This window comes from Bubalus kerabau, chromosome 10 (assembly GCF_029407905.1).
Source record: "Bubalus kerabau isolate K-KA32 ecotype Philippines breed swamp buffalo chromosome 10, PCC_UOA_SB_1v2, whole genome shotgun sequence".
NCBI classification, from domain to species: Eukaryota; Metazoa; Chordata; class Mammalia; order Artiodactyla; family Bovidae; genus Bubalus; species Bubalus kerabau.
In genome coordinates this window covers 91,267,720-91,328,667 of record NC_073633.1, presented here as the reverse complement: position 1 = coordinate 91,328,667, position 60,948 = coordinate 91,267,720, and the positions used below count along the sequence as shown (strand labels likewise).

General features: G+C 41.3%; 3 protein-coding genes and 1 long non-coding RNA gene across 13 annotated transcripts; 2 read left to right on the top strand and 2 right to left on the bottom strand.

The window, feature by feature from the left end:
- Window positions 1-991: 991 nt before the first annotated feature.
- ACYP1 (acylphosphatase 1) lies at window positions 992-7,347 on the top strand. Of its 3 annotated transcripts, none has more exons than XM_055536442.1 (3): window positions 992-1,144; window positions 1,588-1,685; window positions 6,922-7,347. In XM_055536442.1, exons 2-3 carry the CDS (start codon window positions 1,596-1,598, stop codon window positions 7,135-7,137), a joined length of 306 nt encoding a protein of 101 aa, XP_055392417.1. In that variant the 5' UTR covers window positions 992-1,144; window positions 1,588-1,595; the 3' UTR covers window positions 7,138-7,347. The 3 variants fall into 3 exon arrangements, with proteins under 3 accessions (XP_055392417.1, XP_055392418.1, XP_055392419.1); XM_055536443.1 differs by having other exon boundaries at window positions 1,111-1,237; XM_055536444.1 differs by lacking the exon at window positions 992-1,144 and adding an exon at window positions 1,154-1,176.
- Window positions 7,348-12,545: 5,198 nt separating this feature from the next.
- Window positions 12,546-38,527, top strand: MLH3 (mutL homolog 3). Of its 7 annotated transcripts, XM_055538674.1 has the most exons (14): window positions 12,556-12,935; window positions 14,560-17,902; window positions 20,611-20,709; window positions 21,403-21,488; window positions 22,239-22,343; window positions 23,747-23,819; window positions 27,934-28,005; window positions 29,373-29,484; window positions 30,468-30,627; window positions 34,587-34,610; window positions 34,713-34,791; window positions 36,956-37,107; window positions 38,124-38,263; window positions 38,387-38,527. In XM_055538674.1, the coding sequence occupies exons 1-14, from the start codon at window positions 12,798-12,800 to the stop codon at window positions 38,388-38,390; spliced, it is 4,587 nt and encodes a 1,528-aa protein (XP_055394649.1). In that variant the 5' UTR covers window positions 12,556-12,797; the 3' UTR covers window positions 38,391-38,527. The 7 variants fall into 7 exon arrangements, with proteins under 7 accessions (XP_055394654.1, XP_055394649.1, XP_055394650.1 ...); XM_055538677.1 differs by having other exon boundaries at window positions 12,849-12,958; window positions 38,124-38,527; XM_055538678.1 differs by lacking the exon at window positions 12,556-12,935 and adding an exon at window positions 13,224-13,336 and having other exon boundaries at window positions 38,124-38,527.
- LOC129621808 (uncharacterized) lies at window positions 30,639-33,242 on the bottom strand. Its single transcript, XR_008699698.1, has 3 exons — window positions 33,107-33,242; window positions 32,864-32,976; window positions 30,639-31,612 (listed from the first exon to the last, which is right to left on the bottom strand). It is a non-coding gene; the product is annotated as an uncharacterized LOC129621808 (long non-coding RNA).
- Window positions 38,528-47,865: 9,338 nt separating the features above from the next.
- On the bottom strand, window positions 47,866-54,403 carry EIF2B2 (eukaryotic translation initiation factor 2B subunit beta). Of its 2 annotated transcripts, none has more exons than XM_055538681.1 (8): window positions 54,141-54,401; window positions 53,916-54,036; window positions 53,607-53,755; window positions 52,532-52,695; window positions 51,819-51,914; window positions 50,773-50,910; window positions 49,689-49,755; window positions 47,866-48,418 (listed from the first exon to the last, which is right to left on the bottom strand). In XM_055538681.1, the coding sequence occupies exons 1-8, from the start codon at window positions 54,301-54,303 to the stop codon at window positions 48,261-48,263; spliced, it is 1,056 nt and encodes a 351-aa protein (XP_055394656.1). In that variant the 5' UTR covers window positions 54,304-54,401; the 3' UTR covers window positions 47,866-48,260. The 2 variants fall into 2 exon arrangements, with proteins under 2 accessions (XP_055394656.1, XP_055394657.1); XM_055538682.1 differs by having other exon boundaries at window positions 48,280-48,418; window positions 49,650-49,755; window positions 54,141-54,403.
- Between the last annotated feature and the right edge of the window lie 6,545 nt (window positions 54,404-60,948).

Below are 60,948 nucleotides of genomic sequence, written 5' to 3'. Positions count from 1 at the left end.
GTTGTGTCCAATTCTGTGCAACCCCAGAGACAGCAGCCCAACAGGCTCCTCTGTCCCTGGGATTCTCCAGGCAAGAACACTGTAGTGGGTTCCCATTTACTCCTCCAATGCATCAAAGTGAAAAGTGAAAGTGAAGTCGCTCAGTTGTGTCCGACTCTTAGCGACCCCATGGACTGTAGCCCACCAGGCTCCTCCGTCCATGGGATTCTCCAGGCAAGAGTACTGGAGTGGGTTGCCATTGCCTTCTCCGGGTCACTTGGCTTAGGTTGACTGATTCAGTTGTGATTCTGGAGCCCTGGATTATTTTGTTTGTGTTTGTGATTGGTTGCTTTAGATAAGCAACATTGTTTAGAGTTTACTTAGTAAGGTAGACTTAGTAAGGTAGACTTACTTAGTAAGGTAGACTTACTTAGTAAGGTAGACTTACTTAGTAAGGTAGACTCTGGTGGACAGCTTCCAGAATCACAGTGGGAGAAATAACCTTGTGTGCAACCTCCTATACTCTTGTCGCTGCTGCTACCAATTCCAAACTTAGGCATGACCCAGAATTGGAGGAGAACTGAGGAAAAGGGCAGAAAAATTTTATGTCTTCTATTTAATTTTTTTGTTTTGTTTATGATGTTTAGTGTTTGCCGTCCCTCTCTGTCTCCAGAATTTAAGCTCCTCCAATCCAGGGATCCTTTCTTTTTGTTAATGTGTGTCAAGCACCTAGAAGTGTGCCTGGCACAGAAGCTCTCAGTAATTATTTACAGAATAATTGGATTTATCTCAAGTGTTTCTTCGTCTTCGTCCTTCTCCCCAGGAGAAACTTAAAAAAAAAAAAAAAAAAAAAGAGGTGCGCTTAGTAACCAAGGCAGGATGAGGACTCGGTCTGTAGAGTCGTGGCCGAGACCCTGGACAGATCCTCCCCAACCCCGAGGCTCGGGCGCTCCTAGACTCGCGCCTCCCGAAATCCCACACTCTAGGCGGGCTCTGGGCCGAGCGCGCCGTGCGTGATTGGCCGGTGGAGGTGATAGACAGGAGAGGCGGCGAAGGAGGAGCCGCCTTCTAAGCTTCCGGGCGCGGCGGTTACGCGGCTGAGGGGTGACTGTTGGCCTGGTGGTCTGCCGGGTAGTCCCTAACGCTTGAGAGGACGACAAGGAGGGTGAGCCTGGGACAGGGACCCGGGGCGTGCCCGTGAGTTCGATTAGCCCTAAAATTTAATAGGAGGAGGTACTGGCGGCAGCGTGGAAGGCAGGTCTGTAGGAAGAGGGAAGGATGGAGAGGAAGTGGGACCGGGGATGGGTGTAGGGAGGTAATTGGATAAGCAGGATAATAAGAATAATAATAAGGAGGTAATTGGATAATTGCCCCAAAAGTGGCCTCTGTGGGCAATCGCGACCCGAAGCTCCCTTGCAGGTGTCTTCCTGTTACTTCAGACACCCGCGCTTACACGTATCCGAAGTACGGGCACCTTAAGGTCAGGGAGAGGTCGCAGTGGTTAAGGATGTACAGCTATGGATGTGATGACCCTTTCTGCCTAAGGATTGGGGGCCCTGGAGTAGGATAATGAGTCCTTTATTTTGCTGCTATCCTGGTCTCTGACAGGTTTGAGCATGAGCATGGCAGAAGGGGATACCCTGATATCAGTGGATTATGAAATTTTTGGAAAGGTGCAAGGAGTGTTTTTCCGCAAGTACACTCAGGTATGTGACCCTACCTACGTTATCAGCATGGGAACAAGAGAAATGTTCCCGAAAAATATGCTTTGGAGAAGCTGGCTCTTTGTTAGCTGAATGGCAAAGAGGTGGTTTGTGGAAGAATAGGTATGAAAATGCTTTGCAATGGGTAAACCACAACGCAAATGGAAGCTTTTCTCTGTGTGTGTGTGCATGCTCAGTCGTGTCCGACTCTTCAGCTCCGCAGACTATATAGCCCTCCAGGCTCTTCTGTCCATGGGATTTTCCCAGCGAGAATACTAGAGTGGGTTGCCATTTCCTCCTCCAGGGGATCTCCTCCATCCAGGTCTCTTGGATTGGCAGGTGGATTCTTTTACCACTGAGTCACCTGGGAATCCCTACTGGAAGCTTTGTCTGCTGTTATTATTGGTCTAACAGTGGTATTGAGTACCAACACACATATGGACGAGCTTCTCTTTTACAAAGAGAAAGGGCTTCCCCAGTTCTCCCTATTGGGGCATCATCAAAACAAATCACAATTCTTATAGGAAAGTTAACACTGATCAAAGAGATGACATTTCAATGACTATGTAATTTATGTAACTGCTTCGTCTGTAGCTGTTGCATTTTCTTCAGACCTTTTTTTCTCTTAAACTTTCTCCCATTCCCCTACTTAATTCCTTAATTCTGCTCATTTTAGGTTTTAAAGAACAAATACCTTTTCCAGGGGAGGACTTCCCAGGTGGCTCAGTGGTAAAGAATCTCCTGCTAATGCAAGAGACGTGGGTTCTGTCTATCCCTAAGTCAGAAAGATCCCTTGGAGATCCTTTGGAGAAGGAAATGGCAGCCCACTCCAATATTCTTGTCAGGGAAATCCCATGGACAGAGGAGCTGGAGGGCTACAGTCCAAGGTGTCACAAAGAGTCGGACACGACTTGGGGACTAAGCAACAACACCTTTTCCAGGTGAAGCTTTTCTAATGAAAATACTGTATTCATTCCAGGGTAAGTAATAGTAACACTGAACATGGAACCTGGTATGACATATTAGTAATTGGGATGAACAGACTATTGACAGCCTCTGCCTTAACTTCACTCATTTCAGTTCAGTCGCTCAGTTGTGTCCGACTCTTTGCGACCCCATGAATTGCAGCACGCCAGGCCTCCCTGTCCATCACCAACTCCCAGAGTTCACCCAAACTCATGTGCATCAAGTCATTGATGCCATCCAGCCATCTCATCCTGTCGTCCACTTCTCCGACTGCCCCCAATCCCTCCCAGCATCAGAGTCAACTCTAATAAGTCAGCTCTTCATATGAGGTGGCCAAAGTATTGGAGTTTCAACTTTAGCATCAGTCCTTCCAAAGAACACCCAGGACTGATCTCCTTTAGGATGGACTGGTTGGATCTCCTTGCAGTCCAAGGGACTCTCAAGAGTCTTCTCCAATACCACAGTTCAAAAGCATCAATTCTTCGGCGCTCAGCTTTCTTCACAGTCCAACTTTCAAATCCATACATGACCGTTGGAAAAACCATAGCCTTGACTAGACGGACCTTTGTTGGCAAAGTAATGTGTCTGCTTTTGAATATGCTATCTAGGTTGGTCATAACTTTCCTTCCAAGGAGTAAGCGTCTTTTAATTTCATGGCTGCAATCACCATCTGCAGTGATTTTGGAGCCCCCAAAAATAAAGTCTGACACTGTTTCCACTGTTTCCCCATCTATTTCCCATTAAGTGATGGGACCAGATGCCATGATCTTCGTTTTCTGAATGTTGAACTTTAAGCCAACTTTTTCACTCTCCTCTTTGACTTTCATCAATCTTCCCTAATGACAAAGATGAAATCTTAGTTTGCCTTCTGTCTTCTATAGGGGAGTATCAGGCTACTGCCTTCCCAGTGTATCTCCAACCCCAAAAATAATGAGTTAAGACTGCAGAACTTGCCAAAGCCACTTTAAAGTTCAAACCTGAATCTTTGAAATGTGAATGTTAAGTGCCACTACCTCTTTTTCCAATGATTTGCAAATCAGTTCCTCCTGATCCCTGCTCATATATGAAGTGCCTGTTGGAAGAAAAGAATTACTGAAAGTCCTAGCAAGAGCTATGTTCCAGATAGCTTTGCCTCCAGTTACGTAGGGTAGGCTTTCCTGATAGCTCAGTTGGTAAAGAATCTGCCTGCAATGCAGGAGACCCTGGTTTGATTCCTGGGTCGGGAAGACCCCCTGGAGAAGGGATAGGCTACCTAGTCGAGTATTTTTGGGCTTCCCTTGTGTCTCAGCTGGTAAAGAATCCGCCTGCAATGCAGGAGACCTGGGTTCGATCCCTGGGTTGGGAAGATTCCCTGGAGAAGGGAAAGGCTACCCACTCCAGTATTCTGGCCTGGAGAATTCCATGGACTATAAAGTCTATGGGGTCACAAAGAGTCAGACGCAACTGAGCAACTTTCACTTTCATGTAGGGTAAGTTCCTGTGGCTTAATAAATGGATTAAAAATTAATGAAGATTAATTAAAGTTGTTGAGGGAAAAGAAGCAGATGGCAGGAGAGCCCATCTTTATAGCACCTCCCAACCCTCAGTGTAAAAAGAAAATAAAAGAATACAGAAAAACAATTTTTAAATATTTATTTGGCTGTGGTGGGTCTCTTAGTTGTGGTTAACAGGATCTTCGTTAAGTCCTGCAGATCTTTTGTTGAGCAAGGACTCCCTAATTGGGGTTGTGGGGGTCGTGTGTCTTAGTCGCTCTGGGGCATGTAGGAAATTAGTTCCTCTACCAAGGATCAAACCCATATTGCAAGGCGGATTCTTAACCACTGTACCACCAGAGAAGTTTCTTTATCTCTGTTTTATTTATTAACTCCTGCTCTAATCTTTATTATTTCCCTTTTTTTGCTTGATTTGAGTTCAGTTTGCTCCTCTCTTTCTAGTTTCTTAATGTGGAAGGTCTATGTTATTGGTTTGAGGATAACCTTTTTTTAGATTGAGACTAGAATTGTTGACTATAATCCTTAAAATATTTCCAGATGACTGTTCAAGAGGAAATATGGTTTTGAGGGAGAATCAGCTTTTTGGAATTTTCTTAGGAGAGAGCACTACTTGCTTGTTTAGATATATAGTCAAAGCTGAACATGACTCAGCAATATTGTGTTACCATTTAAAAATAAGAACAGAATCCAGTGCCCAGACAAAACCCATAGGAAATCCCCATTCTCAACACCTGCCAAAGTTGGGAGTGTTTTGTTTACTCTCAGGAGTTCAGATAAATCACACTACAGTTTAAAATGTTATTGAACTATTATAACCTCCTGCTCAAAACCTCAACACAATCGATCTTATAGCAAGTTACCATATAAGGTAACTACGAACTAGGCATGGCCCACTCCCCTGGGTTAATATGAAGTAGGAGAGAGTGCGGTTGTTGCACAAAGTCAGTGGGATGTGGAGTATGATTCAAATCCATTCTCTGTATTCTTTTTAAATGCTTCAGTCTACATCCCTTAATCATGCTTTAGATATCTCTTATTTTTCTTCATTCCTTAATTTCCTCCATATCCTTTAAACTGTTATTTGACCGAAGTCTCTTTTGTTCATTATGCAAACATGTCTTTGCTTTGAACATAACTGATTTAATGAATACTTCAGTTCCTCATCAAACATACTTTTGCTCTGCATAACATTTTCTTTGGCCAACTCCAGCAATTTCCCATATTTACTAGATCACTAGTCCAGCATTTGGACATGCAGTCATGTTAACTCCCATTTTCTTTTGTAATCCAACTCCTTCTATTTAGATAGAATGTAACAAGCAATAACTTTTATAAATCCTTAGTTGGAAATTTTACAAAAATAAAATTGCCTCTGAAACATTGCTACTTTCCCCCAATTTTCAGTTATTTCACAGTTAATGCTTTATAGGAAAGAATAAAAAGTCCAAGAAAAGAGCAGTTAAAATGATTAGATGTTTTTCCTAAGCTTATTCAACATTAAAGGCCTTGTGATTATTTAGACAGAAGAAAGTCAAGTGAAAACAATAGTTAATGTGGTCTTATAAAATATAGGTGTTTAGAGGCTGCTCACCAGCAACTTTTTCCTTCTCTCAGAGGATGAGAGAAAGTGGGCTTTGAATGCAAGGTAAAGACCTTGGATTAGACAGTTCCTCTACAGTGAGAACAATGGAATGATTTGCCCAGGAAATTGTGAAATACTCTCTAATGATCTTTAAAGATATAATGGACACTTAGTCATCTGGGTTTGTTTAGGTATTCAGTTCAGTTCAGTCGCTCAGTCGTGTCCGACTCTTTGCAACCCCATGAATTGCAGCACGCCAGGCCTCCCTGTCCATTACCAACTCCCGGAGTTCACTCAGACTCACGTCCATCGAGTCAATGATGCCATCCAGCCATCTCATCCTCTGTCGTCTCCTTCTCCTCCTGCCCCCAATCCCTCCCAGCATCAGAGTCTTTTCCAATGAGTCAACTCTTCACATGAGGTGGCCAAAGTACTGGAGTTTCAGCTTTAGCATCAGTCCTTCCAAAGAACACCCAGGACTGATCTCCTTTAGAATGGACTGGTTGGATCTCCTTGCAGTCCAAGGGACTCTCAAGAGTCTTCTCCAACACCACAGTTCAAAAGCATCAATTCTTCGGCGCTTAGCTTTCTTCACAGTCCAACTCTCACATCCATACATGACCACAGGAAAAACCATAGCCTTGACTAGATGGACCTTTGTTGGCAAAGTAATGTGTCTGCTTTTGAATATGCTATCTAGGCTGGTCATAACTTTCCTTCCAAGGAGTAAGCGTCTTTTAATTTCATGGCTGCAGTTGGTCTTGGCTAAAGAGAAACAGAAGGATCAGATAACTTTATGCTTTTTTCTATTTAATATATCTATTAGATTCTTGATTAGGAGAAGGAAAATGAACAAGATATAATCCAGTATCCTAACAACAATCAGCCTTAGAGAATCATTTTGAAAACATCTGATTTGGTCTTAAATCTTTAGTACTTAATCAAATTGACTACACAGTGAAAAATTCTGGTGCCTGGGTTTTATAGGGTAGAAGAAGGAAATGAAGTCAAGTGGTCAACACTTCATGTTAATATCAGCAATGAGATTCTCCTTGCTGTAGTTCTGTTTTGACTGTTCTGGACAAAATTAATTTCAGTGGCTTGATTGTACGCCAAGGTTCTGGCAAGAGATTATAGTCTCGCTTTGTTTTGTTCAGTCTCACTGGATTTCTCTTTCTTGTCTTTTTCTTTCCCTTAGGCTGAGGGTAAAAAGCTTGGATTAGTAGGCTGGGTCCAGAACACTGACCAGGGCACAGTGCAAGGACAGTTGCAAGGGCCCGCCTCCAAAGTACGTCATATGCAGGCATGGCTTGAGACAAAAGGAAGCCCCAAGTCACACATCGACAGAGCAAGCTTCCACAATGAGAAGGTCATCGTAAAGCTGGACTACACAGACTTCCAAATTGTGAAATAATGGTCTGCATTTAAATTTTCCAAGATACTTAGCAGTTTTGTTTTTTATTGTTAATAGAGATAGAACTATTCTGTTGTCAATATTAGAATTTGTCAATAAGTTATTTTAGCATCAGTTACTTGATGATTACTGTGTATTATATGTGTGATGAAAGAATAACAACTATATACAGTTCTAATCAATAAAAACAGAACTTTCTGTGTAAGATAACTTATTTTCTTTTGATGAACTTCATTTTGGGCATAATAAGAGGCATTTACCCTGTGAACATCTTTGGGAAGAGAATTTGGAGGTAACTTAAGGAAGTCTGAAAGAAAAAGCAGTTACTTTTCATCATTTCTTTTTAATAGTTTCCATGAAATTTTCTTCAGTAAATTGTACCTAATAAGAACAAAAATCCTGGGACTCCCCTGGTGGTCCAGTGGCTAAGACTATGAGCTCTCAATGCTGGGGCCCTGGGTTTGATCCCTGATTGGGGAACTAGATCCCACATGCCACAACTAAGACCTTGTGCAGGCAAATAAATAAATAAAAATAAATATTTTTAAAAAAGAACAAAAATCCTAAAGTTCAATTTGTTAACTGTTCAAATGATATCTGGGTTTCCCTGTGGGCTCAATAGTAAAGAACCCGCCTACCAATGCAGGAAACCCCAGGTTCAATCCCTGGGTTGGGAAGATCCCCTGGAGGGGGAAAAGGCAACCCACTCCAGTATTCTTGCCTGGAGAATCTCATGGACAGAGGAGCCTGGCGGGCTATTACAGTCCATGGGGTCGCAAAGAGACACTACTGAGCACAGCACATACACAAATGGTATCTTGGACTAATTATTTTACGTTTTCTGGAGTTTCTGCTGTCATTTCTGTCCTCCAGGTAAGGAATTCACATAAACTGATGCTATGTGTTAAATTATGTTACCCCCTCACCCCTGCCAAATTCACATGTTGAAGTCCTCTCAGTATCTCAGTATGCGACTACATTTGGAGAGAGGGCCTTCATAGAGGTAATTAAGGTTAAATGGGGTCATTAGGGTGGGCCCTAATCCAATACACCCTAGTGTCCTTATAAGAAGAGGAAATTTGGACACAGGTGTGTGTGCACAGAGGAAAGAACTTGTGAAGATAGAGGACGAAGATAGCAATTTACCAGTCAAGGAGAGAAGCCTTATCATCATTCATCATTTCAACACTTTGACCTTCAGATTTCTAGCCTCCAGAACTGGGACAAGATACATTTCTATTGTTTAAGCTGCCTAGTCTGGTATTTTGTTATGGCAGCCTTAGCAAACAGACTTAGATTTATCTCCTGATTTGGTTTTGTCAGCCATTAAAAAAGTATATATCAAATGCTTACTGAGTTTGACATGTTGCTCATAAATTCCAATCTTAAACACGGTTTTGGATTTCCTTGGTGAGCCAGAGTTTGGGAGTCCACTTGCTAGTGCAGGGGACACAGGTTTGATCCCTGCTCCAGGAAGATCTCACCTCCCCCAGCCCAACTACTGAGCCCTCACTCTAGACCCTGTGCTCCACACCAAGAGAAGCCACCACAATGAGAAGCCTGTGCACCTCAAACTAGAGAGTAGCCCCAACTCACTGCAACTAGAGAAAGCCAGCACAGCAAAAAATAAATACAAATTTTTTTAAAATAAAAATACTCAATGAAAACAAGACAAAGAAACAACTCAAGGTTGGTCATCAATTTCCAAAACACCTAATCTCACAGTAATGCTGTGTAAATGACCAGTAATGCTGAAGAAGCTGCAGTTGAACAGTTCTATGTACTTTGACCACCTCATGCGAAGAGCTGACTCATTGGAAAAGACTCTGATGCTGGGAGGGATTGGGGGCAAGAGGAGAAGTGGACGACAGAGGATGAGATGGCTGGATGACATCACTGACTCGATGGACGTGAGTCTGGGTGAACTCCGGGATTTGGTGATGGACAGGGAGGCCTGGCGTGCTGCGATTCATGGGGTCGCAAAGAGTCGGACATGACTGAGCAGCTGAACTGAACTGAACTGAACTGATGAAGACCTACAAGACCTTTTAGAACTAACACCCAAAAAAGATGTCCTTTTCATTATAGGGGACTGGAATGCAAAAGTAGGAAGTCAAGAAACACCTGGAGTAACAGGCAAGTTTGGCCTTGGAGAACAGAATGAAGCAGGGCAAAGGCTAATAGAGTTTTGCCAAGAGAACGCACTGGTCATAGCAAACACCCTCTTCCAACAACATAAGAGAAGACTCTACACATGGACATCACCAGATGGCCAACACCGAAATCAGATTGATTATATTCTTTGCAGCCAAAGATGGAGAAGTTCTATACAGTCAGCAAAAACAAGACCAAGAGCTGACTGTGGCTCAGGTCATGAACACCTTATTCTCAAATTCAGACTTGAAGAAAGTGGGGAAAACTACTAGACCATTCAGTTCAGTTCACTTCAGTCGCTCAGTCATGTCCGACTCTTTGTGACCCCATGAACCTCAGCACACCAGGCCTCCCTGTCCATCACCAACTCCCGGAGTTCACTCAAACTCACATCCATCAAGTCAGTGATGCCATCCAGTCATCTCATCCTCTGTCATCCCCTTCTCCTCCTGCCCCCAATCCCTCCCAACATCAGAGTCTTTCCAATGAGTCAATTCTTTGCATGAGGTGGCCAAAGTACTGGCGTTTCAGCTTTAGTGTCAGTCCTTCCAAAGAACACCCAGGACTGATCTCCTTTAGAATGGACTGGTTGGATCTCCTTGCAGTCCAAGGGACTCTCAAGAGTCTTCTCCAACACCACAGTTCAAAAGCATCAATTCTTCGGTGCTCAGCTTTCTTCACAGTCCAACTCTCACATCCATACATGACCACTGGAAAAACCACAGCCTTGACTAGATGGACCTTTGTTGGCAAAGTAATATCTCTGCTTTTGAATATGCTATCTAGGTTGGTCCATTCAGGTATGACCTAAATCAAATCCCTTATAATTATACAGCAGAAGGGACAAATAGATTTAAGGGACTAGATCTGATAGACAGAGTGCCTGAAGAACTATGGACGGAGGTTTGTGATATTGTACAGGAGACAGAGATCAAGACCATCCCCAAGAAAAAGAAAAGCAAAAAACCAAAATGGCTGTCTGAGGAGGCCTTACAAATAGCTGTGAAAAGAAGAGAAGCAAAAGCAAAGGAGAAAAGGAAAGATACACTCATTTGAATACAGAGTTTCAAAGAATAGCAAGGAGAAATAAGAAAGCCTTCCTCAGCGATCAATGCAAAGAAATAGAGGAAAACAAAAGAATGGGAAAGACTAACTAGAGATCTCTTCAAGAAAACTGCAGATACCAAGGGAACTTTTCATGGAAAGATGGGCTCAATAAAGTACAGAAATGGTATGGACCTAGGAGAAGCAGAAGATATTAAGAAGAGGTGGCAATAATACACAGAAGAACTGTACAAAAAAGATCTTCACGACCCAGATAATCACGATGGTGTGATCACTCACCTAGAGCCAGACATCCTGGAATGTGAAGTCAAGTGGGCCTTAGGAAGCCCCACTACAAACAAAGCTAGTGGAGGTGATGGAATTCCAGTTGAGCTATTTCAAATGCTGAAAGATGATGCTGTGAAAGTGCTGCACTCAATATGGCAGCAAATTTTGAAAACTCAGCAGTGGCCACAGGACTGGAAAAGGTCAGTTTTCATTCCCATCCCAAAGAAAGGCAATGCCAAAGAATGCTCAAACTGCACTACAATTGCACTCATCTCACCTGCTAATAAAGTAATGCTCAAAATTCTCCAAGCCAGGCTTGAGCAATACGTGAACAGTGAACTTCCAGATGTTCAAGCTGGATTTAGAAAAGCCAGAGGAACCAGAGATCAAATTGCCAACATCTGCTGGATCATCAAAAAAGCAAGAGAGTTCCAGAAAAACATCTATTTCTGCTTTATTGACTATGCCAAAGCCTTTGACTGTGTGGATCACAACAAACTGTGGAAAATCTTCAAGAGATCAGAATACACGACCACCTGACCTGCCTCTTGAGAAATCTGTATGCAGGTCAGGAAGCAACAGTTAGAACTGGACATGGAACAACAGACTGGTTCCAAATAGGAAAAGGAGTACGTCAAGGCTGTATATTGTCACCCTGCTTATTTAACTTATATGCAGAGTACATCATGAGAAACGCTGGGCTGGAAGAAACACAAGCTGGAATCAAGATTGCCGGGAGAAATATCAATAACCTCAGATATGCAGGTGACACCGCCCTTATGGCAGAAAGTGAAGAAGAACTAAAGAGCCTCTTGATGAAAGTGAAAGAGGAGAGTGAAAAAGTTGGCTTAAAGCTCAACATTCAGAAAACGAAGGTCATGGCATCCGGTCCCATCACGTCTTGGCAAATAGGGAAACAGTGGAAACAGTGGCTGACTTTATTTTTGGGGGCTCCAAAATCACTGCAGATGGTGATTGCAGTCATGAAATTAAAAGACGCTTACTCCTTGGAAGGAAAGCTATGACCAACCTAGACAGCATATTAAAAAGCAGAATCATTGCCAACAAATATCCATCTAGTCAAGGCTACGGTTTTTCCAGTAGTCATGTATGGATATGAGAGTTGGACTATAAAGAAAGCTGAGCACCAAAGAATTAATGCTTTTGAACTGTGGTGTTGCAGAAGACTCTTGAGAATCCCTTGGACTGCAAGGAGAGCCAACCAGTCCATCCTAAAGGAGATCAGTCTTGGGTGTTCATTGGAAGGACTGATGTTGAAGCTGAAACTCCAGTACTTTAGCCCCCTGATGCAAAGAGCTGACTCATTCGAAAAGACTCTGATACTGGGAAGAATTGAGGGCAGGAGGAGAAGGGGACGACAGAGGATGAATGGCATCACCAACTCAATGGACATGAGTTTGGGTAGACTCCGGGAGTTGGTGATGGACAGGGAGGCCTGGCATGCTGTGGTTCATGGGGTCGCAAAGAGTTGGACACGACTGAACTAATCTCAAAATGCCCGTAGAGGTCCACTCTCATTTCATTAGAAAAATACCAAAAAAAAAGTCAGTGAACAGAGTCTTGTTGTCCTCATCTGTAAGTTAATAGAGCTATATAGATTCTTCATCTTTTCCAGCTCTGAAATAACTATAGATCTTTAAGATAGAAAGCTCTTGATTAATATTTGAGTGCCTAACATAAGCCAGGCACTGTTCTTGCCATGGGGATACAGCAGCAAATAAAAATAGATATATATTAACATTCTAGTGAGTAGACAGATGATAAGCAATAAAATATCGTGCTTAGTCGTGCCTCTTTGCAACCCCATGGACTGCAGCCCCTCAGGCTCCTCTATCTATGGGATTTTCTAGGCAAGGATACTGGAGTAGGTTGCCATGCCCTCCTCCAGGGGCTCTTCACTACCCAGGGATCAAACCTTCATCTCCTACATAGGCAAGCGAATTGTTTACTACTGCAGCATCTAGGAATCCTCTGAATTAAGTGGTAGTACGCACACAGCAGAAATGAGAAAGGGGAAAAGGGAAAAACGAGTAAAAATTGCTAGAAACAGTTTTTCACACCATGATAAAACGGGGTAAAGACTGGAAACTTCCGGGTACCAGAGAGAAGAGACCTGGCGACACGCGTTTCCAAGCCGACGACACCTGGCGCGCATGCGCATCGAGGTGTCACGGATTGGAAGGCGTCCTTCGGCGGCGCCTCAGAAGCGCATGCTCGCGGGCTCGCGCGTGCACGAGCCTCACGTGTACGAGCCTCACCAGCCACCGAGCGCGCGCCCGGCGTCCGAGGCGGTTGGTATCAGGGAGTTGGGGAGGTACGATTCCAGGTGACTTGGGGTAAAGCACGCGACCAGAGGACGATTCTGGGAGCTCGTCTACCACTCGAAGGGCCTTGGCGACCGCTGCGGGCCAGCCTTACGGACCCGCCGCGCGAGGGGCCTAGGACGTCTCCCGGCCTACCTTCGGCCGGGCGCCCGAACCTGGGCGGGCCGGGCCGGGGTTTCCGGTTGCCAGCTGGGAGGGCGCGGGGGTGGAGCTTGAGTCTTACGGCAGCGGTGGGTGGGGTGGGGTGCGGGCGCGGCCCTACTCTTCCTGCAAGCTTTCTCAGCTCTGAACCCGGATCAAATCGTCCCACTTGTCACAGGAACCCCGAAAGCCCCGTAATCAGGAAATTGGAAATCGTTGAGTTTTGGGTACCAGTAGGAATAGTTACTAAACCTTGATCTCTCATTTTTTGCCGGCTGCAAAGTACATTATCTTAGAAACCATCAGATCTGCAATTGAAGCACTGGTTTTCCTCAAGTTTGATAAACAAGCCCTACTACTCTTGAGACGGTCCAGCCCATGCTGCTCTCAGCTATGAAGGGAGGGGACCTTTCATTGAACTGTCATTTTTAGTTGCAAGAAAAAGTCTCGTTTAAAGATCCTCTTGCCATCATTGTAACTTCCCTGGTGGCTCAGACGGTAAAGCGTCTGCCTACAGTGTGGGAGACCTGGGTTCCATCCCTGGGTCGGGAAGATCCCCTGGAGAAGGAAATAGCACCCCACTCCAGTACTCTTGCCTGGAAAATCCCATGGACAGAGGAGCCTGGTAGGCTGCAGTCCATGGGGTCGCAAAAAGTCAGGTATGACTGAGCAACTTCACTTCACTTGCCATCATTATTATTGCTGAGGTAGTTTGGAGCCATCTGTAAAGACCAAAAGAGTATTAATACAAAATAATAAATCATAAGTGGTAATAGGTAAGGGCCTTCTGAAAACTTAGTAATACGTGTACAAGATTTAAAAATCAAATGATAAAGGCTTAAAAGGCAAAGGAATTTTCCTGCCCTACCCGTTCCCATTCTTAGTCTCTTTCCCCTGAGATAACTACATTTAACCAATAGTAATTATTATAATAATTACCGCTCCTTGATATAATAATTTGATTTCATTTCCTCCTCTTCCTTCACCCTAATTAGTACAGTGTCCTAACACTTCATTGTAATTTTTTTCTAAAAGTCATGGTTATTGTGTAATGGATAAATGTTATGAAACTAGCTTGGACATTTTTTTCATGAATGATTTCTAGCTAATGTTTCTTACCAGAAATTAGGCATCTGTTTTTGGTGAAGTGATTGGCAGTTTGAACACATTAGGGGTCAACTTCAAGTGTGATTATGATTTCACTTAGGGCATTTGGGATTTAGGAGCAGTAAAAATTATGAAATTATGAATACTGTTTTGGATGTTAAATCTGCTGTGCCAAATCTGAGCTGTTTGATCTGCCTAGAGATCAGAAGTATAATTTTTGTTTTGTTACTAAGAGATTTCACTTACCTCAAATATTTCTTTATAATGCTTGAGAGAAATGGTTGATGCCATGTAACTCTGAAGCTTTAATTGTGTGTGTGTGTGTTTTGTTTTCCTCCCCTAGGCAATTATTTCCAGTCAGAAAAGGGAACCACTGCCTGGCATTCTCACCAGCTTTCTACCTGCCATGATCAAATGCTTGTCAGCTGAAGTACAAGCTAGATTGCGTTCTGGTTTGGCTGTATGCTCCTTAGGCCAATGTGTTGAGGAGCTTGCCCTCAACAGTATTGATGCTGAAGCAAAATGTGTGGCTATCAGGGTGAACATGGAAACCTTCCAAGTTCAAGTGATAGACAATGGATTTGGGATGGGGAGTGATGATGTAGACAAGGTGGGAAATCGTTATTTCACCAGTAAATGCAACTCCGTACAGGACTTGGAGAACCCAAGGTTTTATGGTTTCCGGGGGGAGGCGTTGGCCAGTATAGCTGATATGGCCAGTGCTGTGGAAATTTCATCCAAGAAAAACAAGTCGATGAAAACATTTGTGAAACTGTTTCAGAATGGAAAAGCCCTGAAAGCTTGTGAAGCTGACTTAACTCGACCAAGTGCCGGGACAACAGTCACTGTATATAATCTGTTTTATCAATTACCTGTTAGGAGGAAATGCATGGATCCTAGACTGGAGTTTGAGAAGGTTAGGCAGAGGATAGAAGCTCTGTCACTCATGCACCCTTCCATTTCTTTCTCTTTGAGAAATGATGTTTCTGGTTCCATGGTTCTTCAACTCCCTAAAACCAAAGACATATGTTCCCGATTTTGTCAAATTTATGGACTGGGTAAGTCCCAAAAGTTAAGAGAAATAAATTTTAAATATAAGGAGTTTGAGCTTACTGGCTTTATCAGCTCCGAAGCACATTATAATAAGAATATGCAGTTTTTGTTTGTGAACAAGAGGTTAGTTTTAAGGACAAAGTTGCATAAACTCATTGACTTTTTATTAAGGAAAGAAAGTATTATATGCAAACCAAAGAGTGGTTCTGCCAGTAGGCAAGTGAATTCAAGTCCTCGGCCTCGGTCTAGCCCGGAACTCCATGGTATCTATGTAATCAATGTTCAGTGCCAGTTCTGTGAGTATGACGTGTGCCTGGAGCCAGCAAAAACCCTGATTGAGTTTCAGAACTGGGATACTCTTTTGGTTTGCATTCAGGAAGGAGTAAAAACGTTTTTAAAGAAAGAAAAATTATTTGTGGAATTATCAAGTGAAGACATTAAGGAATTTAGTGAAGATAATGATTTTAGCTTATTTAGTGCCAGTCTTCAGAAGCAAGTGTCCTCTGATGAGAAGTGTGGCCAGGTCAGTTTCCAAGAAGCATGTAATAATATTTTGGATTCCTACGAGATGTTCAATTTGCAGTCAAAAGCTGTGAAAAGAAAAGCTCCTGTAGAAAACATAAGCACACAAAATTCTAGGGATTCAGAAGCTATCAGAAAAAAGACAAATGATTCATTTTTGTACACTTACAAATCCGATGGGCCAGCCCATTGTAAAATGGCAGAGTCATCTTTGCAAAATGAAGACAGTGCTTGCTCACAGTCAAGGAACTTAGAACAAGAGACAGCTGGAGCATCAGAATTGGGAGAAAATAAGAAACATAAAAAATCTTGCTTGGAACATAACTCTTCAGAAAATCCATGTGGAACCACTTCAGAAATGTTTGGAAGCCCTTTTCAGACATTATATCACTTTGAGGAGAGTGGAGAAGATCTAGAAATACAGAAAGTAAGTACTACTGTTAATAGCATGGCTGCCAACAACCTGGAAAATAACAGAATTCAGAATCAACCAGAGAGATTTAAAGATGCTACTGAAATGGACTGCCAGCCTCTGTCTTTTGAGACAGCATTATCAGGAGAACGTAGTGCTCAGAGAGAGGAAGAGAAAAGAAAAAAACATAGTACTTGTGGAAGAATAAATGTTTTTCGTTATGGACAAGTTAAATTATGTTCCACTGGCTTCATAACTCATGTGGTACAGAATGAGCAAACTAAATCAACTGAAACAGAACATTTATTTAAAAGTTATGCTCAACCTGGTCCTGTGAGTGCCAAAGAAACATTTAGAAATAGAACACACCATTCAGTTGAGACTCCAAACAGCAAAGATTTAACCAGCACTTTAAGTAAAGAATTTGCTCAACTGCCCAACAAAAGTCTGTGCAGCACAAATCGAAGTTATCAGCTAGAGAACAAACATACAGCAGCTTATAAAAATTTTGCTATTTTTCAGGAAAGTAGTAAAAAATCACACACAGGTGGCTTATTACCTAACACATCCTCTTTTTCTTGGGGTAGACATGTTTCAGATGGTAGTAAGAAAACAGACAAGTTGATTGGTCCTGTCAAACCCATACCTCATAAGAAGCTAAGCTTAAGCTCACAACTAGGATCTTTAGAGAAGTTTAAGAGGCAATATGGGAAGGTTAAAAATCCTCTGAATTCTGAAGTGGAGGAAAATAATACTTTAGAAATCACTACCAATCTCAGTCCTCAGGTTGAAGCTGACATTCCATGGAAAGACAAAAACCACTTAGACAACTCTGACATCTGTGAAATCACTACTATGAAATATAATTATTCCAATAGTAGTTGTCAACCAGTAAATCACATGTTTTCTTCCGAAAAGTTTCCATTCTCCAAGGAAGATGATTGTTTGGAACAACAGATGCTTTGCTTAACAGAAAGCGCTGTAACTCTACAGGAGTTAACTCATTTTAACAGTAAATTTTTGGATGTTGAGAAGTCACCTGAATCACTAGCCTCTAAATTATCCAGATTGAAGGGTTCCGAAAGAGAGACTCAAAGGATGGATGGGAATCATTTTAATGAATTGCTACAATTAGATTCCAGTAGGAAAGATGGTGACTTGTCCAGTGGGTTAACCCTAGATTCTTGTAAGTTATTTAAAAATGAGCATAAAAAAACAGAAAGTGACAATATCCTGATGTCAGACTCTGTCACACAAGGTAATCTCTTCAGTAAAGACAGTGAAACATATTCTAACAACAATACCACTGAGAAGATACCAGAAAATCCTTTGGTACTGCCCTATGACCATGCTACAGTTATCAGTAAGGATTCAGATGTTCTTATAGCTTCAAAACAACAGATTGGAAGTCCTGACTCTCTGAGTAGAATGTTAATGAGTCGTGTGGAAGATTCCACAGCTGACCAAAATGGAACTTGTTTTCAGAGTGAGGAATCCATAGCAAGAACTTGTTCTGAAAATGAAGAGTCCAACATATGTTCTTTGGATTGGCAGCAGCATTTTGATGTAACTCTGGGAAGAATGGTTTACATCAACAAACTAACAGGACTTAGTACATTCACTGCTCCTACTGAGGATGTTCGGGCTGCTTGTACTAAAGACCTGACGACTATGGCTGTGGATGTTCTACTGGAGAATGGTAAGTATATGGCATTCACTGGCATGAATGCTTTTGAAGGTGGAAATAATGGCTGAGGAGTAAGATAGTCATTATTCAAAGAGATTTTATCAGCAGATAGAACATTTTGAAGTTTAATTATAGAATGTGTTTTATTATATATGAAAACTCTCTAGGTCCAATAGTATTTAAACATAAAATTACAATGAAAGAATGATATAGAATGGAACTGTAAGTATATTTATCTATGGGTGTATGTGTGTACAAGAGGATGAGACAGTGTTTAATGAAAATGGTGCTATTGATAGTTGAGAAGAGCTACAGTGTTTCCCTGGGGACTTCTGTGGTAGCTCAGCTGGTAAAGACTCTGCCTGCAATGCAGGAGACCCCAGTTCAATTCCTGGCTGGGGAAGATCTGCTGGAGAAGGGATAGGCTACCCACTCAGTATTCCTGGGCTTCCCTTGTGGCTTAGCTGGTAAAGAATCTGCCTGCAATGCAGGAGACCTGGGTTCGATCCCTGGGTTGGGAAGATCCCCTGGAGAAGGGAAAGGCTACCCACTCCAGTATTCTGGCCAGAGAATTCCATGGACAATCCACAGGGTCTCAAAGAGTCAGACTCGACTGAGTGACTTTCACTTCACAGTGTTTCCCTTCCCACTTTCCCTCTCTCCCAAACATGCAACTCTAAGGAGTTTGTCTTTAAAAGCACCTGCAATGCCAGTGTGGTACTTTTCTGAAGTTGTTCTCTGTACCTCTCCCAGGTAAAGGACTAGAATGATTCTTGTAGTCATCCTAGATTTCCCAGTAAAATCTATGGCTCAGTACAGTAGTATATTTATAAACTTAAAAAAAAAAAAGGACCATAAATTTTTTGGAATGTAGGTTAAGTATGTATTTTTATAATCATACTTTTAAAGTGTACTTTATTATAATGTATATGCTAATAATCTTGGTTGGTATAAGCGGCCGTTTTTCGGAAAAACAATAATGTGGCTTTAAGATCAGACCACAAGGCCACATCAGAGCCTAGGCTAGGACTCTGAGTTCCCAGGTCTCAGTCAACATTAAAAGTGACATTGTTTTGGCAGCGTGTTGAGAGCCAGATGTTGGGAGATGGTAAAACTGATTTCCATCTGGCAGTAATCTTGGTTTTGCATCAGAAGGGTAAACATTAAATGTTCATCTGTATTAAGCCTTGAATGTTGCAAAAGAATGTAAATTGTATGAAGGTAGTTCCAAATTAACTTATCATTTCTCCCTAGGATAAATATCTCTAGCAGGAGGCTCTGATTCATTTAAGGTTAAATAAGACTTTTATTTTTCAGTGGTTTCCAGTTTTTTTCCCTTGTGAAAAAAAGTAATCATTGTAGTAACTTTCAAAGTATTAAATAGAAAAAAATCTTTTTCTTCAGTACTGCTCCTGAGACTATCATGTGGCTCTTAAAGACACGTGTTTTTCAGCTTATGTAGTTTTGTGTCCTGATTTATACTGAATGCTAATCAAAGGTAAATCTAAGGCACTGGCACCTCATCTTTCTGAAATACAATTGCTTCTGATATGGTGACAAAAAGTAACTGGATACTATTAAACTGAGATGGTTGTTTCTAAAACAAAAGGAGGAAATCTTGGCTGGCTATACTGAACATGAACATCTGTTCCTGTTAAATAAATCTACATGTCTAAAATGCTTCAGCCTACTTAATTTCTGGATTAGCATGTCTTGTAGTGAACCTTTGAGAGTCATGTTAAGTCAGAGATTCATAATGAAAAACTAAGTATTTGGGATCTAGGAGCTAGTTCCAAGAAAAATGGCTTCTAAGCACCCTTCATTCAGAGGTGGGGTGAGGGTTGGCTGCCATTCTGTAAATGGCTGGTGTGTAGCAGAACATTTAGGACATGGTTGAGCCTCTTGTGAAAAGTTACATGAGATGAACTGTTAAGAGGTAGATTTAACTGCACAGAAGAAAGGCTCTACAAAGATAATTTTAAGGAGTGGTTGTCAAGTCTCCAGCCCTGGTAGTTATTTTTCTTTAAAATGTCTTCAACTCTGTCGTTTCTATTGACAGGGACACAACTTTATTTCACTTCACACTTTTATTATTCTTAGTTAATCTCTCTCCATTTTTTGTCCAACAGATTTATCTTTTTGAAATAATAGTTTCATCATGTTTTACTCCTGTTTGAAACTGTCAAATTCGACATTGTCTCTAAAACTCAAATCTGATCATCCTCAGAGAGGAGGGCAGAATTTGGGCAACATCTTACTGGACATTGGAATTTAAACTGAAAACTTTTCATTCATTCATCTCTTTATTTATTCACTCATTTGTGATCCACACCATGCTTGGGGCTGTTGCATTGCATATTGACTGGCTTTGCTTTCAATGGTCCACAGACTATTAAGGAGGACAACCATCCAAATGTACTAATAGGATGAGGTAAATGTTATAATAGACACATACGTATTGCGAAAAAGAGTATGTCCGTTGGGGATCTTTTCTAGGTCTTCATTGTGTCTGGTATAGATGGGTAATAGGACTAAGCGCTAGGGGAGATTCCTAAATTAGCAGAATAATTTCATTAAAAAAACTTCTGACTCAATCTAGTGTTTACTAGTCTGCCTTATGTCTTAATGCAGTTGGTACAGAAAGAGATTTTATGAAACTATTATTTTAATAGTGTATATTTTGAGTTCAAATGTCTAGTTTTTTTCTTTTTTACATTTAGGATCTCAGTACAGGTGTCATCCCTTTAGAAGCGACCTTGTTCTTCCTTTCCTTCCTAGAGCTCGGGAAGAGAGGACTGTGATGAGACAGAATAACAGAGGTAGGGGCATTAACAGAGATTTCCAGAACACCTAGTACATACTGTGCCACCAGCTCAAAGAAAACAAAGCAGGGCTGTGTTGCTGAGCTTGATCAGTGCCAGCTGTGCCTTCCTGGAACCAGGAACTCCCTGTGGTCCTGTTTCACAGCAGAACTAAGTTAATTCAGTGCATGCATTTAGATCAGAAATTACTTTTCCAGACGAGGTCAATGCTGGTTGATTAGGCACAGTCTGTCGTGTCTTGTGATTGAGAAAAATGTTTCTTATTTTTAAATACTGGCATTGACTCCATATTGCAGTAGTTTTATATAAGCAAAATTCTTATCTTCAAAAAAAACCCTGCATTTATCATTTTTGTTTTCGTTGTTTCTAAAAATAGATAAGGTATATTTTTACCTAAAAAAGTGGGGCTACTAATTTGAACCAGTTTCTTGTGGACTTATATTCTGAAATATCTCTTGAAAATAGTTTATAGAAAAAGCTATAATGCCAGAAGAATAGTCATCAACCCTAGTTTAAGAAATAACAGATAAAAACAATTTAGAGATACAGCCATCACTTCACTTGTGCAGAATATGGGAACACGGTGTCTGATCTTTGGTCTTGAGGCCACACTGCACAAAGCGTGAGACACCATGCACCCTCTTCCCTGAGGCTCTTGATGCCAACTTTGCTTGTCCCCTTTTGCTCTAGCTACTGGGGACGATGCCTTTGGTCATGAATCACTGCAGTCTTTGTTCTCAGAATGGGACAATCCAGTATTTGCCCGTTATCCAGAGGTAGGTCTGCAGCACTTATTCTTTGCATGTTATTTTAAAATTTGAATTTCATTTAAATTGGGGGTGAGCATGAATGACTATATTGATTTCTAATTATGAAGGGAAAGTGAGCATGTTTCCAAATAATGTATTTGGAAATTAATATTTAACATAGAGAGGAAGAATCAGAATTCGTAGCTGTTTGGAAGCTTGGTCACTTTGGATGATACTTTAGACCTGTGTCATCAGTGTGTGAATAGTGAATGTGTTTACCATTCTCAGAAACCCTGACTTGCAGCTTTGGCCAAGTACTTAGGGTGATGGTAATAAAAACTGTTATCATTAGATAAAGCAGTGGGTCTTCTGCTTTGTACCTGAATCTTCATCACTGGACCTGAGTATGCATCCTCTCCTCAGTGGGTGATCATACAGAGTGCTTTGTGTGCTGTAATGAGGGTGCAGAGCGGATGAGCATTTGTTACTGATTCATCAGTTAAGATGTCTTTAAGGACATGCTTATGAAGCACAGGCAAATTGTTATTCTGAAAGAATTGGGCTTTTGTCAGTAATTTTGTGTATAAACAAAAATTATTATTCAAGAGTAAAAATTCATAGAGCCCTTTGAATTTTTATAAGTTCCCTGAATTCAACCCACCTCTAATAGGTTCTGTGAAAATGAATGTTATTAAAGCACTTTGAGATCTTTGGTAAAACAGTTCTGCAGACATAAAAGATTACAACGTAAATGACATTTGTTCTGGGTCTTTCTAGGTTGCTGTTGACGTAAGCAGCGGCCAAGCTGAGAGCCTAGCAGTTAAAATTCACAACATCTTGTATCCTTATCGTTTCACCAAAGAAATGATTCACTCAATGCAGGTAAAGGTTGCCTTTGAAATCTCATTAATATATATATATTATATATATATATATATAGCCTAAGCTAGGCTAACTCATGTGAAATTGGATTTACTTAATGATATAGAGCACCCTGATCAAGGCACATGTGTTCTTTTTAATCTTACTAAAACTTTTATCATCAGAAGAAAAAGCAAAGGACTAATTATAATTGCTATTGTTCAGTTGCTAAGTCATGTTCGACTCTTTGCAGCCGCATGGACTACAGCATGCCAGGCTTCCCTGTCCTTTACTGTGTCATAGAGTTTGCCCAGACTCATGTCCCTTGAGTCGGTGATGCCATCAATTACCAAAAAAAAAAGCGTCCTTAGTGGGGTGAGCAAGTTTGGAGTGATGAATTATGGATTCAGGCACACAGTTTCAAGGATTATATATTGACTTTCTATACTGACAATTTATAAGTCAACTAAGTAATGTAGTTGACATAAATTTGGTCTTTCCTGGTGGCTCAGACGGTAAAATGCTTGCAATCTGCTTGCAATGCAGGAGACCTGGGTTTCATCCCTGGGTTTGGAGAATTCCCTGGAGAAGGGAATGGAAACTCACTCCAGTATTCATGCCTGGAGAATTCCATGGACAGAGGAGCCTGGTGGCTACAATCCATAGGTTGCAGAGTTGGACACAACTGAGCAACCAACACTTACTTAAGTCATGTAGAGACATTGTTCTTAAATGTGCAGTGATGCCCCTTTTTAAATGGCCCTCTATTGTATGAGGCTACAAATGACATGGCTTAGGAGATCCCAGATTGAGAAGTTAACACAAGGGACCCTTTTTCTAGTTTGCCCTCTCTCTACACCACTCAGGCTGTCCTCATCTTCTTATTTTCGGTTTGGAAACAAATTAGAAGCTGAGACCGATCTAGGTAGAGGGGAGCTACCAAGGTCTGCAGCCACCAGTGGCTGTTAACTTACTGCCTTAATGTACCAGCTCCTAAAAAAAGGGTTTCCACTTTTTGTATACATTTTTTTGCATACATTTTCCAAATTTTTTTCAGCCCTATTTGTTAGCAGTCTCTGGTCATATTAATAATTCTCTGGTCATATTACCTGTTATTAAGAGTCCTTCTGTTGGGAAGATTTCAAGTCTACTCTGAAGTTTTATTAACATAACCCTATGAGTTGCTTCAGTCTTCCCTTGTAGTGTTTCCTTTTGTCTTCTAGTTGCTCTAGATGTCTATTCTTTGTCCTTCCTAATGATGAACCTTGAACTCCTGCAGGTTCATCCGCACCTCTCCTCAGTCTTAGATATGAATGTTATAACGCAAACAACTTTAAATTAAGTGCGATTTTGTCTCTCTCTATGCAGATAAGCCATTGTTAACTTACATTTAGTATTGTTCCACTTACTTGAATGTATGGCAGGTTCTCCAGCAAGTGGATAACAAGTTTATTGCCTGTTTAATGAGCACTAAGACTGAAGAGAATGGTGAGGCAGGTAAGAATGGGGTTAGTCTTAGTGACCAGCTGGTCTTCTGACAGTCTCCTTTTAAGGTTATTTTTTATACATGATACAGTTTCAATGATTTGGCCAGATTAGGGAAAACCAATCTAAATTATGAAAATATATTATGAAACAATAGTTTTAAAGTACATGTAGTTTTATGTACATACACATAGACGTGTGTGTGTGTGTATGATACATGTTAAATTATTAAGAATGGTTACCTTGGGAGTGAGAATAGAAATGGGCAAAGGGGAAATTTCATCTTTTACTCTTTAAAATATTTTGTATTCTCTAAATTTTTAATAATGTTTTAATACGATTGCTTTATAATAATAGAAAGTTTATATGATGAACTCTGTTAGGTTTATGAAGAGTTAACATATAACCTCTTGGTGACCTGCTTTAATAAAACAATAATAATTTGTAAATAATAACATTAACTCATTCAACAGATATTGATTGAGTACCTACTGCATGTGAGGGACTCTGCTAGAGACACAAAGGTGGGACACAATATACATGCAAGAGGAACAGATAGTTACACAAACATTAATGTTTTAACTCTAGTGTTATGGAGGAGAGAAACAAGATGGTGTGAGAACCTGTATTAGGAGATTTGATTTAGTGAGGAGGTCAGAGAGGGTTCTGTTGGTAAAGAGAGATCTGAAGTATAAGTTAATTAGGTAAAGAAGGGAGGGAGAAGTGTTCTGGGCAGAGGGAATAACATGCAATTCATGCTTCCTGCTCCTTCAGTGAGAGGAAGCAGGGCAAGTCCTTCCTTGTGTGAGAGCAGGGAGATGGGCTAGAGATGTATGTCACAGCCAGATCTTAAAGACCATTTACAGGCATTGTCTTCATCCCAGTACCAATAGGAAACAATTGAAGGCTTTTTGTTTTATTTTTTATTGTTTGTTTTCACAGTGGCACGTGTCACATCACATTTGCTTTTTTTTTTTTTTTTTTTTTTCCAGCTGTGCTGGGTTTTCATTGCCATGAACAGACTTTTCTTGTTGGGACTTGCAGGCTTAGTTGCCCCATGGCATGTGGAATCTTATTCCCTGACCAGGGATCGAACCCCTGTCCCCTGCATTGGCAGGTGGATTCTTAACCACTGGGCCACCAGGGAAGACCCCACATTTGCATTTTGAAAATACTGCTCTGGCTATATAGTGTGGAGCATGGAGCAGGTGTGGAGGTGGAGACCTAGTAGCTGCAGAGAGAGTGTTAGGAGGATGTTGCAGTATCTAAGGAATGATGGGGAGGTGGCCTGGAAAGAAAGATATTTAGGAGATAAGTCAGTAGGACTCGGTGATGGGTTGGACATAGGGAAGGGATATCAAAGAAGACTCCTGGTTTTCTGACCTCTGTAGCTGGATGACGCCACAGGACCAGGTTGAAGAAGAAGCAGGCAAGGAGGGTGAAAATCATGAGTTTGGTCTGAAATACCTTTGAAATGTTCAAGAATGTATCAGGAATGTGGTTGGATATTACACCTCTAGCAGAGACTCCGAAATCTGTGACATGGAAGAGAGACTGGGAAGGGTGAAGGCTTTTTTTTTTTTTTTTTTTTTTAAACTGGGAGAGCTTTGAGCTATTTACAAGGAATGCTAGATCCTATCAGGTTCTGGAAAAGGCCTGAGTGCCTGAGAGTCCTGAGCACCCCTGCAGGAGTTGGCATCTGATAGGTAGGCCTGCAGGAGAGAGCTTCTAAAGTTTGAAAGTGGTTCATTCTCTTTGCTTTTCAAAATGTTCTCTTTTATCTTGTTACAGTATAAATTTATTTGATAAATATCATCATAGGCCAGAGGTAAAGTAACCAAAAATTATCATAATTATCATAAATGTAGAATTAGTAAATGTCAAAATCTAGTAGTCTTACTGTTTCTAGAAAGTAAATAGAAATTTTTTTCTAAATATTTGATTACCTGAAATTCTTTGTTGGTTAATACCAAAATCTCTACCGTGGCACCTGAGATGGGTATAGCCACCAAATCTCCAGATATTTAAATGTCTCTTGCAGTTCCAAGAGAATTGATTACTATGTTGATTGGCTACCACCAAGGAGTATGTATTAGATTAAAAAAATTTTTTTAATCAAAATGAGTTTTTATTGCTCATGAATACCAAAAGCAACGTATTCCTATAATTGTCTTAATTTTATTTTAATATTTGCACTAATTTTTGTAATGGACATAGAATTGTTTTAAATTATAGTGAAATTAATGCCATATAATGGCATTTTTATTGCATGTTTTCGCCTATAATTATGATACTCTAAAGAATAAGGGTTCATTCATTTATTCTGTAAATATTTACTGAGTGCCTATGATGTGCTTGGTGCTGTTGTACATGCTGGGAATATAACAGACAAAAATCCTTGTCCTTATGAAGCTTCTATTCTGTTATTTTGAAATATCAAAAATATAGCTCTGACACGAGTAAATTACTTTTCATATATTCTGCTTCATTCAAGGAATGGAAAATGTCATGAACATTTTGTAGACTATAAGTTTTCCCTCCAGAGTGAGGTGTAGGATTGATTTCTTAGAGTTCTTGACTTTTGGTAATTTACACTGGTTGTAGTTTTGAGTTTGAGGTTACTCCCTCATAATTTATTATTTATTCCATTGTTTTGCCCAATACAGCATGTTCAGTATTCATCACAACCAGCTGCAACTCCTCCTATCCCCAAAGGAGCTTAAAATTCAGCATTTGGGGGCCTGTTATGTGGTGGAAAATGCTGTCAGAAAAATTACATAATCTTTTTTTTCAAGTCTGAAGCTCTTATGCCATGAATTTGATGGTGTCATAGAAACAGTTTTTTTCCCTTAGTAGAAACAGGAAAAACAGACATTATCTCGTTTGATCAAATTCAGGAGGAGAACTCTTATTTCAGTATAATCAGTAACAATAAATGTCAGCCCTTTGGCCAAAAGTAATAAAATTACAAGGTAAAGTGATGTACTAATCTCATCGAGATCAGTCCTCCTGTCAGTGAGAAAAGGATTTCCCTGTAGGTTTGGCTTTGGGGTCAGGACAATCTGTTTCCTCTGATGCACTTGAGAGTTTAAAGCCTAGCTACTCAAAATCAAGGTCAGTAAATGACATCACATGGGAGTTTGTTAGACTTGCACAATCTCGTGTCCCATTCCTAACCTACTGAATCAGAATCTGCCTCTTAGTAAGATCCCCAGGTGATTTGTCTACTCTTCAAAGTTTGTGAAGCCTGAGTCTAAAGCAAGGCACACTGTGGCCTGGGGCCAGATCCAGACAGTTATTTCTGTAACATCCAGGGTGATAAGAATGTTGTTGTTTTTTTTTAATTGACATGTAGTTAATTTACGGTGTTACATTAGTTTCAGGTGTACTACATTTTTAACTAGTTGGAAAAAAGCAAAGGAAGAGTTATATTTTTTAACACATTAAAATTATTTGAAATTCTGTGGCCGATTCATGTTGATGTATGGCAGAGGCCATCACAGTATTGTAAAGTAATTATTCTCCAGTTAAAATAAATAAATTTTAAAAAATTATATGAGGTAATATTGCAGTGTCTATAACATTTATTGCATCACAGCTACAACATTCACAGATTGTCTATGGCCACTTTGGTTCAGAATGAATATTTGAATAGTTGTGTCAGAAACCATATGTCCCAAAAGCCTAAAATATTTACTGTCTAGCCTTTCACAGAAAAGAAATTGCTGACCTCTGATCTAAAGTGTAGTAGAATTACACTCTTCATGGGTTCTGGAGTAGCTTGCAAATCAAGGTCAGCTGATTAAAAAATATGTAGTTTAATGATCCTTCATTGTATCAAATTTGAATTAAAAAAGCAAAGTCAGTATTTAAACATTAAATTCACACATATTTTAGAAATGAAATACTAATGAACCAAAGAGTTTCTCATCAGAGATACATTTTAGTTTTTCCCATAATACTTTTTGGGAAAGAAAAGCAGCAGTTGTTACTACATAGTTTGTATGCTTCTCTTATGCTCATGTTGTTAAATAGTTTCGATTAACCTTTCCTCCCTCGACACAACATGATTATCTTAATCTTGACCTGAGAATTTGAAACCCAGTGGTGCTTGCTGGTCTTCTAGGTGGAAACCTGCTAGTCTTGGTGGACCAGCACGCTGCCCACGAGCGCATCCGATTGGAGCAGCTGATCATTGGTAAGGATCTGCTGAGGCCTAGGAAAGATTCAAGACTCCCCAGCAGAATTAATGTACCTGAAAGGGTTTGCCTAATGGTGACTGTGGTGAAAAAGATGAATTGTACATTTAAAAAAAAATGAAAAAAAAAAAAAACCCTAAAAAAATGAAGCTGAAGCCTGTTGGACTTTTACAATTAAGAGAACGTAGCAGTTCACTTTACTAATTGAAACCTGTGGATCTTACTTACATGGTCAAAGGCATATTTGCCATATACTTACCATCAGCCCTAAAGATTAGGCTACTTTATTACGACATTCAGGACAAAGATATGCCCCTCCACGTGCCCATGTGATTGTGGTTTATCTTCACAGTTCATTAGGCAGAGACCACCAGCAGCTCAGAAGGCCCAATATATTTTGTTTCTACTTTAAAATTTAATTTGTTTTTGAATAGGTAGTATAACTGAACAGGTTCCAGTCTGAAAGGTACAAAAAGGGAATAAAATAAGGTTTCTTTTCTACCCTTGTCCTTCATCGCACCTAGTTTCTCTCCCCAAAGGCAACCTGCATCACTAATTTGTTACGTATTCTTCCAAAGTCAATATGTGCTTTTTAATTTTTGCTACCCATTTTCCTCATCATGCAGCTGTGTGTCCCCAAGATGATGTAAAATACCCAGGAAATCGTTACTCCTGTGGTCAAGTAATAACCAAATGGGTGAAGATTTGGGAGGTATTTCATGGACTGGAATGGCAATGATGTCACTTTTCACTTTTCCTTAGAAAATGAAGACCTAAGAGTTGGGAAAGATAGAGTAAAAGCAGTGTTAGAAAAACTCACTTGCAATAGGCCCTGGACCATTTGAGAATAGTAGTAATTCTCATCAGAGACTGGGCAATCCTTCTGAAGGAAAGGAGGCGCCTTCTTGAGCCTTGGGTTGTGTGTGCTGTGCTGTGCTTAGTCGCTCAGTCGTGTCCAACTCTTTTCAACCCTATGTACTGTAGCTTGCCAGGCTCCTTTAACCATGAGATTCTCCAGGCAAGAATACTAGAGTGGGTTGCCATGTCGTCCTCCAGGGGATCTTCCCCAATATTAGTCAACCTCTGTTACTGAAACCACATTTGTTGACTGCCTACCAAATCACTGCATTGTTCATTTGAATGTAAGATTTAAGTCTTATATTTCTTATTTAAGAAAATACTGCTAAAATGTAGACAAACTAGATATTTACTAGTTTGACTTTAATAATGGAAATTCAGAGCCTAAAACTGAACATTGAACATGCTGCTAAGCACTATAATAACCCCATGACTGAATCTTCATTTTTATCTGAATCTGGAAGACTTCAACTTCTTGCTCTTAACCTGTTCATCTTTCTCCCAATAGATTCCTATGAGAAGCAACAGCCACAAGGCTTTGGTCGAAAAAAATTACTGTCTTCCATTGTAAGTCCTCCGCTAGAGATAACAGTGACAGAGGAACAAAGGAGACTCTTATGGTTAGTACCACCATGAGGATGTGATGTAGCTAAGGTGCATCCTCACACTAATTCTGTGAGGTATAAAGATAACTATCGTTCCCTTTCTCAGATGAGGTTTACATGACTTGTTCAAGGTCATAGCAAATATTAAGTGATGTAGCAGGCACTCACAGGCAGGTTGTCTGACTCCAAATGCTGTTCTTTCTGCTATATCACAGCTGTTGAGTAAAGGATATAGTTTCCCTGATAATTCTTTCCAGAAGTTGGCTTAGAGTACTCTTACCATTCCTTGGAACAGTCAGTATTTATGTTGTGCTGTTTCTGAAAGCGAAGTTACTGCAGTAATTGCTTCCATTCTGCTTTGCCTTGGTGCATTCTAGATTCTTAGTTTTCATCACCATAATCGTACTGGGAAGAAAGTAAAACCCCAGGCCCCAAGGAAGGGGCAAATCATATAATGAGTCATAAGGTAGGGCATTTTCCTACTTTGGGGCAGCATAGATTATTGGAAATGAAAAAGAATTGTCTCTAAATTTATTTAATATGGGGAATATGAGACTGCCAATAAATCTTTTTCTCTGGGGCATAATTTATATTAGAGGCAGATCCATTTATTTACATCCCGTTAATCAGAACTTCTCAGTTCCTGGGGCTGTTAATTACCTCCCTGCTTTAGTGCTGATTCAAAACATTCTCAGCCCTTTTATTTGTGCCAAACTTCTTTAAGTGCCAGCAAGGAGTAGTTAGCAATCCCTCAGCGGAGAATAAAAATTCAGAAATAAGACACAGAAGCAAATTGATTCAGTGGAAAAGAGGGGAAAAAATAAAGGTTACTATAATTCAAAAAGGAAATTTGATAATAAAATCCTAAACAACCACAAGTGTGAGGAAAACAGTGCAAGTTTTAAAGCTCATGGCAGCTTTTGAGAAACTATTAAGTATTTGGAACCAATGCTGAAATGTGAATGAAGTAGCTGTTTTACATTTGAGGTTCTCTTTAGGTGTTACCACAAAAATCTGGAAGATCTGGGCCTTGAAATTGTATTTCCAGACACCAGTGATTCACTGGTCCTCATAGGAAAAGTACCACTCTGTTTTGTAGAAAGAGAAGCCAGTGAACTTCGAAGAGGAAGATCTACTGTGACCAAGGGCATTGTGGAGGTAAGACACAGCTGCAGATGCTGAGAAAACGGATGCTTGCTAATAACCTCCTCCTCTGTTTAGAAATTCTCTATATTCATCTTTTATTCAATAAGCATTTATGAAATACCTGCTGTCTGCCAGGTTCCAGAGATTCAAAGATGAATTAGCTCAAGGTGAGGAAGGATATTTAAATTATACTGCAGTGAAATTTGGCCAGCCAGAGGTATGTTCAAAAGTGTTATGGCAATACAGAATATTTACTGTGCCCAGGAGAGTGGAGGTCAAGGAAACTGTCAAAAGAAAAGCCTTTTTTTTATTTGTTTTAGGAAAAGTCTTGTAGAACAGTGGGAGCCTGCCAAGTATAGAAGAGTGGAGGTCATTCTAGACAGATATCAGAGACTTGAAGCAGATCCTGTGCTTAGGGAGCTACCATTATGTGCTTAGGGAGCTACCATTACACATGGCTTGTATTAAGATATACACAGGATAGTGGTGGGCCTAGATGAGCCTAGATCGGTGGTCAAGGCCAGCTCATCAAGGGATTCAGCATATTCAGTAAATAGTTTGCATTGTATCCTGTAGGCAGCCAGTGAAGAAGAGTGAAGTATGCTTTAGCATTGCACTTTAAATACTTACGTGTTTTTTTTTTTTAAACAAACATGATTTATTTTGTATTTGTTGTCTTTTCTTTCCTGTTTTCTATTAAAATTTCTTTTATTTCTCTTGTTTTCCCCTCTCCTGGTTTAGAAGGGGAATTTTAACTTGCATACATAACTAACAGTAATTTGTTCTTCTGTTCTCTTCGTAAACTGTACATAAAATCACCACCTTTTATCTTGCAGCTCTCTTCTCCCACCTGTCCTTTTTTCATGGTGTCCTTTTTTTTAATTCATTGTGATTTCTTAATTGCTTCTTTAGCTCTTTCAGTTTGGAACACAGGCAAATCCACATCAACTCAGTCTATCATTTTTTCCAGATACCTGAATTACTGTAGTAATAACATCTGAAAACAAAAGGTAAAAGACAGATTTAGTGGATAAACTGTGGGATAGATGGATATAGGAAAGGTTTGAGGTGGAGAGCACCTGAGGGGCTAGTGCCAGTAGGACAGGATGAAGCTTTGACTTAAGCCGGTAGCAATGGGAGTGGAGAAAAGAGACGTATGTGAAACATAATCTGGAAGGCAGCATCGAGAGGACCTGGTAATCAAGAGAATGTAAAAGAGAAAGATCCTGAGGGTTCTCACTTGGTCGACTGGAGGGATGGCGCTTTTGACAGAAAAAGGGAATGGAGGAGGAGAGTACTCTTGGCTGAGGAGTTAGACCATGAGCTTTCAGATGAAGATGTGCTGTGGATAGACAGGCCAGATCCAGCACTTGGGAAAGAATTCGGGCTCTAGTATCTGTTTGGGAGTTAACACTATAGAGTTATATGGCCCTTGAACAGCATGGGTTTGAACTGTGCAGGTCCACAGATACACAGATTCTTTTAGAAAAATACACCCTACCCTACTGCAGGATCTGCGGTTGGTTGAGTTCCCAGATGTGGAGGTGCGTCTGTGGAGGGCTGACTGGAAGGTTATACAAGGATTTTCTCCCATGAAGAGAGCTGGTGCTCCTAACTCCTGCATTGTTCAACTCCTGTGATGGTCAACTGTTTATATTTTGATAATATCAGAAGCTGGAAAAGCATCTAAAGGACGTGAGATTGTTCCAGGAGAATATGAAGAAGAAAAAGAGAGCAAAGTGCAGGGCCTATGGAACACCAGCATTCAGGGTGTATACGTTTTGGCAACAGTCCAGAACACCAGTGCTAAAAAGAAGAGACCGTAAAGGATGGCTGAAAATATTTGGTGAGAAGAGGAGGAGGAAAACCAGGGAAAAGTAATACTGCCACCGCCAAGGGTAGTTTTCAGCAAGAAGGGAATGGTCAACGGTGGCCAGAGAGTAAAGCCTGAGGAGTTTGATTTGGCTTCGGGGGACACTGCCTGCCTTGAGGAACCCGTTCTTAAGGGTGGGCAGGAGTGAGGGGAAGGGGGAGCTATGGAGGCCGCTCTCCCAAGGACTCTGGCGATGTACAGAAGAGATGGGGCAACAGCAGAAGGGGAGGGGTGTCAGGAAGTATAGGGCAGGACACCCGTGGAGGAAAGATTTTTGTTTCTTGTCGGACAGGAGAGACTTGAGCAGGTGTGTTGGCTAAGCGTGAGAAGACATTTGAGAGGAAGAGGCAGCTGACGGGCCAGCTGTGGGATCACCTTGACTTGAGCCTTCCCAGGATCGCCCTTTGATCAGACCACCTCTGCCCGGCTTTCAGCGGGGGCCCCTTTCTCCCTCCACGGCTTATTTTCTCCAAGGCTTCTCTTCCAAACTGCTTAAATCCAAGAGATAGGATCTGCTTGAATCTTCTATTGTAATTCAATCCTTAAGTATTTAACGAGAAAATTATAATAAAAACTTTCCCTAAAATGACTTCAAAGACAACTGGTTAAGAAGTTTACCTCAGACTGAAACAGGGCTTATGGTTTCAGCAAATCTTGATTATGTTAAGTCAGGCTGATCAGGAGAGATTTTGTCGATTCTGAAAGAAGCTGGAAAAGTTCTGGCATCTTGAAGAAGAGGTAGTTACTTGGATCCTAGCAGTTGAAAGATCAAACTAAGACATCTTTCTATAAAGTTACCCTCCAGCTTAATGAATATGCCTTTTAAATATTATTCAAGTTATCTAGCATTAATTGAACTACTGAAATATGAAATGAACAGAGAATAAGATCCATTTCCTCTTCCCCAGGCTTACAGACTAATGTTTTACAACTCCCAGATAGATAAGCAAAAGAGAGAATAAAAAAGAAGTTAGGATTTGATCTGTAACAACACTAAATTTTGTTAGTGGGTCAGGTATAATGAGATCTATTTAGGTTTGTTTGGGAAAATGCATGGCTTTAAAAAAAATACATAATATCTACCCTCCTAGTTCTTGGTAACTGCTCATTTATAAGTATGGTGTCCTAGTGTCTAAATGAGAGAGGCAAGAAAATTTTTTGAGTCTGGTTTAAAAAGAATCTATCATGTTATAATCTTTGGAAGCTAATTTTTTTTTTTTTTTTGTACCACTTGGCTTGTGGGGTCCTAGTTCCCCAACCAGGGGTTGAACCCAGGCCCCAGCAGTGAAAGCACTGAGTCCTAACCATTGGACCACGAGGGGATTCCCAGGAAGCTAATTTATACATTTCTAGGAGTAAAGAAATCCTGTGTTTTCTTATAAAGAAATTATTAAATGTGCCATATCGCAAAAGTTTTTAACCTCCAGAGGTTAAACAAATTAGTAACATGAAATAGTGTCTGCTTTAAATTTCTTTAGTCCTTTCATAAATATTAACATCTGCAGGGATATTCTTACTGCAAAGGCTACCCTAGGGACAGAGATATGCAAAGGAGAAGAAATTTCCCAGCAAAATGCCTCAAAGAGTAAGCTTTTTGATCTGTAGGGACTTATTGCACACAAAAAAATGCCTGTGGGAACTACCTACTTATGTTTCTGATATCGAAGCAAGTGTTACACTGAGTGCACAGCTGTGTTGATGGCCGTTGTGTATTCTGTTTATATACCATGTTAAACGTGTTCTAGCCAAGACAATAACTACAAACAGACAAGCTCGCAGCGAGAAACCTCCCTGATATCTAGTCAAGTCATTAGGCTGCCAGTTACATAACCTCATGAGTTTATGAGCTATCTCTGGAGAAAGCTTCAGTAGCTAAATATATTCTCTACTCAGTAAGAGTTCTTTCAGTTGTCTTGGTATTTCATATTCAAAGTGCCTTACCACAGATACATTATTTGTATCTAAGTGCTATATTGCTGGAGCTTTTTTCTTCACGAGGCATATTTTTAAAGAAGGAAATTGGGATATTTTGTAAAGTATCAAAGGGCAGTTATAACATTGCAACAGATTCATGTCTGTTGTCCTTTTCTCTTTGTAGGAGTTGATTCGAGAACAAGTGGAGGTAAGCTTTACTCTTATTTTGGTGTTCCACACAGAGGCACCGCACACAGAAGGCTCCATTGTTACACTGGCTTTTCCATTAATAGATGTGTTTATGCATTAGCTACTCCAGACCACAGGAGGCATCCAAGGGACTTTGCCACTGACCGTCCAGAAGGTGTTGGCATCCCAAGCCTGCCATGGTAAGACTCTCAACACACCAGCTATTGAGTGCCTTTGCATGCTAAGCACTGGCAGGGTTCAACAGTTATGAAAGAAGTAGAAGGCACGATTATCATCTGCCTCTTGAAAGGTACAACTTAGATCAAGAAACAATAGATTAAAAATGAACCCTAGAAAATTATTTTTACAAAGCAAAATTTGTTGTTGTTGTTGATTAGTCACTAAATCATGTCCAACTCTTTGTGACCCTGTGGACTATAGCCTGCCAGGCTCCTCTGTCCATGGGATTTCCCAGGCAAGAATACCAGGGTGGGTTTCCATTTCCTTCTCCAGGGGATCTTCCTGACTGAGGGGTTAAACCCACGTCTCCTGCATTGACAGGCAGATTCTTTACTACTGAGCCAGCAGGGAAGCCCACAAAGCAAAATACCAACATATATAGTGGACCATAATGCAGACTGACTTATATGAGTAGAGGAGTAACTCCTAGAGGAGATGCACTTTGAGTCAAGTTTTGAATGAGATGAAGGACATGGATTCAGAGGAAGGGAAGGTTTAGTACAGAGGAGGAAACAGCCTGTGCAGAGATACAAAGGCAGAAACAAAACAGTTACATGAGAAGCAGCAAAGAATACCAGGAAATTAGGCTGGTGAGGAAGCATAGAATCCTAGAAGGTCACAACAAAACCTTTAGACCTTATACAGAAGGCAAGAATCACTGAGGGTTCTTGAGTAGGGTAATATGATAAAATAGAGAAAATGGTGTTGGAGGAACTTACTTTAGGGACATGAATCCCCTGCAACTCTCATTTGACCTCAGGGGTCTCCACTCCAGACACTGTCTCCCTCCATTTGATCTCCCCCCGGCACCCCATCAACCTTCCCCTCTCTTCACTTCCTGTCTTTTCTGGCCTTACAACCTCAGTCCCTCATTAGTTTGTCTCCTGCAAACACCATAGATCCCCTCCCCGCTTTATCCTATCTTTACTCCTTGTATCTACTCCATCCCCAATTTGATCATCTCTACCTGCAAAGTGTATCTTCAGCGTGTCTAATAAGATCTGTTTCCACTGCCGCCTCCCCTCCCAGGACTCAACGATTCTTCCCCTGTTGAGTCCTCTGACTTAGTCTTCCCATATCTATCCTGGTTTCCCTTCAAGCCATTCTTCTTCCCACAACACCCAGAGGAGTCTTCTTGAAACATAACTCCAAGCATGTCATTCTTCTTAAAAAGACTGGACAGGGGCTCCCATTGCTCTGACGATGACCGTCTTCCTCTCTACTGTGGCCAGCAGGGGTCTTCAGCTGCTTCTCACGTTACTCTCCACCTTGCCCTTCACATTGCAGCTGGCTTCCTTGGTCTTGGTCTTGTGTGCTAAATTCTGCACTGGCCTTTTTCCTCTGTCTGAAATGCCCTTCTGTTCATTCTTCAATTAGCCGTGTTTTTCTTAACCCAAGGTCTCAGATTAAATATCATTTTGCCACAAAATCCTTCCCTGGCCCTCCTAAACCGAGTTTGGTCTTCCTGTTATATATTCTTTGATTTTCTATATTTTATAGTACTTAATAATTTTAATTATTGTTTAACTGTTTGTTTAATGTTTGTCTCACCTGTTAGAGAGTAAGCTTCGTGGGGGTGGTGATCATCCATCTCATTCATTGCCTGGCACAGCTCCAGCACAGAGTAGATACTTAATATTTGTTGACTGAGTAAATTACTGTAGGCGTAAAGGCAGTTTCTGACAGTATGAGAGCTTAGAGTAAGAAGATTATAACAGAAACAAAAAATCAGCAAATAAAGTGAACATTGTAGGGAAACAGATATCTTGGTGATAGACTGGCTTTGGATGGAAGATGACCTTGATTTCACAAACTTAAGAAGTAGGCAAAAATATTGCTCTTGCCTCTCTGAGAAAATTCTGAAGGCAAAGTCTTAACAAGTTAAGGAATGCCTGTTGCAGGGATTAGAAAGACCATTGACTCCATTAGGAAAGCTGAGAGACAAGTCAATCCTGAAGCCTTAGTTTCATCCATGGACATAAAGGCCAATTTCAAGCAGTATTAAAGTCACATGAAAGAAGCGTAGGAACCATGTGTCTCTCCCCGGATATTTAGCTCTAACCCAGGGCCAGCATGGGTTTCCCGCCGCACACACCATACCCCTGGCTTCTGTCTTTTGTTTAGGGGCCATTAAGTTTAATGATGGCTTGAGCTTCGAGGAGAGCTGCCGCCTTATTGAAGCACTGTCCTGGTGCCAGCTGCCGTTCCAGTGTGCTCATGGCAGGCCCTCCATGCTGCCGTTAGCTAACATCGACCACTTGGAGCAGGAAAAACAGGTACAGATATGACTTAACAGGAAACTAGCTCCTGTGATCCAAATGTAATCTGTCTTAATCCTTTCCCCGATACAAGAGTTTTGAAAAATACTGGAAGTTTTTTTGGAAACCTCACCATTTCATCTTCTAGCTCAAATTCAAAATGGAGTTTAGGCAGAACTATCTGATTATACATATGATGCCTTCACATTTTTTAAGCTTAACACATGTACAGACCGAAGCATCCGTTGCCTACCATCTCTAGGTTTTCTGAGATAGAGAAGTTCTCTCTGGGACCACAGAAGGTTGGCCAAAACACAGCAAATTCATTGCTGGCAAATGTAGCCTGAAGAGCCAGTTGCTTAATAGTATCGGGTTGGCCAAAAAGTTCGTTTGGGTTTTTCCATAACATCGTACAGAAAACCCCAAATGAACTTTTTGACCAATCCAATACTTGCTGGAAATGGTAGCCATCTCCAGGGATCTCTAGAGTAATGATTTGAGGATCAGGCAAGGAACCAAGCTTAGGAGATTTTCACATTATGCTTTGGCCCTGATTACTCAGCAGTCCAGGAACAATGATGTGGATAATTCAATAAAGGTGGCAAGTGGTTTAGATTAAAGAACACTTCTATCCTTATAATCTTAAATGAAACAGAACACGAGAGCATAATAGGAATGTCCGCTTTCCAAAATCTTTTATTTTGCTTACCTTTCCTGCTGAGGGCTGTGAAGTCTTTTCTTGCATGGAGTTTTCAGGTACTAATGCTTTCTGACTCATCTAGTCCATTTTACTCCATTGAGAACTTTTTGTTTCATATGACAATGGAAAAATGAAAGAAGTTTTGTCCCCATTCCTGAAGAGATGTGCCTCTAGACTTAGTTTTCAGTCCCGCTTATCCTAAGGAAATCTAAAATCTTTTCTGAATCTAGAAACTAGAAATCCAAACTAATGTGAATAGCCGTAATTAGGAAATTCTTGTAAGCTCCTTGGCTTTTCATACTGGTAATTGGAGTTATTCTCTTTCTGCCCACAGACTAAACCCAATCTTGCTAAACTTCGCAGAATGGCTCAAGCCTGGCATCTCTTTGGAAAAGGAGAAGGATGTGATGTAGGGCAAGGCCTGCAGGCATCCATGCCTCCTTGTGAGCTGCCAAGAGAGCAGAATTACTGTCTGTAAGGAACCCAAGGGATGCTGACTGTAGGCCTTTGAGCAGAGAGCGTGAGCAATAGGCACCAGGCGGGTCTTGACTGAATGGGCCTGGGGCCCTGATCAGCATCTCCATCTTCCCTGAGCAGGTGATCCCTCCAGTTGAGGAGCCAGATGGATTTCAAGCCTAAAGACAGGTCATTCATTGGCATCCATGGACACAGGAGGTTGCCCTCTAATGTCTACATTTTGTAATTTATAAAGGGGATAAAATTTAATGATTAATTGTCTGATTGTCTGGTTGGTTTGTTTGCAGAATTTGGGGGTAGTTGGATGGGGGTTTTGCTTTTGTTTTGCCACTTTTTTGAGCCTCATAATTTGCACTCATGTGATCACCTGATGCTGAACTCCCTTCCCTTCCGGCCTCCTCCACTGCCCCCTGCTGCTGCTTCACATTCTGCCTTAAAGAGTTTCTCCAAGCTTGTTAAAAATGTGCCTGGCAGTCTTCCACCAGGCCTGTAGTTAGATTTTAAGGATAAAAGCAATTGATAAAGAGAAGCAAGGACAAGGATGGAATAGAGAAACTGTAAAGCCCTGCTCCTGGTTTCTTGTTTGTTTTATTGCCTCCTTAAGACCTTTCAGGCAGGCAAAAGCCCACCGTGGCTGGAGCTGCGCCTCAGGCGGACACGGGCCCTCAGCTCTGCAGCCTCCATCTGCCTGTGAGGGAGCTGTCAGTTCCCTATGTCACATGCTTGTTGATCACATGAAAATTCTAGAAACAGGTCCCCTGACATCTAAAAATGTTGGAACTGTATTGGTGAGGGCTGTAGACTGTGGTGATGTAATAAAATTACAGATTCAAGTGGATGAAAAGGGGAAGATCATGAATGCCAGGTTTAAGATTTGGCTGTAGTTCTGCAGTTGCCTCCAGCTGGTTAGCCACCCAGTAGGTAAAAGGGAAAACGGTAGAGGAAGCCTTAACCATCAAATACATGGACATAGCCAAGGAACTCTGCTTTCCTGCTGTGGCTGCACTGTTCCCTGCGGGCTGAGGGTGCAGTCCAGGCTGCCCTGGCTGATGATACAGGCAAACAAGAACCCAAGAAGGCAGGGGCAGAAAAGAAAGGAGCCCTTAGCGAAGAAGCCTCCGCCAGGCTGCATCAGCAGTTTGCTCCCCCTCCCCGACAGTAAAAGAGCTACGAGATTCACAAAACAATTGCTTTTCATAGTGTGGCTCAAGTGCCAGCAAAATGCACGGTTTAGTTATTCTGAATCCTATGATTTCTTTCAGCCCACGTTTATCACCTTGACCCAGTTCATGAATATTCTGAATTGTCTGTACAATCTCAAAACTGAAATCAATAATGAAGTTTCAGACTTCTCTGGTGGTCCAGTGGTTAAGAATCTGCCTGCCAAGGCAAGGGACACAGGTTCAATCCTTGGTCTGGGAAGATTCCATGTGCCAAGGGGCAACCGAGTCCGAGTACAACAACTACTGAGCTCACATGCCTTCAGTCTGTTCTCTGCAACAAGAGAAGCCACTGCGATGAGAAGGCAGCAGACCGCAACTAGAGCAGCCCCCGCTCGCCGCAACTGGAGAAAGCCCATGCAACGAAGGCCAAGCACAGCCAAAAATAGTTAGTTTTAAAAACTTAAAAAATAACAATAATAAATGAAGTCTCAAGTTTTGGTAGTCCACAAAATGCACAAATCCTAATTTCACCTGAATCTATTTTGAGGAAGATTACCAACAGAATGCCTTTGATAGAAGACATTGATATGTCTTCTATATTGAGGAATCTATTTTGAGGGAGATTACCAATAGAAGTCTTTGACATAGGTATGATTATTTGATAGAACCAATTATTGTTCATAAAGCATGTTAATAAGTAAAAGAATATAAGACAGAATGATAAATAAACCCCCCCCCTCAGAGACTGATATTGTTCATATCCCAGACCAGTAAAATGGTTAAAGTACTGTGAGCTTGTTTTAGAAAAGATTTTTTTGTACACAAAGTATCTCTTAATGTGAAAGCAATTTTCATATCAAAAATGCAGCATTAATTCTTTTAACCTAACCAGATATATTCTCTACACTTTTTCAGGAGACAAGTGTTATTTTGGTCCCTTTCAAATTGCATCTTGCTTTTATTGTGGTACACATATCTAATGGCCCCATAATTTCATTTGGGACCAGGACTGATCTTTCTGCAAATGCTTGTTATGCCACTCTTAATCCATACTTGCCCCACCTTTTGATTTCCGGTTAATAAGACTCAAGAGACTAAAGTACTATAAAAGGAGAAAGAAAAAGCAAAAACAAAGCTAGTAATATGTCTGGGATGGGATGTGTTTTGAATGGGAGGCCATATGATGAGAAAGATGTTGCAATGAGAATTTCTACTTTTGTATTTCCTGGCCAGCCTGCTTACACTGGCCTGTGTAGCAAATGGAATGATTTTCTTCCTCTTTTAATACAGGAAACAAATTTGTCCTCATGGAAGAAAAATTCACTTGCCAGGAGCCCTGCAGTGAATCTTATGGGAGTGATGAGGTAGCGCATTCACAGAAGGTTTAGGTAAAGCCTTCACTGGTTCTCAAGGGGATCCTTGTAGAATTATGTAATTGGACCCCGGAAGAATAGGCGCCACTGTCTAAAAATGGCCTTTATTCCTCTAAATACGTATAAATGATTTCATAGGCTGGGAGGTATGACCTTGGAAAGGAGAGTGTTTTCAGGGCCTCAGCCTCCAGGAGCCGTGGGGTGCTGTGGCCCCTGGACCTCTGCCTCTACTCCCCAGAACTTCATGGAGGTCAGCTGTCCTGGGTGTTTTAAAAATCTTTTTAGGTCAGACCAATCTGTAGGATTAAAAAAGAGTCTTACTATGCCTCTTTCTTTTGATGATGGGGTGCGATTTCACAAGGTTTTGCTAAAAATCCCAAACTCTGTTCTTGAGCAGGAGACTAGAAAAAGTTCTCCAGAAATCATGTAGCCAGTCATCGTGGCCAGCCTGACTCTAGCAATGCAAGAGATAATTATTCTTTCTCAAAAAAATTTTTTATTAATCTACCCATCTTTATCTTTACACAGCAGAAATGATTTATAACAGAGAGTCAAAATGCTGATTACATAGCTACATCAATCTAGTATCTTTAGTTTCACATAGCAGCAATCATAACAAAAGGGTAAAAACACTGGTTATGTAATCACTATATACATGTTATCCTTACTGTTTTTATCCTATCACATTCAGGTAATAAGAAAGAAAATGAATTTGTTATTTCCAAAATCTACCTAAAACAGCCAAGTTTTTATAATTCCACTGCAGTTTCAGAATTCAATTAAACACACATATAATACAAAGTGTTCTCTATCTTAATAATTTATACATGTAGCAGCACGCAGCAGCACAAAATCAACCAATTAGCAAAAAATATCATTACTTTCATTGCCCATTAGCATTCTGTCAAGTTTTTTTTAAATCAGGTGCCATAAGAGCAGACCTACATTTAATTTTCAAACAGCACGGTAATCATTATCTCCTATATGGTGTTTTAAGGTTTACAAATTATATTTGTGTAACTTACTTGAATTCTTGGCAACCCATGAAATAAGGTGGTAATTATTCTCCCCATTCTACAAAGTGGGAAACCAAGGCTGAAAAATATTGTCTAACATCACACAGCTAATAAGTAAAGCAGAGCATGGTATCCATGTTTTCTGGCTCCAAGAACAATGCTGGCTACCATTTCCTGAGGGCTCACTATATACCAAATGCTTTGTATACGTGATCTCTAATCCTTACAAAGTCCCCTGCTGCTGCTGCTGCTGCTAAGTCGCTTCAGTCATATCCGACTCTGTGCGACCCCATAGACAGCAGCCCACCAGGCTCCGCCGTCCCTGGGATTCTCCAGGCAAGAACACTGGAGTGGGTTGCCATTTCCTTCTCCAATGCATGAAAGAGAAAAGTGAAAGTGAAGTCGCTCAGTCGTGTCCGACTCTTCGCGACCCCATAGACTGTAGCCTACCAGGCTCCTCCATCCATGGGATTTTCCAGGCAAGAGTACTGGAGTGGGTTGCCATTGTCTTCTCCGACAAAGTCCCCTTAGGAAGCTAATATCTCTCTTTTGCAGTGAGACTTCTTAACCTCAGAGATGTTAACAGGTTTGCTGAGCGTGAGAATTCCAGCCCAGGTCTGTTGGACTTCACATTGCACCCTCCTTCCCATCATTACCCGACACTACCCAACATATTTTTAATTTATTAGGGATTTATCAGATTGTAAACCTGGGGTGGTTCGACTTTGTTCGATTCTGGTTGGTGGAGGAGGCTTCGTTAACTTCAGAGTAAAACTTGAGAGATGAGAAGTGCAACAAAACCATTCTTGAGAGTTCCTTTGTCAGTAACACTCATCAGAAGTGCACTGGGAAATAAAGGTGTATACCTTCAAGATGCTTAGATTCAGTCAGGGAGAGAGACAAGGAAACTACTGTGTGTGCCATGTGCTGAGTTGGGAATGGCTCTTTGCGACCCCACGGACTGTAGCCTGCCAGGTTCCTCTGTCCATGGAATTTTCCATACAAGAATACTGGAGTGAGTTGCATTTTTTCTCCTCCAGGGGATCTTCCCGACCCAGAGATCAAACCGCACATCTCCTGTGTCTCTTGCCTTGGTAGGTGGATTCTTTACCCACTGAGCTATCAAGGAAGCCCGAAACTAATGATAGACTATGGTAACTTCCTCTAGGTGTAGGGATTACCATGAGTTACAGCTATGTCTTTATTATTGAAACAAAAAGTGATAATTCTACGGTCAGAATTAAGATGGCAATAGAAGCTAGTAAAGAAAGCTGAGCACTGAAGAATTGATGCTTTTGAACTGTGGTGTTGGAGAAGACTCTTGAGAGTCCCTTGGACTGCAAGGGGATCAAACCAGTCCATCCTAAAGGAAATCAGTCCTGGGATCTCTTTGTTCATTGGAAGGACTGATGTTGAAGCTGAAGCTCCAACACTTTGGCCACCTGATGCAAAGAATTGACTCATTGGAAAAGCCCCTGATGCTGGCAAAGATTGAAGGCAGGAGGAGAAGGGGATGACAGAGGATGAGATGGTTGGATGGCATCACCAAGTCAATGGAAAGAGTTTGAGCAAGCTCCGGGACTTGGTGATGGACAGGAAACAACTGCAGTCCATGGGGTCTCAAAGAGCCAGACATGACTGAGCGACTGAACTGCACTGAGAAGCTAGTATCAGAAAAGCTCAAGGCAGGAATTCCCTGGGCCGTCCAGTGGTTAGGACTCTCTCACTGGGTTTGATCCTGGCCACTCTCTCACATGCTTTCATTGGGTTTAATCCTTGGCCTAGAAACTAAAATCCCAACAAGCCATGTGGCCAAAAATAAATGAATTTTTTCTAAGAAAGAAATTTGGCAAAGCTTAGAGTGTAGACTAGAAGGAAAAGGAGAGGCTGGGGAGGAGGCTAGGGCCAAGTCCAGAACCCAGGTGGGGAGGTGGAACTCCTTGAGTAGCTGAAAATGAAGAGGATCTAGCAATCAGCCATCAGAGCAAGGGAAAAGGTCAGACACAAATCAACAGCTGGGATCTGAGCCTAACAGACAGTACAAAGAACAAGGCAGCCCAAACAGATCAGAGCAGGAGGGGGCTCAAGGCCAAGTTCTGGAGATGTGTCGGGGGCTGAGGAAGCCATGCCAAGTGAGAACAGATGCAGCCCATCATTTCCTAGACAGCAATGACAACCAGGTTCAGCGGAAGCCTCAGGTGGGGGCCAGCACCAGCATACCTGAAGGGAGGGAAGAGCACTTTCTGGCACAAAGAACAGGCTCTCCTTACCTGTTTTCCACTGAAGCACACCCCCTTTCATCAAAACCCTTTACACAAGCAGGCTGACAATGAGAGCTGACTGCTGTGTTTGCCACTGGATATCATGCCTGTCTTCACCCCTTCTCAGCTGAAATTGTTCAACACTGAGATGGCAAAATGTGGGCTCAGAAGAGAGGAAAAGAAGGAAGCCTGGGAAACCAAAAATTTGGATAATCTGCACCAAATAAACCCTTCCTCCCTTCTATCCTTCCACTTATTCATTTGTTTATCATTCAGTAACCTCTAGTGAGTCCCTTCTAAACATATTGCTGCAGAAATTGTGGAGGCGATTAAAAAAAAAACTTATCCTATTGTTTAGGACTTTGCAAGCCCTTGAATCACTTTCATCCCATGCCCGTTTGTCACAGAGCACTCAGTTTTATCAAGAAACATCTGATAAAGTTCAGGCAACCTGATCGACGCCTGTGGAAATCTGAGTATCTAATATTTTGCAATCTATCGAGCCAGCAAGCTAGCGTGACTCAAGTAGCGGTGTGAAGCTGGATTTGGCCCGATTTTCCCTGTACAACTTGCCTGACTAAACAGTTTGCTCATATTTACTTTAAGAGCAAAGAGTATCCAAATGTGATTTAAAAAAAAAAAAAGGTAGTCTGGAGTTAGTCTATCATTAGTTCATCACTGCTCTTAGTTTATCATTACTTAAGTATGCTACCACCTCTCTTTTAATAGAAGTTAACTGCAGGATTTTACATATAAATTATGAATCTTGTCAAGTTTTTAAGTAGCTTCCTTCTCTAGGCAGGTCTTAATTCTAAATGAAAATAACATGCCTGCAAAAACACCACTGAAAGGCCCCTTCTCGTCATGACAGTACTTAATGTAAACATCAGGAGATCATCATTTCAAGTGCGGTTAGGCTTGAAAGGCAGCCCCACGTGTTGTGAAGGTTGAAAGCTTAGACCATAGCTCTTTATTAATAATTGCTTAGCCATTGTGCAACATCCTGAAACAACTGTTTGGTGAATGAAAGGGTAATTCAGAGCAGAGTAGACCAGATAAGAAAAACACTTCCAAACCACATTTCAAAATAGCTCCTTTGTGTCAACTGGGTGCATGTCTGCAGAATGGAGTTTTTGCGAGGACAGGTGGATAGTATGGAGCCTTTACAATAATGATATCCCCATCTGGTACTATCTTTATGGCAAAGCATGCTGCTGTACCAAGGTCTACATATGTGGTATCACAGAGTCAGGGAGCTCAGGGGGGGAACTGTGAGCTGGGCAGCCTTCATGAACCCAGACTGCAGCAACAGCTCACTTGGAGGAATGGCTTTCAAGCACATCTGTGAAACTTACAATCTTAGGAGTACCGGCATTTCTTTTGAGGTATCACTTTACACTTCAGTTTTTCTTGGTAGAGTATTTTTCAGAGACTTCTCTTAGGAGGCTATATTAGGAATTTCTGTTCCTTATTTGAGTTCCAGGAACTTGTGCCTTTCCTGCCCGCTGTCCAAATTGGAAGATACAAACCGTGGGAAAACGCGTCTTTACGAACTCTATGGAGTGAGTGACCTAACTTGGTTTATTTAGCATATTCAGGAAGACTTTCATGTCCATGGAATCCCTGATTAATTCTAAGCTACCACTGTTTTTAAATGAGCTTCTTCTGAGCTCTGCTGCAAAGGCAGGGGTGGGAAGCAAGTTCAAACAAAGGCTGACAGGTAGTAAGCGGACATGAACACCTCGGTGTCCCCCTGCTTGGATCAGGTTCTCCCTTTCCAATATTTACTCTTCCTCAAGCAGGAAAAGGGAGAGAGAGAAATAGAAAAGCGAGGTATATAAATAGCATAGTGGGATTTACTTAATTGAAGTTCTAAAGTCTAAAGAATCCACATCTGTGCAGCTCTGTTGCAGGCATTGTAAGAGCTGGCCACAGAGACGGAAAGCCTCTACCCTGGTAACCTTCGTCCACCTCAGGGATGCCTGGGACGGATGCTGGTGCTAATCTTAGACCCAGAGACTAAGATGCACAAAGGACAAGTATCATAACACACTTCCAGAAACAGATTTAAATTCTTTCTCTTCCTCCAGAGCACAATCGTATCCAGGCGAGCTGCTGTTAGGATGGGCGCCTTCAAAGACTGCTCGAAACGGGTAGCTACAAGCCTCTTTACCGAGAAACCATGTGGTCTTAGATGTTTTAAGAAATAATTGACAACAAAGACCTGCGTGAGCCGGGCTCTTCTGGGTCAGAGAGCTTTCAGGTCAGTCCTTTGGACTGACTCTCTTCAGTCTTGTCTTTTCCCTCTCTCAGGGAAGACAAGAGTCCGAAGGCAAAGATCTGCCCGTGTCAAGTAGCATCAGAGTAGAGGCCTTTCCCTCATTGTCTACCTTCTGGCCAGTGTTTACCAAAACACAAATATCAAAATCACCTGGTAAAATCCCTTAAGATGCTCTTTAAACATACAGCTTCCTAGAACTTCCACCTTCTGCCTCATAGACACTGCTGCCAGAGGTTGACTTTGTGACAAGCATCCCCGGGCAGGGGTTCCCTTGCACACTTAGGGTATCTTGGCCCTGAGAAGTTTGCTTTGCACCATGCTTCCCAAACATGGCATCCAGATCATCTGACCTGAGGAGGTTTTTTGAAAACATAAATCACTAAAGTAGCGCACATGAAGAATAGAAACAATATCCTAAATAAATATCCTAATAAAATCTGCTTGCTACTGTTTGCTGTTAATTCTTCCAAGATTTTTATCCTGTGCATCCACATAATTTGTTTTAAGGAGCTAAGGGTCATTTCATGCAGATTGCTCTGCAGCTTGGTGTTTTCCCCAGCTTGTTTTTGGTTAATAGAATATAAAATAGACTTGCTTATAAATCTATCCCGTGCATTAACACAAGGGTCGCAACTCAGATGCCCATAAGGGTTCAGCAGACAATATAAATGAGTTTTGTGAACCTGGCTTGGAATTGCAGAAAACGGGGTTTCCCATTTACTAGAATTAGAAGCTATCCACCTATAGTCAAATTGTTGCCATTTGGGAGTACGGCCCAGAGTTCACCAACTCTTCAGGAGACGGAAGAAATCTGAATTTATTTAATGTGTAACATCCAGATTTTAAAATACTGGTAACTAATTCAAATTAAATACCAGATGAATCAATCAAAATGTCTTTAATCCAGACACTGATCTCAAGTCACCTTTTGAAACATCTACTGCAATGTATACATCATCAAGTAGATCACATTTATAAACCTTTCTTGTTTTTAACTAACAGAATATAAAATGCTATATTGCTGGACCCTTAGGCTGTGACATTACAGCTGCTACAATGGACATTCTTGCCTATGTCTTTCTGTGCTTGAAAAAATATATCTAGAAGGTTGAAATTGCCCTGGAAAAGGTTGTACTAATTTGCAATTCTATTATTAGTACATGAGGGGGTCCTTTTCCGGGACGCTCTAAGAATATTCCCAGGACACTCTAAGCCAACCCAGAGATCAGACGCAGTAGGTCTGAGATGGAGGCTGAGACTATATTTTCTTAAGCTCCCAGATGATTCTGATGATCAGTGATTTTGGAACCACTGTCTTGGATTATTAACGAGTTGTTTGGGACCATTTCCAGTGAGTTATAAAGGAAATCATAAATACTTTCATCTGAATTTCTGTTTTAGGCTGTTACCTCTAATTACTGCCCTCTATGAAAACACCAAAGGGTTCTGCTGCTGCTGTTTCAGGCAGTTCAGTCGGAGCAGAACAATAAATAAACCAACTCAGGAACCTTCAAGCAGCTTTTATTGGCACGGCCTTGGAAAAGGAGTGGCAGTCTTTCTGAGCAAAACCCTGTAGCCCAGCAAGTCTTCGGTGTTGTGTTTAAAACACCACCAAGCCGGAAAGTTTAAGTTCCTGAAACAGATGCTCCAAGTCACTAAGAGGCTCTAAAATCAAGAGATCAAGCCCTGCTGGCTCTGTAAGATCCGAGAGGCAAAGAACAGTCCTGGAGATGCATCCCAATTATGGGATGACCGAAATGGCAGGAAACAGTATCAGGTTTTCTAAGGCTGACTCTTGTTCGCTCCCCCATTACAAGGAAGATGCATTTCAGTTGTGGCACAGAAATCTCCTCTCTGTTCTGTGTTTGCCTAAGCAGCTTCTGCTTAGGACGAGTGGTGGTTATAGGACGTGATCGTCAGGATGGTAGAGTTCACTCATCAGGCGGTAGATGTAGGAAGGTGCATTCCCACCAATGTTGGAGATAAACAAAGTAATGAGCTCTGGAGGGACGTAGTCAAACACGGGGCAATGGACACTGACCTTCTCCAAGATGTCCCCTGAAAGGCAATCACATGAGCTAAAGACAAAACCGAGGCTCCTGTTCTAGTAAGTATCTCATGGATTCTAGGCTCAATAACCCAGGGATACTTGCCACCCCAAGGAAGGGAAGCTGTAGCAAAATACAAACCAGAAGAAAAGATGTCTGATCACGATCTGCCCTGTGTTTACGACTCTCCAATACCTTCCCATAGAAAGGCAAAAAATGTTTCAAATTCGGGATTGCAGCCATCAAGATTTGGGCCCTCCCCACTGCACTATAGTCTGTATCGCTCTCCCTCTTGCTCAGTACTCTCCAGCCACATGGCCATCTTTTTCCACCTGGCTAAGCATGTACCTAACTCAGGTCTTTTGCACCAACATCTGGAAAACTCTTTCCTTCACTTTCACGTGGCAGGCTCTATTCCTTCAGGAATCAGCTGAAATGCCATCTCATTAAGTCCCTTTCCCAGTCTAAGGTAGTCCCCTAGTCACTTTCCATCGTATCATCCATATTTTCTTCCTAAAACACTCCATGCCCTGACATATTCTTGTCTGTCTTTTGCAACACGATGTAAACTCTGGGGGAGCAGGGCCCATCTGTGTTAATCACTGTTATAATCCCTAGCGCCTGAAATAGTGCTGGATACACAGTGGGTGCTCAAGAGTCATAAATCTTTCTTGAAAGAATGAATGTTTGAATAAATGGTGAAGTTATTAAATTTCCAAGAAGAATAAGCACTCCAAGTACTATGTTTTGCTCCCAGAGGATGTTAAAGACCATGCAAACTGTTGATGAGGCAGCAAGCTCACTGAGCTAAGTTGCTGCCTTCAGAAGAAGACAGAGAAAAGGTCCCCAACACACACAAGTGTCCAGGCTACAGGCAAGTTTTATAAGTAACATTTCAGAGCCTGCTTCCTTTGGCAGTCACATCACCAAAATGACTCCCTGCAGCAACCAAAATCAAGTACACTTTCTGATTGGGCTGTAGCCTGTATCTCAGACAACTTGCAAAGCCAATCCCAGTCAATGCTGGGTGATCCAACCCTCCATGGCCCCCATAACTCAGCTAAAATATATTAGTTTCAGAAGAAAATGAACATGGATTAGGTCAGGTCCGCAAACACTCTAAGTTGCTAAAAAGAACAGTCCCCACAAGAAGTATGACTAATAAGACACAGCCCAACGACATTCAATCCCACTGACCACCAAAAGACTAAAACAAACATATACAAAAATCCAAAACACACCAACTGAGTGTGCCATACACATTCAAGCAACTTCTCTACCTTCTGTGAAAGGCAGGACTTCTTCAGGAGCCACGAACTTGTGAAATGAATCTTCTTCATTGGGAAACTGGAAAAGGAAAAATAAGGAAGAAAAAAAGAGAGATCTGACACTTTGACTTTCAGGTATACACCCAAGAGAAATAAAAAGACATCCAGACACTTGATTACAAAGGCTTATTGCAACATTACTTACAAAAGCCAGAAGGTAGAAATAACCCAGATGCTCATCAACAGATGAATGGATGATTAAACTGTGGTATATCCATACAACAGAACATCATTCAGTCACAAAAAAGGAACAAAGTACGTGCTATAACTCAGATGAACTCCCCAAATATTTAGAAATCAGAAACAAAAGGGTCCATAATGTATGACTCCTTTTATGTGAAATATCAAAATTAGGCAAATCCATAGAGACTCAAAGCAGACTAGCAATCACTAAGAGATGGGGAGAAGAAAGAAGGGAGTGATTACTTAATGGGTACAGAGTGTTTTTCTGGGATGATGAAAAAATTCTGAAACTCAAGAGTGGTAGTTGCACAATGCTGTGAATGTACTAAATGCCACTGAACTGTACATTTTAAAATGGTTAATTGTGTGTTACGTGAATTTCACTTCAATTTTTTTATGAGTAGACACCTATAGATAGGCTGTTATTTTCAAAGCAAGTAGTTTCTATCACTGGTAAAATGACTCTTTACTTAGTAACTGCTTGTGTTCAGGCTACAGAATACAGTCCCTGGAACTATGACAAATAAAAACCAATTCTATGTTTCTAGTTTCAACTTGCTTGGCATTTTCAGAAATGGTCAGGGTGACAGGGGAGTGGTGGCAATGTAGACAAAGGGCCTTCCCCAACTACATATTATCCTGACCTTATAATTTTGACCTCCTGAAGCTGAAAGGTTGTAACTATCAATGGCTCTTCCTGGATCAAAACTACTGTGGCCTTTTCCAGTCTCCACTGGGTCTAATCCACTGAGTAAATGTAGATAAAGAGAAGTCCCAGAGTGAGAAGGCTGAAGGTTAGAGTTCAAACCTATACTTTGACTTCCTTCTGTTGGCTAGAGACAGACAGACATACCTGTGGGGAAAGCTTGAACATAGGAGCGCAGACGATGAGTGGGGTGGAGTGGTGTTTTGCTGCCAGTGCTAGAGTATGAGTTCCTGCCACAGCTCGCAGGGCACCGTTGGCCAGGATAGTCTTTGTGCCAATGATCACCTTTGGGACAGGAAGAAAGAAGCGAGCCATCCTGAGAACAGAGCCTTCAACAAGCCATTGGGCATGAGCGCCTGAATGCTTAGCCCCCAGTTTTGGCGTCCTGCAGGTGGTGGGTGTGGGGGTCACACACCAGTAGAGGGAAAGGGATTCTAGGCTCAGACCACAAGTTCTAGCAGAAAAGTGGATTCCCAAGGGAAAAATGAACACAGAAAACTGCAGTGTTTATCGCTCTTAGCCCTGTCTTCCCTGGAAATCTATCTGCCACACCTCCTGAGAAGTGGGAAGCCTTTCTTCTACCATCCACCACTACCAAGCTCTCTGAGCAGAAGTGGGCAGCTCTCTTATCAGATCCCTAACATGCTGACAAGATTAGCTTAGTCCCATTTCATTCCTTTCAATCCTTTAACCAAAATGAGGTGCCTCCAAGGGAGGACAGAGAAGGAAATGACAACCCACTCCAGTACTCTTGCCCTGAGAATCCCATGGACAGAGGAGCCTGGTAGGCTGCAGTTTATGGGGTCGCTAGGAGTCAGACAGGACTGAGTGACTTCACTTTCACTTTTCACTTTCATGCATTGGAGAAGGAAATGACAACCCATTCCAGTATTCTTGCCTGGAGAATCCCAGGGACAAGGGAGCCTGGTGGGCTGCTGTCTATGGGGTCGCACAGAGTCGGACATGACTGAAGCAACTTAGCAGCAGCAGCAGCCAAGGGAGGAATAAAGAGGGGGGGATCAATATTAATAGAATAAGAGATTTAAAAGGTCCACGTATGTGTTTTCAAAAGGTAACTCTTTTGAAACTCTCTTCTCTTCTTACAGATATTGGGGCCAGGGAGGGGGGCAGATATTAATATTTTAAAGTATAATCTTCATAAATTTGACATAATATAACCCAAATACACCCACCTTGTTGACTCTTGACATAACAGCAAAAATGGCAGCATCGGTCATGACAGTTGTCTCAATACCTGCTTTGGACAAATTGACTGCCATCTCATGACCCTGCATTTGGAGAGAAAGGCTAATGCTGAGAGGAAGAGCGGGAGAGAGAGAAAGAGATTTCAAACATAACTGAATCTGGGGGACTGTGTGACACTGGCCATATCCAACGTGCAACTTCCAACAGGTAACTAACTCATCTGGTAGGTGCTCTCTGGGAAGCGGCAGGAAGCCCAAGGGAAGCTAATTAATGTTTATTACTCCCCAGCAGTGCTGGGACAGGCACAGAACTGGAAATACAACTTGCTTGTGTAACTGGGCAGAGCGCACAGGACAGCTCCTGGCTCATTATTTTACAACATCCTTGCATCCTTACATATTTCCTTTCTGGAGACCTATTATTTACCTGAAGACTGAGTGAGGTCAGACCAAGCATCAGTCATCCCCAAGGTCATTTACCCTATGCTGATTTCTGAAAGAACTAATATTTACCTTTTCTTGGGCCAAGTAGTTCACTCAACTTCCTTAAATGAATATTTTAAGAAAGTTCACAGGATCAACAACGTAAAATTCTCTTAAATGTTTTACTCTATCTCCTCAATGTTTAAATCGCATCGATTCAAAGATGGCATTATTCTCTCATTTTAAATTTTTCTTAGCAGCTTCAGCAGTCCCCATACCTGACAGAAAGGTGCACACTCTGCCACGATGACATGGAACTTCCTCTTTCGGGCAGCCTCTCTGAGGAATGCCTCCACCGTGCGGGAGAAGCCGATGGTCATGATGACCTCGTTGGAGTGGATGTGCTCCAGGGCCTGGGCTGCGATGTTCTCCGTTGTCCCTTCTGCGAGAAGCCAGTTTTGCATGGAAAATATGACACAGTCACGCTACAACACAGACTTGAGAGAGAACAGAAAGGGACGTGTGCCCTTTTGTACACTGCCCACCTAGCAGAGCCTGGTAACACATGGTCAATGGACTAAACGTGAAATGTCCTATTTCCTTAAAAGCCTCCCTCCAGGGTTTTCTAGCTCCCAAGCTCTCAGCCTATCCTCTTGCCCTACTCATCAACTTACTCCCCTCACACCTACCTCACCCCAGAACTAGTTCTTCACAACTGACTTTGAAGACAATGAATTTAGGCAAGAAATGTCCCATCTGGGAAATCTGAAAGTGCTGAGAGTAGGGTAAACAGAGTTTCCCTCTAAAAGAATTCCTCCTCCAAAAGGTGGCCACAACGCCTCCACCTGACAGGGAGGACACATAAGAAAAACAGGGGAGGAATTTGGAAGAAGCAGCTCAATGCACAGACAGACCCAGTTTCTTCCTTTCCTGGGAACACTGACCGCAATAAATATCTGGTCTCCTAGGTCTCAAAAATAGGGGGGATAGAAGTGGCTTGTGTGTATGCATATGGGTATGTATGTGTGTGTGTCTGTAAAATTTCAAGAAGTTTAGTGAAAAAGGGTTTATCAACTGTGGTTTTCAGAGGTTCATCTTAAAAATAAAAGCTCTTCCCAAACAGTCTCTGCCACAATGGATTTGCAGTTGATAAGAGGTCAGTCTGTAAGGAAATGTAGAAAGGGTTATCTTAGTCTTGCCACCTATTCCAATCGTTCTTAATCCGGATGAGGGCAAACCTCTGAGAACCAGAAGACTGGTTATCTTCCATCTCTGCTTATGAACAACTTCCAGGGTCTTCTGTTCCCTCATCTGCCTGCAACTTGTCCCGTCCACCTAAGGATCAGGACTCACCCAGTTCCACCAGCAGCTCGTTAATTGCCTCAATGATGTTGGACTGGAGTTGAGCATAATGGGAACGGAAATCCTCGCTCAGGCCCCCGGATGTCAAAAGTTTGTGCAGAGACTCCTGCTGATCGCTCTCGTCGCTGCGTCCATGGAGTCTACGAAGGCAACAAGACCCAAAGGAGTTGGGGGAAGAGATGTGGTCGTTTAAGTAACGACAGCTACTCAGCTCCAACAAAGGCTCCAAGCAGGGAGAGAGAGGGGCCCGTGCAAAAAGCTTCACTAGGCCCAAGCCCCGGTCCAGGACGTGGGCCTGACCTGCCATACTCCTCCCGGATGATCCTGAGCACTCTCCGCACCATGTTGCCCACTGTGGTCTCTGAGGGTTGCGCGGCCGTCATCCTCCGACCTTCTCTCCGGATCAGTTCCATCAGCTCCCCTACCGCCCAAAGAGAAAAGGTGAGCGCGAGAAGGCCGCGGCGTGGCTCCTGGGCGACTTTCCGCCCGGGAATCGGGATCAGAAAGGGGCGAGGCCTGCCTCACCTGCATTGCTCCAGCGGTGGTCCGTGATGATGCGGCGAAGCAGTCCCAGAGTCTCCCGGGCCATGTCCTCGGAGCTGCGCCTCCCGCCGCCCCGCTTCAGCGCCTCCACGAAACTCTCGATCCTCTCGGACAGCTCCGAGCCCTTGGCGGCTGCCCCGGGCATCGCGAAAAAAGCCGCCTTGCCGGCGGTATCCACACCGGGCAGACGTCGAGCTTGCACTTCCGGGGCAGGAGAGGTCGGCTTCCGCTCTGCTAGAAAAAAAAAAAACTCTCGCTTGGGAGAAGACTGGACCACGCCCCTCGCTGCTAACTCCCGCCCCCCCACCCGCCACCTGACAGAGCCAATCAGACTCTTGGAACTCGATGTGTTGCGTTTACCGCCAAGCGTCCGCGCGCCTCAGAGGTTGGAAGGCTGGAAGTGTCCCTTCTTGGCTTCCGGATCGCTGAAGACCTGACGGTTGACGCCACAAGAGGATGGCTAGTTCCGTTGCTGTGGAAACAGCCAGTCTGAAAGGCCCCCACTACTTCCCGAGGCTACGCTGGAGAAGTTGCAGCCCTCCTTCCCGGTCCCTCAGCTCCGGTGACGATCAGAGGTGCGGCTCCAGGGTCCACTACCCCTAGGGCAGACGCCCCATTATAATGCTGTTACATTGCATGATACTGGTTCGTTTGCGCCTCTGTCTCTCTAGCAGACCGAGCTGCCTGATGGCAAGGACCTTTTTTTTTTTTTAAGAATAAGAGGACCTATCTCATAGAGATGCATTCAGTTCAGTCGCTCAGTCGTGTCCGACTCTTCGCGACCCCATGAATCGCAGCACGCCAGGCCTCCCTGTCCATCACCAACTCCCGGAGTTCACTCAGACTCACGTCCATCGAGTCCGTGATGCCATCCAGCCATCTCATCCTCTGTTGTCCCCTTCTCCTCCTGCCCCCAATCCCTCCCAGCATCAGAGTCTTTTCCAATGAGTCAACTCCCTTCGTATGAGGTGGCCAAAGTACTGGAGTTTCAGCTTCAGCATCATTCCCTCCAAAGAAATCCCAGGGATGATCTCCTTCAGAATGGACTGGTTGGATCTCCTTGCAGTCCAAGGGACTCTCAAGAGTCTTCTCCCAACACCACGGTTCAAAAGCATCAATTCTTCGGCGCTCAGCCTTCTTCACAGTCCAACTCTCACATCCATACATGACCACAGGAAAAACCATAGCCTTGACTAGACGAACCTTTGTTGGCCAAGTAATGTCTCTACTTTTAAATATGCTATCTAGGTTGGTCATAACTTTCCTTCCAAGGAGTAAGCGTCTTTTAGTTTCATGGCTAGATGAGACAATTCATACACAGTGTCTAACACCTAGTAAACTCTAAGTAAAAGGTCGTGTTATGTTTTACTTCCCAGTCTCTAGTCTGTCCAGATGGAAGGACATCATCTTTGCTCCCATATTAACTGCCACTTTGAATCTCCTTATTGGTGGATATTCGGTCTCCTCATCTCTGAGATGTGCTAGATGTTGGTCTTATATTAGATGTGCTAGACGTTGAAAAGTGAAGTGAAGTTGCTCAGTCATGTCCGACTCTTTGCAACCCCTTGGACTGTAGCCTACCAGGCTCCTCTGTCCATGGGATTTTCCAGGCAATAGTACTGGAGTGGATTGCCATTTCCTTCTCCAGCAGATCTTCCCGACCTAGGGATCGAACCCAGGTCTCCAGAGAAAAATTGCCTTGCAGAAAAATGTATCAGTACCAAAATCAGACAAAGATAATACAAAAAAAAAAAAAAGAAATTTAGAGACCGGTGTCCCTCATGAATGCAGATGCAAAGAGCTGCAACAAATTATTAGCAAACTAAATTCATCAGTACATAAAAGATTCATGTAAGGACTTCCCTGGTGGCCCAGTGCTTAGGAATCCACCTCCCAGTGAATGCAGAGGACACAGGTTCAATCCCTGGTCCAGGAGGATCCCACATACTGCAGAGCAACTAAGTGGTGTGCCACAACTACCAAAGCCTGCCCCCTCTAGAGCAGGAGAACCACAACTACTGAGCCCCTGTGCTGCAACTACTGAGGCCCATGTGCCTAGAACCAGTGCATCACAAGTAACCCCTGCTCACCACAGCTAGAGAAAGCCCGTATGAAGCAATGAAGACCCAGCACAGTCAAAAGTAAATAATAAAATTAAGATTAATGTATAATTACCAATATAATTTAAATCTGGAGGGCAAAGCTGTTTCAATATTTGAAAATCAACTTGAGAAACTATGTTAATATTCTAAAAAGTAAAACCACATGACCATATCACTTGATGCAAGAAGCATTTGACAAAAATCAACAGACATTGAATTAAAAACAAAAAAACAAAAAACCTTAAAAAACTAGGAATAAAGAGGAACATCTTCAGCATGATAAGGGCCATCTACAAAATCCTGTACCTAACATCATACTTTATGGTCAAAGAAAATTTCTCTCTAAAGATCAGAAACAAGGCAAAAATGTCCACTTTTACCATTCAAATTGAAACTCAAAGATCTAGCCAGTGCAATAAGGCAAGAAAAAGAAATTATAAAAGCATACAGAATGGAAAGAAAGAAAACTAACAGAAAACACCATTGTCTTCATAGAAAATCCCAGAGAATCAACAATAAGAAAAAACCTCCTAGAACTAATTTAGCAAAGATGCAAGGTCAACACACAAAAATCAATCATATTTCTATATATTGTTAATGAATAATCAGAAACCAAAACTGAAAGCATACTAACTCCCCAAAGCCATGAAGTATTTATCAGTTTTACTATGTTAAGTTTATTTTTTTTCCTTTTTTTTTATGTTAAGTTTAAAATGTCTGAAAAGTTGTGTCAATTTACAGGAGTACTAGCACTTATCATGTTCTGGCCGACATTGGATATTGTCATGATTTTTCCAGATATAAAGACATTAAAAAATAAGATATGTACTGTTTTATACATAAAAAAGAATGTATGTGTGTGTGTGTATATATAATATGTATATGCAAGTTATGAATTGACAATAAATGAACACCTGTGAGCCCATCTGTCAACTTGAAAAGTAAAAATCTCAAATTCGTAGACACAGAAAGTAGAATGGTGGTTGTCAGAGGCTGGAGGGAAAAATTATTTCTCGTTTAATGTATAGAATTTCAATTTTATAAGATGAAAGGAATTCTAGAAATGGATGATGCATGTGCATTTATATTGTATAACAATGTAAGTGCATTTAATGCCACTGAACTGCACACTTAAGGGTTAAAAAGGTAAATTTTATGTGTATTTTACCACAATTTAAAAAATAAATAAATATGTGAAATATTAAGAAGACACCTAAAATACTGCCAATACCATCACATCAGTGTGTGTGCTCTTCTCCTAATCCATGTCCTTGCCTTCTACCACACTCAAGGATAACCACAAAATTTTGATTGATATTCCTTTGATTTATAAAAAAAAGTTTTACATATTTATAACCCCTAAATAACAAAGTGCTTAATTTTGCTTATTTGGAATTTTTAATAAATGGTATTATAATGTAATCTTCTACAAGTTGCTTTTTTAACTTGGTATGACATTCCTAAAATTTCCCTCCATGTTGCTACATGTGTCTATAGTTCTATTTGCACTGCTGCATAATGTTCCATCATGTGACTGTACCACAATATGTGTATTCATTTTCCTTCAACAGATATTTGGGTTGTTTCCAATCTTTCTGGAGGGTGAGAGAATATAAACTATAAATATTCTTGTGTATATCTTGGCATACCTACAAGTGGAACAGCTAGGTCATAGGCTATGTGAATATTCAACTTTACAAATAATGCTAGTATTCCAAAGTGATTACATCAATGTATGCTCCCTCCAGAAGTGCTTAAAGAATTCTAGCTGATCTACTCCTTACCAACACTTGGTATTATCAATGGTTGAGGGAGGTGAGTGGAATCAGATAGATATAAAAGAACATATCATTGGCATCTTAATTTGTTTTTCTGATTACTAATGAGGTTTTTTTTTTCATATGTTTATTGGCCATGTCCTTTTTCTCCTTTGTGAAATATCTGTCTTTTACCTACTTTCTTTAAGCTAAGGAAAAAAAAAACTTTTTCTAATATATTTGTAGGAGTTCCTTATATATTCTGAATACTAGTTTTTTTCCCCTTAATTTATGGCTTGTCTGTTTACTCACTTTGAGATGTCTTTGAACAAAGTTCTTGATTTCTTTTATAGTTAACACTTTTTGTGTTTTATTTAGAAAATCCTTCCCTAATCTAAAAGCATAAAGATAATCACCTGAATCTTCTTCTGAGTAATTTTACAAATTGCCTTTACACATAATTTTGAATTACTTTCTATATAGGATGAGAAATGAGATGTAATTTTATTTTCTTTTTCCATTCTTTCTTCAGTGATTTTCAGTACTATCATGGTAATTTGTGAAGTTTCTATATTGTGAGAGTCTGTTTTGGGGCCCTCTGTTCCTATTGCTAAATTTGCCTATCCTTGAATCAATATTACATTATCTTAATTACTACTGTCTTTTTTTTTTTTAAGTCTTGATATCTAGTAAGAAAAATTCTCTTACCATATTCCTTTCTTTAAGAGTGTCTTTAGTTTGGGGCCTTTGCTCTTTCATGTATATTTTAGAAATAAAGCATCTATTTCTCAAAAAAAAAACGCCACTCTATTGAGATTTTGTTTGGCATTGCTTTAATTCTCTAAACCAATTTGAGGACAACTGACATCTTTAAGATACCAAGTCCTACTATTCATGAACATGGTATGTATCTGCATTTACTTAGGTCTTCTTTAATGTTGTCCAGTAAAATTTTATAATTTTCTTCATTTAGGTCTTGCACATCATGTATATAAAATTTATTCTTAGGCATTTTATATATTTGTCTGTATTGTAGGTGATTATCATTCTTTTTCATCATTGCCAAATTAATAGAGAAATACAGAAACTACTTTTAATTTTTACCCTTTTGCTCATTAATCATGAAGAGCCTTTTTTCATATTTATTTACCATTTGCTTTTCTTCTCTTATGAAGTACTGGTGCATGTGGTTTGCCCATTTTTCTAATGTGATGTATAGCAGACATTCTGGTTGTTCATTCAATATCCATTTTTCTCTTCTTTCTTATTAGAAAGAACTGATTTTGTTTGGTTTCTATCCACAGGGAAGGTGGTTTTAGCTTATGAGTAAACCTTGATTGATCTAAACCAATCATAGTCATTCCATTCTCTTTTTTTATTAAACAGATTGGTATAGAATAACCTATTTTCTAGCCAGTGGAATGCAGGGGAAATCTATTTGGCACTTCCTGGAAAGGTTTCCCTGTTCTAAAGAAAGAAACAGACATGACTACTTAGTCTTGTCTATTTCTGGACTTCTTGGGTGAGATTCCTGGAGTTAATGCAGCTATCTTGTGACCCTGAGGTCTGAAGACTGAAAATAATGTTAACATGCTAAGGATTCCAGAACAGATAAGCAGGAAGAACCTGGACTCTTGATAATATCAACACTTAATGGCTATTTTACATATGTTAGCTCTTCATCCTTAAACCTATGAGATAGATACTATTAATATAGCCATTTTCAAAATGGGAAGCTAAGGCATAAATAGGACAAGTAACTTGCTCAGTGTCCCACACTCAGCAAATGGAAGGGCCAGGATATAAACCCAACAGCCTAGCTTCACAGCCTTTACCATTAGTCTATGTTTTGTGGTGGCTATTTTTAAAGTTATTGTGTGAAATCAACAAAATCAGAAGTTGCCCTATCTTTGGAGTTATTACATGAAGTCTAAATTTCTCTATTGTTTATACAATTTTAATTGGAATTTTATATCATTTACAGCCCAAAGCATCTTGATTTGGGGTATTTATTTTTTCTAGTTGACTTATTGGAGAAGGCAATGGCACCCCACTCCAGTACTCTTGCCTGGAAAATCCCATGGACGGAGGAGCCTGGTAGGCTGCAGACCATGGGGTAGAGAAGAGTCAGACACGACTGAGCGACTTCACTTTCACTTTTCACTTTCATGCATTGAAGAAGGAAATGGCAACCCTCTCCAGTGTTCTTGCCTGGAGAATCCCAGGGACAGGGGAGCCTGGTGGGCCACCGTCTATGGGGTCACACAGAGTCCAACACGACTGAAGCGACTTAGCAGCAGCAGCAGCAGCAGTTGACTTATAAGATCTATTTAGATATTAAGAATGCTGTTTGACTGTAATTTGTGTTGAAATACAACTGCCTAATTCTTATATACTGCTGTGGGATTGTATATTGAAACCTTTAGTAGGACAATTTGAAAAAAAAGGAAGAAAGCAAAATACTTTATGATGTTCATTCATACCCTTTATTTTTATTTATTTTATTTTTTTGCTGCACTGCACAGCATGCAGGCTCTTAGTTCCCCAACCAGGGATCAAACCCACACCCCCCTGCTGTGGAAGCTTGGAGTCTTAAGCACTGGATGAAGCACTGGATGTCCCTTCATTCATACCCTTTAAACCACTATCAGTTCAGTTCAGTTCAGCCGCTCAGTCATGTCCGACTCTTTGCGACCCCATGAATCGCAGCATGCCAGGCCTCCCTGTCCATCACCAACTCCTGGATATCTATGTCTAAAAATTTATCCTAAATAAATAATCAGAAGTAGGCACAAAGATTTTTCCACAATATTTTTCATTTTATTATTTATAACACAAAAATAAGAATATTCATGAAATTCAGGAATTCCTAAAATTTAGATTGGATATTATAGTATAGCTATACAATGGAATCGGAGAAGGCAATGGCAC

Bases quoted from the DNA above. Each gene is read 5' to 3' on its own strand.
- ACYP1 (XM_055536442.1), top strand. From the start codon at position 1,596: ATGAGCATGGCAGAAGGGGATACCCTGATATCAGTGGATTATGAAATT. The intron at 1,686-6,921 runs GTATGTGACCCT...TCTTTCCCTTAG, and splicing joins TTTTCCGCAAGTACACTCAG to GCTGAGGGTAAAAAGCTTGG.
- MLH3 (XM_055538674.1), top strand. From the start codon at position 12,798: ATGCGCATCGAGGTGTCACGGATTGGAAGGCGTCCTTCGGCGGCGCCT. The intron at 23,820-27,933 runs GTAAGAATGGGG...CTGGTCTTCTAG, and splicing joins TGAAGAGAATGGTGAGGCAG to GTGGAAACCTGCTAGTCTTG. The intron at 37,108-38,123 runs GTACAGATATGA...TTCTGCCCACAG, and splicing joins ACTTGGAGCAGGAAAAACAG to ACTAAACCCAATCTTGCTAA.
- EIF2B2 (XM_055538681.1), bottom strand. From the start codon at position 54,303: ATGCCCGGGGCAGCCGCCAAGGGCTCGGAGCTGTCCGAGAGGATCGAG. The intron at 51,915-52,531 runs GTATGGGGACTG...CTCCAAATGCAG, and splicing joins AGTGTGCACCTTTCTGTCAG to GGTCATGAGATGGCAGTCAA. The intron at 49,756-50,772 runs GTATGTCTGTCT...TTCCTTTTCCAG, and splicing joins TGTTCAAGCTTTCCCCACAG to TTTCCCAATGAAGAAGATTC.